This window comes from Catharus ustulatus, chromosome 3, assembly GCF_009819885.2.
Source record: "Catharus ustulatus isolate bCatUst1 chromosome 3, bCatUst1.pri.v2, whole genome shotgun sequence".
In the NCBI taxonomy this organism is placed as follows: Eukaryota; Metazoa; Chordata; class Aves; order Passeriformes; family Turdidae; genus Catharus; species Catharus ustulatus.
In genome coordinates, this window is record NC_046223.1 from 69,709,468 (window position 1) to 69,779,315 (window position 69,848).

The window sequence follows — 69,848 nt, forward strand, 5'->3', positions numbered from 1 at the left end:
GGATCGTACTACTGCGCGCCATGGGGGTGAGACAGAAAAGAGTCTTCTCCAAGGATTCGCTAATGAAGAAACCCTGCTAGTTTCTTCGCTGGCTTGTGTGTGTAAATAAAAGAAGCTAGCACGGAGAAGTAGGCGTGAGCCCACGTCCCCTCACTTGAGTGCTCTCCTCTTCCTTCTTTTCCTTTCCTCCTTCCGTCGGCGGAGAATTGGGCGCGTCCCGCCAGCTGCCCCTCCCGCTGCCGGGGGTCCGGCCCGTTCCCGCTGCTGGCGGTCCAGGCGTCGCGAGTTCCCGCTCTCCCGCCCCCTCCTTCCCACCCTCCGAGCCGGCTCCGCGCTCTCCTCGGCCTCCCGCTCCCTGCCCACGGCCCCGGCGCGGCAGCCCTATGGCGTACAGTCAGGGCGGCGGCAAGAAGAAAGTCTGCTACTATTACGACGGTGAGCAGGGCCGGCGCGGGAGCTCGCGTGCAGGAGCGGGGGGGCGCCCCTCTAATGGCCGCCCGGGGCGGGCTGTGTCCCCGGCGCCCCCGGCACGGCCGCCCCTGCCCCGCGGGACGAGCCCACTCCGGCCCGGCCCCACGGCGGCCGGGGGTCCCCGCTGCCTCCACCTGCACCGCCGCGCCCCGCTCCCGCCATCGGCTCTGCTGAGCCCCGCGGGCCGGCGGGCGTGGGGCGGCGGGGCCGGGGGGCGGCGGTGGAGGAGACGGGCGAGGTGCAGCTCGGGGAACTGCCTGGTCTACCGGGCCCGGTGGTAGGTGCTGTGTCTATTGTTTCCATCCCCAAAATACTGACCCCCGCCCCATCCGCCTCAAAGGGGAAAAAAAAAAAAAAAAAAAAAAAAGGAGAAGAAGAAAAGTTGAGACACTCCCCTCCATCCGCTGAGCACGGAGGCGTTGGAGTCGCTGCTGTGTGTGGCTCCTCCCCTGCAAAGAAAGTCCAGGCCATGTGTAGCTCCGGCACCTGGTGATTGTTGAGCTGAGGCCTTTCCCTGCCTCGGGCTTTCGTACCGAGGTCTGGGGTACGGAGGGACAGAGGGACTCAGCCCCCTCCTCCCCCATTCCCCAGACCGAACATGGATCAGAGCAGAGATCTGGCTCCCACGAGCCTCCTTTCCTGCAGAACGCGGAAAGTTGTGTGCGTGGGTGTTTAATAATCGTGAAATTTGAGTTGCATGTAGGCCCTCCGAGTTTGCACACTTGTGTGGTGGGGACACAGGGGCATCTTGTCTTGAGATCTTGTCAGCAGCTTGTTTGCAGTTTTCTCTGGTCCCAGCAGCAAGAACTTTCAGGTTTCTTCTTGAGCTTGAATTTATTTAGCCCTCTTTATACTGGGCGGTGAGCTCGATAGACAGATTAATTAAGAGATTTGATTAAATTGCCTCCTATTGTAACAATCTCGTACGGCTGCATGTGGAGCTGGGGTTGGTAGTAGCCAGGAAACAGAGGTTGAGGATGTTCATCCGTAGTGCTTTGGCCTTTTCACCATTTTGGAAGTGAAGATGAGTGGTTAAACCCACTCAAGATATGAAAGGGTGTGTTGCTGTAGCAAACCTGCCATTCTTTGGAAATGGCAGATCTTGTGGGGCCTGTCTTGGCTTTTTTTTTTTTTTTTTTAACCACTCTAAAGGAGGCAGAGTGGTGGTTGCCGCCCCCTTCTCTTTGTTGCTAGCACTGGTTCTTTGTTCAGCCTAAAGGGGAAAGGAGGCCCCTGTTAGGGATACTTTTGGTGAAGCTAAGATCTTACTTTTCCTGGGGAAGAGGAATCACTTTTCTCCTTGTTGGAAGAAAGACAGTAGTGATAGTTCAGAAGCTTTCTCTCTGAAAATATTTGCCTTTTTTTTAAAATCAGTTTTCTTTTTTATTCTTTTGCTTTTTTTTTTCTTTGATAAAGATAAGTAACTGTGGCTTACTAGATGCTGATATATTGTTTTTCTGTGATTACTGGATTTTGGTACATTAGAATCTCTTAACAGCCAACAAAGCTATCCTTGTGAAGAGAGGGGAGAAACTAGAAGAGGAGCAAGTTTGGAGGTGGCAGGATAATGGCGACTTAAGGCAGTTGTAGGATAAACGCAGTTAATAATGTACAGAAAATTGTATCTGTTGTGCCTTAAAATAAATGTTTTATATGTGACAGAAACAGTTTTGAAATACTTTTGATGTCTCATTTATTTGTATTGCTAAATCCAACAGTTATTTTACGTGCCTTTTGGAAATAGAGTTATTAGAAGAAATTTTAGACTTAATACCTAAGATGAATATCCTGATGTCACTGTGTGGTTCATCTGGCAATTCTGAATATTTGTAACTGTTGTACCAGCAAAGCCATTGAATCACAGTGAAGGGAGTGTTTGAAGCGTTAAATAACCCAAAACAAACAAAAAAAATACTGAGGTAGTGGTATATCTCTAAAGGAATGTCATGTCTGAAGTAAATTACCCCTTTTTGGGGTCATAATTGGCTCTCCACACCTACTTTTACTCCTTTTCTTGAAAGTTGCAGACTAAAAAGTCTTGGAAAGTTCTACAACTATATGTGACTATCTTCTGAGATGCAATAAACTTCCCCATGCTGTTTGTAAGACTTGGTGTGATTATCATTTAAGGCTGATTTCTTAAATTAGCCTGTCACTTTCTTGGAGTGTATTGCTGTTAAGTGTGTTTGGGGTGTTTTTGGTTTTTTTTTTTTTTTTGTTTGGTTTGGTTGAGTTTTTTGTTGTTGTTTGGGGGGAGGGGTTGTTTGGTTTGGGTTTGTTGTTGGTTTTTTTGTTTGTTTTTTGTTTGGTTTTTTTTTTTTAATAAATAGCTTTAATAGCCTTCATACTGTACTTGGGACCAATAAACTTTGAGTAGACAAAGCTTGATTTCATTACCTTGAGTTTGCTTGTAGTGGAAAGTCATCCACTTCTAGTTTGCAGAATCTTCATTGCTTGTGATCATACTCAGATCAGGATTTTTGCTTAAACCAGTATACTATGGGGAAAACTAATTAAAATATGAATTAAAATTAAGTGATTTTCTTATAATGTTTTTTATAAATTCTTCTAATCTTGATACATGTATGGCCTTAGCTTAGCAGAGTGTGCTCCTCACGCTGCTCAGAACCATGTGGAAGGCTATCACAGCTTTTATTTTAGTCTCTTACCATGTATCTTCAGGTTGTTGTCATGGTTTTGCAACATTGTGGCTCAGGTAGTTTAGCTCTTCCAAGGTTGCCCATGGCAGTGAGAACAGGCCCCAGATGGTCTTTCCAGCTCTGTGCTCCTGCACAGACAAGCACAGTTCTAGAGAATTGTGCAGCAATTGGTGTGGTTACAGTGAGTTCACGTATTTATTCCATGCCAGTGCACTGGCAGTATTGTTTAGATTGGTTCTTGTGCATCATTTAGTGTGGGTGTTCAAAAGGCTCTACCTTCATGAAAAATTCGGGAGATCTGCATCAGAGTGTGGTTGGTTCCACCCATAAAGACGAGACTAAACCTGTTTTACTAGGGCAATGTGTTACTATAGTGGGGCATTGTTTGCGTGGTACTTCTAGTTAAAGCCTACATCTGCAGATAAAATGAACTTAAACTGAAGTGTTTTCTGGAAGTTCATCAGTACTTTGTGCAGTGCCTTCCAAACATGATGATGGTATCCAACTTCTGCTCAGGGCTCAAAAGTCATGTTTTAGCTACTCTTCTGCTGTCTGCCTAATTTTAAAACCAGAATAAAATACCCAATCCTTCCTAAACTAGAGCAGTAATTTTAGGGCTGTTTGAATAGCTGGGGTTTTTTTTGACTCATCAGGCGTTGATGATCTTTTCTTTTACATTCAGCTTTACTTGGGTTCATCCCTTAGTATCACTGAAGTCAATTCAATGTAACTACTGTTCTTAAGATTTGTTTTTTCCATGTGGTTTTCATTTTAGCAATTAGGTTTCTTCACATAGTGCAGTTCCAAAATACCTCATTATTTCATGGTAACTATACCTAAAATAAGCTGAGATGTGGTCCATGTACGTAACAGTTTATCTGTTAAAAGTTATACAGCAATGTAACAATGCAAGTTACAAAGTTTTAAAAAACACGTGTAGATGTCCTCTCTTGTCTCTTTGTTCAGTCACTTAAGACTGCTTTGTAATGGATAAATTTATTGGTGTTGTTTTTCTGTATGTCATAGTAACTGGAGAAACTAATACTTTTTGGGGGGGGGGGCGTAGCTTTTGTTAGTTGTGTGGTTTTGGGCAGGATTAAAACTCCTTTAGGGCATACAGCTTCTTGTATTTTTCTATGTGTTAGAATATTTTCTGTAGGCCTTGTAAGGTCTCAGATAGAGAAGTAGGTGTCTAAAACTTATGCTAATCAAAGGAATCATGAGTATATTTTTATTTAATAGTTCTCATCATTTTGGCAAGTAACTTGCATGAATTGAGAAGAGAACGCATATGTGTGTGTGTATGTGTGTATGTACATATATGTATATGTATATTTGAACCCAGAACCTGGCAGTGTATGTGAGAATTGTCAGGTAGGTCTTCTGTATCACATAGTGAACAGTGTGGGACACTAAACTCCTATAGCATTAAATGGGCCCTTGGTTTGTCTCTCCTTTGATTAAGGACTCAACTTTTCATAGATTATATGTTGCTACTTTTCAATGGGAGCCGTTTAGCTGGCATTTTACTGGTATAAAACAGTAAATTTCAGTTTTTGAAGCCTTGCTGTGAAAGGTTAATTGATTTGCAAACTTTTTATGCATACTACTTTGCATTTTTCCCTCCTCTTCCTCATTCAGTTACTTTTCTTTTTTTGCTTTCCATGTGTTCCCACACTGGTAAGTGATATACTGTGCTCATGACTCTTTGTATGATTTTTACTTCTATATTAGTAAGAATTTACCTTTATTTTAGTAAGTATAAAGTTAAGTACTCATACTAACTATGGTAATAATCTTGTGAGCTTGGCCTCACTGTATCCATTCCTCATGTACACATTTTAGTCAGTCTGGTGGAGGTTTGTGCAGAGCTTTTTAGCTCCATCGGTGAGTGAGGTGTCCCATCCTCACACATACTAGCTCTTGGTACACCTTACTTTTCTTTCCAAAGTGCTCTGGTAAGGCTGTGCCATATGAAAAAGACATACGTAAATTTCAGGATTGATGGATTGAGTGTTTATACCAGGAAGTGCACCACCTTCTTCACTAGGTAAAGGAAAGGAAACTTTTGACAGCTTTACCTTCATCACAGTAAGGTGTCTCTGGAATGGGTCCCCTTTATGATGTGGTTGAAAATCAAGGTGCTAATGAAGAAAGATCTTTCCTCTTTTCCTTTCTCACCCCTACCTAGTAGGCATCACGAATCCCTTGAAACTTGATGGGATTTTTGTACATATGCTTCAATAATTTTTTTTTTTTTAATGAGGCTAATGCCAAAACCTTTTTTTGTTAGTGATCCTACGACCTGAAAAATAGGAATGGTATTGTATTGTCTGTTGCTAAAGGGTATTATTCTGCCAGATACTCACTACATATCCTCTATTTGACAAATAAATTCCCATTAAATCTACCAGTGTGCCAATTCTTCTCAAATTCTCTTTTGTGGTAAAAAATGTTAAACTAAGGCTCAGAAGTGTGCCTGATTTATTTGTATAACTGTATCCTGCAGTGTATGGTATATAGAATATGCATAAGCTAAAATTTGTTTAGTCAATTATTTGTGGTATATTGAAGGATATGTTGCAAGTGTATTTGGGAAATTTGTTAACTTTATTTTTTCTCTATTTCATACGGGAAAAACAATAGACCTTACATCATACATAAGTTATAAAATAATTCTTAGTTGTGTGTTTCCCCATCCATCAGCATTCTGAATAAGATGTCAGTGATTTTTATAAAAGCTGAAGCAGTTAAAATTGAAACAACCTCCTTAAAACCCCCCATTTTTAAGCCACAAATGCATTTGTAATGATGTTTCCTCAATAATATCACATTATTTCTGATCATTATTTTCTTTAAAATCTCAAAATTTAAAGCTCTTACTAGCTTGAAGATTTTTTAAAATCTGGGACTTAATAGTAACTTCAAAACATAAAGTAGTGCTAGTAAATGGTTGGTTTTCATCTTCTAGGCATTAGTTTCAAAGATCTGTGATAGATTTTTTCCTAAACATCAAATATATAAGATATTCTTTTGTAAAATGCTTGAAAATGTTTTTGCTGGAAGGAGGGAGTTTATTTATACTCTGAATACTTTTGCTCTTGACCTGCATGTGACCAAACCTGTAAGCTTGCAATAAGTAACTGACAAAAAGTACTATTCTTCTACTTAAGTATCCAAGTTAGAAGGTCCAAACTCTTCAAAGTTCCTAACTTAATATTAAAACTTGGTTTCTATTGTTCTAAAACTCTACTTCTATTATTGTTATGGGATGGCTAAGAGCTAGGTATCGAGGGGTAGGTTTTCTAAACATCATCTTCTTATGTTACATTAGGTTATGTCTACTGTCTTAAGTGTCCTTACTCTCCTTATATCTTTGAAAACTGAAAGCTTGAAGGATTTTAGAATGCTTTGAAACTTGTAATCTTACTGTAATACTTGTTTTTCTTGGTAGTTGGTGATGCTACAGCAAGCTGAGATTTACCCTTCCTCCATGAAGCTCATGTTGAAGAGGTGAAACTAAAGCTGTTTTGTAGTGGTGCTGCTTCTTACCTCTGACTGATAAAATTTACAAAATAGTATGACATTGTGAAAATAGTGTTTCTTTTGTTCCCAGTGGACAAGGCAGAGCATGTTGAAGGATGTGAAAGAAAAGTAAAAAGTTCAAGAAGGTAAAGTTCAGTAATCCTATTGGGAAATTGGGTCAAAAAGAAAAGAGATGCTATCGTGAAGAGGTGTTTTAGAAATCTCCAGCTGAAAGCCATTGACAACTGGACATAATTTACAGGCTTCTTTATGTTTCCAGAGACAGTTCTGTTTAAAATGGTTAATGTATTGAGAATGTCAGTACTCAAAAGGGGGTTGTGTGTGTTTTAACAATACCTGAGCTCAGAAGAAAACTTACTACTAGCCCATGATAGCAGCTATTCCTTTCTTGGAAATGAGTGTCAAATTTGTTATCTTAGTTGTGTGCCTAGTTGGTCTCCAGTATAACAGAGGTTAATCTGGATTATAAGGTTCTTGTTAAAGTACTGTGGATCTCCAGCAGCAGGTGTCTGGGGCCTGTTTGTGCATGTGGTTGCCACAATGGATTTGGAGCTAACTTCTAGGTGTAACAGGGTTAGTAGTTAAGGACAGGCTGAGGATGATATCATAAAACCAGCTCATGCAAAATGGTAGGTTTTACTACAGCCTCTGTTGTGATATTGTGTGGCAATGTCATCAGTAGTCTCCTCTTAATTCCACTTCAGTTTCCCATTTTCTTGTTCAGTTCTGACCCACTATTGGGCCAGAACTTCACTCTTGATTTGAAATCATGTCTTACATTTATCTTTGCTCTCTCACTACTGTCTGCTTGTAGTCAAAGTGTTAGATTTGGCTTCTTTTTTTCCCCTCTGGCTCTGACATACAAGTTTGTTTCCCTTGTGTTCTTTTCGAAGTAGACAGTATTCCCTTTGTGGGGTTTGTTTTCTGGAATCATACCTGTTTGCTTACCTTCTGAGAAGGATTAAGTGGCAATGAAACTTGTTTTGTAATATGAATAGCTATTCTTTTGTGTATTATTGGCAGGTGATATTGGAAACTATTACTATGGACAAGGACATCCAATGAAGCCTCATAGGATTCGAATGACTCACAACTTGCTGCTAAACTATGGCTTATACAGAAAAATGGAAATTTATGTAAGTATAGGCGGTATGATGTCCACTGAAGCATTTTAAGTTATTTTTAAAGGGCTTCAAGTATTGTCATACAAATAAGTAGAGGTGGAAGTGAAAATAGACAGTACTTAAATAGTGTATTAAGAGGTCTTTTACTTAAAAGTGAAGCAGTATTTAATGCAGTTGTATATTACAACAGAGTAGCCCTTGCTTTATATGTGAAACACCACTGCTATCATTTTCCTTTCACTATTTTCCCTTCAAAGTAGGTGGGATTTCTTTCAAGTTGCTTGTTTTAGCACACTGAAAGCTGATTTTGTAGAGCACTCTGATGTATTTCTTTAAATTGTTCTTGTTATCAGCGGCCCCACAAAGCAACTGCTGAGGAAATGACCAAGTACCATAGTGATGAATACATCAAATTTCTCCGATCAATAAGACCTGACAATATGTCTGAGTACAGCAAGCAAATGCAGAGATGTAAGTGCCCGCTAAGTGCCACACTAACTCAGTGTACATGCTTTTATGGTTAATATTGTTTGAAACTTAGTATTCACCAGTACAGAGGTTAGAGAAATACTGTGGCAAGGAAGTAGCATGTGCCTGCCTTTAGCTACACTTTTCCATGAAAAGCAGTCATCTTTACAAAAATGTTTTTTAAGAGTATGTAAGGATTTTTGCCCCTCGTTTCACAAGGTGTATTGTAGATGTGAAATACTGCTGCTAATACTAAGGCTTGATGGGCAGATTGTGAACTGTTTGTGAAAGTGCCTTGTAATGTTGCTTAAACAAATGGCTTTTAGAATATTAGAGAAGAAAAATCAATGTGTGAAAATGTGTTTAAGTCCAGAAAAGAACTCACTCATTCCACTTGTAGGGAGATAGTAAAAACTGTACATCATTCACTGTTCACCCTTTCTTTATTAATTTATTCCATTAATTATAGGAATAAGGTCAAAGTACTATTAGGAATACAGTTTGACAGCTATTATTTTAAAGGCAGTATTGTAACCTCTTTATGATACCTTATTGTCAACAAATTATTTTTGAGTAATTGTATATTTTGTAACATGACCTGTGTTAATCAGTATTTCTTCAAAAATCTAAAAATGATCAAACTTGTTCAAACGAGGAGACAAATCTTCCAATTGAAACAAAAAATAATTTAAAAAAGAAAAGAAAAAATATTAGTTTGGAGTTATACTATTAGGACTCTGCATTGTTTTCAGTGTTTAAATTAGCCTAACAAATGAGATGGGGGATAAGTAATTAAAATGCTGAATGAACTATGCATCTGTGTTATCCATGTGTATATCGATGCTGTTGGAATGGTATTTTTAAAAAATACTACATTTCTTATACAGTTAACGTTGGAGAAGATTGTCCTGTATTTGATGGCTTGTTTGAGTTTTGTCAGCTGTCAACTGGAGGCTCTGTTGGTAAGTACAGGCTGTTTGCCAACTGTTTTACAGCTTTACTGGGTTGACATCAGCAACTTGAAATTTTGATTGTGCATTAAAAAATGAAGTAAATATAAGGGAGTTTTATATAAATAATATTTTTTAAATAATCACATCAGTTACAGACTAAAGTATCTCACTGTCGGTAAGAAATCTGTTCTAAATCAACCTATTTTAAAAATAGAGTATTATTTCATGTAACAAATTTAAAGGCAATCAGAAATTTCTGACTCCACTTGCTTTCATTCTTCATTGTGTCTTTTACAGCTGGGGCAGTAAAATTGAACAGACAACAAACAGACATGGCTGTCAATTGGGCTGGGGGACTTCACCATGCCAAGAAATCAGAGGCATCTGGTTTCTGTTATGTCAATGATATTGTGCTGGCCATCCTTGAGTTACTGAAGTAAGTTTGTGCTAGGCACAAGTTAAAATTATAGAAAGTATTACATTTAGGTATTTAAATGTTTGAATATATGGATTGTAGTTATTATTTGAGTGAGTTTTCGTAGCTTTAACTTTTACCATTTCAGTTAAAACTCCAAGTTCTGCCTGGTTTGGCTTCAGCAAGATATTAAAAATAAAGTACAGGCAAACTGAAAAGATAACTAATAGGAGATAGATCCAAGCAACAATGCACCCTGCAAAATGCCATGATTTGTAAAAACACTGTAATTCTAGATGGTGGGAGAGAACTAGAGTAGCAGACTTCAGAAAGTGGACAGGCTTACTTGCTTTCTGTAAATATTTCTGTAAAGTCTCCCTTTGCTGCACATGGGGACAGAATAGTGGCCTAGATGGATCACTGCCCTGACACCTTAGGGCGATCCTTCTACTCGTAATCTTACACCCATTTGGTTTCACAATATGTTTTCTTGTTTCCTGTCATTTGATTTGTTACTGAATCAAACAGGAATATTCAGGGAATGTCATGCACTGAGCTTGTTTGGATTATTGCATGAATTAATGTATCTGGTTTTAATAAATAATTAAATAACAGCTGTGCTACTGTGACTGCAAAATAAGAAATGAGGAGTAATAAAAAGTGATCATACAATTGACTTCAAACAGTAATGCTTCACTAAAATTTCAAGTCCTGAGTGCTGCTTTTACTTCTTCAGAGGACTGTATACATACTAATAACACATAAATCCCATCTATTAGAAAAACTATTTTAGGTATTTGACTCTTGTGAGTGGGACAGCTGATTTTTGCTGGTGAGGAATGAGGAAAGTAGCTCTAATCTGGAAATCTAGAGATGGAAAATATTTCTAAAGACACTAAGAATAGTTAATGCTAACACATTAAGACATTCATTTTAATGTGCAACATATATTCAGGAGCTGTCTCTGCAGTCTATGAGATGTGATTTTCTGTGGTCCAGTCTTGAATTTCTTAGCTTAATGTGTATGTGATGGAAGGAATCTTGTGAGTAGTTATGGGTTGTGTAACAGTGGAAAACCGTCCCGAAATTATGGGTGCTTACACTCTCAGTACTGTGCAAAGCATGATGAAAATGCATCTTCTGATGACAGACTCTGTTCTTCACTGGAAAATATAAAATTTAAGGGATACTTACTGTTTCTGGTGCTCTAAGCCTTCAAGTAAATCACTGGTTTCTTTGTCTAGCTCAAACTGTCCTGAAATTTGCAGTATTTAAGAAAATAATAAACGGTAGTGTAATAAATCTATGCAAATATAAAGTGCAATACACTTGAAAGTAAGAATGTGCCTTTCTTTACAAGCTGGAGAGGTGGAAGAAGAATCAATGGAAAATAAGTATTTGTTTTTTGTGAGCTTATGAAACACAGACTGGGTTGGTAATTACTGAGAAGGCAGAAAGAAGGTCCTTGGGGTTAATGAAAAGGGTGAATTCAGCAGATGTGAACAACAAAGTGATGTCAGCAGAAGCATGTGGTATAGCTTCTGCAGAGGGAGACAGTTTGGGGTAAATACTAAACAAATTCCTTATTTGGATGAAGATAAGCATATTAATCTTATTCAAACTATACAGAATTCTGAGAGCTTATGCTCACATCAACCAAAATAATCACAGGGATTTTGGTGTCTTTTTGGTGGGGGGGAGTTTGTTGGCATTTTTGTTGTTTGTTCTTCGTATATTATTAATACAACAGATGATGATTTCTTATATGTTCTTTCTAGGTATCACCAAAGAGTGTTGTATATTGATATTGACATCCATCATGGTGATGGTGTTGAAGAAGCATTTTATACCACAGATCGTGTCATGACAGTATCATTCCATAAGTATGGTGAATATTTTCCAGGCACGGGGGACCTTAGGGTAAGGTTAAACATGAAATTTCATTAGGTGATAAATTATCTCTTGCTGTCTTCCTTGTAGATACTTTTTTTGCACTCAGTTACAATAATGGTATACAACAGCAAGTTTTCAGAAAAAATTTTAGCCTAGAGTCACAGATTCGTTGAGGAATCTTAGGGCAAATAACACAAGATAGTAAGGAACTAAAATATTAATTTCTATGTGAAATTAACACATTCACTTCTGGATAAATAGGCTGAAATCTTTTTTCAAATTCGTTTAATTCACACAGATTTTGGAGATGTCTCTAAGAAGACAGTATGGTATATTTATGATTATCTGTACATTTCAGTTCTGCAGTTACAGTGAAAAGTACCGGTTTGCAAGTCACCCTTTAACAGTCACAAAGCTTAAGTTAAAGTTTGAATTTACTGTGTTCTACTTTCCTAGTAATACAATTGACTCATTTTTAGAACTTTCCTTATGTCATGAAGTGTTTTTTGAGTTCTCATGATGCTCACTGTGTAAGAACTTCAGCATTCCCCATACAGAATCATGTACTGAGCATTATGGCTAGCCTGAGGGAGGGAGCATTTGCCTGTGAAGAATTGTCATTAAAGCTGTTGTAGCATCTCTGGCAAAGCTGAGAATGAAAACCAATTTTCCTGACCCTTCATATTAATTTTAAGTTAGTCATTGTTCATGTTAGACTCCTGTCTGTTAGAACAGGAATTTGTTCCACTTCACAGCTTGAAAGAGTATTACAAGTATTAGGATTAATATATTCCAACTTCAAACTTCTATTAGAGAGGCTCCCAGGATATGCCATTCCTCTGGTGTTAGCAACTTTGCACATTAGTTTGTGCATACAGTTAGAAACTTAAAAAAATTGTAAACACTTCTAACAAGTTGGCCTACAAAAATGCTGTGCTGGGAAATAATTCACTGTTTTCCTTATACATTTAAACTGATTCATGAGATACAAATATTCATGTTTCAGCTAATACTTCTGAAAAGTGTGTTTGGCAGCCTGTTGGTGATAACCAGAAGGCACAGGAGTAAGTGAAAGTTGAGCAGTGGGTTGCAAAACATTCAATTCAGTGTGGTTGTTGCAGCTGAATGTTATTATGGTTGTTAGATTCTGTTAAACTGTTCTAAACTGATTTAGGAAGAAATCAGATGACAGTAATTTCATGACCATAAGGCGCACTGGACTATAAGGCACACCCCCTAGGAGTTGGCAACTTTCGCAACTTTGTTGATCGTATAAGGCCCACCGGACTATAAGGCGCACTATTTTTTTGCAGCGAGGAACCACGCGGCGCGCAACAAAGTAACGAATCACTGGCAGGTGCTCAATTTGCAAACATTTTTCAAAGATCAGTGTAGCCTTTAAACGCAGCCCCAGGCGCCGTCCCTGTGCAGTGGGCCCCGGCACTCCTGCCCGCCTTCGGTGCTGGCTGGCACAGCTCACGGCTCCTGGGTCCCACCGCGCGGCCACACTGTGTCCCCGCTTCTCCTCGACCGGCGGCGGTGCTGCTTCTCAGCACTTTTCTGCGGCACTTTTTCACTGCTTTTCGGCACTTTCCAGCAGCGCTTTTTTGTCGCTTTTCCACGGTGCTTTTCCGTCGCTTTATCGCCACTTTCCCGCGGCGCTTTTTCACCGCTTTTCGGTGCTTTCCCAGGGTGCTTTTTCGCCGCTTTTTGATGCTTTCCCAGGGCGCTATTTCGCCCCTTGTCCGCGCTTTTCTGCGGCGCTTTTTCGCCGCTTTCCCGGGGCAGTTTTTTGCCGCTTTTCGGTGCTATCCTGGGATGCTTTTTTGCCGCTTTCCCGCAGCACGTTTTCGCCGCTTTTTGGTGCTTTCCCGTGGTGCTTTTTTGCCGCTTTTCGGCGCTATCCCAGGGCACTTTTTCGCTGCTTTTCGGTGCTTTCCTGGGGCACTTTTTTGCCACTTTCCTGCAGTGCTTTTTTGCCCCTTTTCGGCACTTTCCCGGGGCGATTTTTCGCCGCTTTTTGGCGCTTTCCCATGGCACTTCTTGGCGCTTCCCTACAGCCACGCCACTTCCCCCCCGCTTCTCCCCGACCGGCGGCCGCACCGGTTCCCGGTTTCCCCCGCCTGGCGGCCGCAGCTCCCACAGTTCCCAACTCCCCCCGCACGGCCGCATCTCCCGCGGGTCCCAGCTCAGCTTGCAGCTCGCACTTCCAGGTTTGCAAATTTCCGAACTTTGTACATCAGATAAGGCGCACCAGACTAGAGGGCGCACTTCTGGGTTTGGGGGAAAGTTTTAGTCAAAAGGGTGCACCTTGTAGTTGTGAAATTGCTGTAGTTTTTATTTGTGTGGTTTAAGTTGACTGGCCACAAGGTGGCAGTGGTACTTCAAACTAAAAGCAGCTCAGACCGGGATGTTTATCATGACAAGCTGTTGTTGCTGAATTTGGCTATAATTTTTTTTTTTTTGAGGGTTAGATATCTTGACTTTTTAGAAGCAGCATTTATCGTTGACAGAGAAGTTTGTGGACTCTTCACCTCACCACACCCAGAATAATGAATTAAAAGATAGCATAGTTGAAATAAGACTATTTTGCAGGTTTTAGGATTTATTTTTTTAGCAGCATCAGTGAAAAACAGTATCTCAGGCATGGCAACTTTTCTTCTGAGGTGCTAGTTAGGATTTTGAAATGAGCATTGTCTGCATGCAGGCTTTAGTAGGCTTTATTACAATTATTGCATCCCCATAGAGATTTTTCCTATCTCCAGAGATTACAAAGCTAATTGAATTGAAGGGAGAACTAATTCTCTGAAAAGTCAGTGTTCCTTCTGGAGGCCATTTTGTGTTGCTTCCTTCTACCTAACTTGATCCGCCTTTGATGATTATTTTCATCACCTTTACCAGTCAGATCTCTTTGGGGTCTTTTTTGATGGGCTGTATTACAGCTTGTTTCTATAATTCTTTAGTTAGTTGATCTAGTTGGTTGATCAGGTTACATTTATTCAATGCAGGATCAAATCATGTGTCAAATTATGATATTGTGATTACAGCTCCATCAGTGTAGATGAATTAGAGGTTTTCTAGTTTAGCAGCATTCATCCATTTTCTACTGAATATATTGTTCAGTCTAAACTTAGAGTGTTCCTCAGTAAGGTATTTGACCTTCTGCATATCATACATGATAGCACAAGTTTTGCCATTTATACACACAAATAGATCAGTTGAACTCCGTAGTTCTGCACAGTGACCTAGGTTCTCTGATGAAATTTGATCTGTTGGTGAATGGGAGGTTACCAGAATACCAAATTCCTTCTTTAGGTTTTAAACTAAGTTACCATGAAGGTCCATTGAATAGCTCAAACAATTACTCTGTTTAGGTGGAAATTGTGTGAACATTTGACTTTGCCGTGTTTTAGGATAAGATCAATTTAATGATTTTTTTTTTAACTGTAAAGCAAGACAAGGAGAGGAAGCAGAGATCTTTAGCTTTTAAGGTGATCATCAAAATTGAAGGGGTTGGATTCAGGGTGTATTCACTTGATATATATTGTTTGTTTGTTTGTTTTGCAACAAACCTTTTAGTACATAGGCTGTCTAGGAAAGCTGATTAGATAGTCTATTACAGTTCTTGTCTTGACACCTGATGGAACTGAGAATAATTTGCGTGTTTGTTTGGTTTTTTTGTTCATTTAAGAAGTCTCAGTCTCTTGAAGAGCACCTAGAAGTGGCATCTGTTGGATTTTTCTTCTCTCCCTTTTGCTGCAGCTACTTCCTGGTCCTGTGTTTAGGCCAATAATGTGGTTTTAAAAACCTCTTCAAGTCCAAATCTTCTATGCCACACTGAAAACATGCATCTCACCTTGCTCTTGGTTTTCCTACTTTTGTTTGGTTTGCTATTATTACCAGACTAAACTGATTGGTTATGATTTGTCTTTTTGTCTTAAAACTTTGAATTAAAAAATTGAGTGTACTTTTTGCTATGTTAATCTTGGTGTCCAGCTCCTACACTCTGAGATGATTTTATGGGAGAATAGGAGTTAAGTAAACTCTGCCTCTTCTCCCTCACAGATATGTACAGATAATGGTACAGGATACTTCAGCAGACTTGTGTAGACTTTTTTTCATTATTCTATTCTATGTGCTCCTGTGTTTGTATTAAAGCATTTGTCATCTTTGCTTGTAGGACATTGGTGCTGGAAAAGGCAAATACTATGCTGTCAACTTTCCAATGAGGGATGGTATAGATGATGAATCGTATGGACAGATATTCAAACCAGTGAGTGCTTTGTTTTTTGTTTTTAAGCTCTCTGAAAACTACTAGTTTTGTATTTTCATTATGTCAATTAATGACTCACTGTTTTATATTGATCATAGATTATATCTAAAGTAATGGAGATGTACCAGCCCAGTGCTGTGGTATTGCAGTGTGGAGCAGATTCACTGTCTGGGGACAGGCTGGGATGCTTTAATCTTACTGTTAAAGGTAAACAGAAAAGTGTCTGTTTGTTGTCTGTAACTTTTTAGTTGGTAAAAACCTCTACCCTTCATACTGTTTTTCAAGACACTTGCATGATGAGGACTGGAGTCCCAAAGATTTTGTTCATAACTATGATTAATCACCTCTTTTTTTGCTATACAGGGATGGCCAAAAGAAACCCAGAAGTTGCCTCTCTCTTTCTGTCCATCTAAAAACCTTAAGAAGCTTGGTTTTCCATATGCTTCCTAGCTGCTCAAGTGATTGCCTTTCTTTTATGTACAGGCTTTCTGTAGCTCTAAAACAGAGTCCTGAAATGACAGAACAAAAAGTGTCTGCAACACTTACAATGATGGTCAAATACAACTAGTTAGTAGTCAACTGAGTAGACTACAGATGCTAAACATCAAACACCTTGTTGGGTGTAAAATAGATATTACTGGAATGAGACTACTCAGTACATTGTTAAATTTATAGTCATATTTGTTATACTGAGCCATACGTTAGCAATCATTTTAATTAATTATCATAGAATTAATTTCTTTTAGTATTGCTTAAGCTGCTACCTGCAACTGTGATTCTCTAAATTGGGATGTTAATTTAGCAAGTAGCATAACTGTTACAGTTGTTATTATTGTTTTATTTTGTTACTATTTTATTATTAATTTAAATGATAAATTATTAAATGTATAGTAAACTTTTGCTAAACCTTCAGTCCATCCTGTTGAATTCATGGGTTTTCTTGGTTTTGTCTTTTTTTTTTTTTTAATGCAACAGTTAGAGTTTTTTAGGCAACAAAATGCAGTATAGTGTCTGTTGGGTCTCCAGTGTTTCAGGGTTCTTTTCTTGATTTGCACCAGGTGGCAAAACTACTTCAGTTGCCCATACAGCTCAGATTTTTTTCCATCTTACATATCTTGGAAATCAAGAGAGCTGCTGCCTCCTGCAGATGCCTTTCAATATGCTGTATCTCCCTGGAGTGTGTACTGTCTTGGCACCAGTTCATTCTGTAAGCAAGACTTAGCAACCTCTAATACAGGTTCAAGTTTAGAAGTAGAAAGGACCGATTACTGATTTTGTTTTCCCTTCTTCCCCCATTGTATTTGACTGAGAAATTGTCCCTAAATTTGTCACTGTGTATGACATCATTTATGAAAAGACAAAACACTAAGATCATTTCAGAACAACAGCAACAGACCATCATGCAAAGTCTCTGAAGACTGGGGTGGATAATGTTCATTGTGTTTTGTACATTTCTAATCTGTAGGTCTTGTCTTGACTTCTTGTGAAGTTGTGCTTAGCTCTAGGGGGAGACAGTTCTGTTTGAATCAATTCAGTTCTTACTTGTTAAATGTGGATGCATATGTCTGATTAAATAGTTTGTTATGTATTTTTCTGTTTAATAGATATCTTGCATGTATTGTCAACTCTTTTTGTTTTACAGGTCATGCTAAATGTGTGGAAGTTGTCAAGACTTTTAACTTGCCGTTGCTGATGTTAGGAGGAGGAGGATACACAATTCGTAATGTTGCTCGATGCTGGACATATGAAACTGCTGTTGCCTTAGATTGTGAAATTCCTAATGGTAAATATTAATATTCAAATTAATATTTTATTAAGAAATAATCATGGGAGATTTTGAGTAAACAGCAGATATTTGTACAGCTAGCTGTAATACATCAGTTTAGAATAAACTAGGTAGAAAATTATTGTTAGGATTTAGCCAATAAAATTTCAGTATTTTATGCGCTAAATAAATGCAAGTATTTATTTCTCTTTTTATACCTTCACTAAAGCTTTAAATCATGTTTTGAAAATTCAAAATGTAAAACTTATAGAAGCTTACTTATAAGTATTTCTAATATGAATATCATCATTATGAAAGAATGTATACTGTATTTTGATTGCACCGGTGTCAACCTGTAAGTTGTACAACACGGACATGGTGTACTTAAGATATTATTGACTGTGCAAATGTCTACGTTACATAGCAAAAATACTGTGTCTTCATTTTATCTGACAAAAGTAGCTGTAAAAGTATATTGACTTCCACTCTTCATTTCACTCAATTCTGGCTATACAAGCTATCTTAAAATTTAAAACCACAAAAAACAATAGTAGACTGTTTAGAATAGTTGAATGCTGAAGTACTTTCTCTGAAAATCCCTAAAGATCATGGACTCCTTTTACTACAGGCCAAATATGCTCCTGGATATGCTTTTGGAATGTCATTTATTTAAAATTGCTGTTTGGACTGATTTGTTGCAAATGAGTCGCTGGCAGTTTGCATGTTGAACTGCAGCTTTTCCTGATAACCTTTTGCTATTCATGTATCTCCTGGTGGATTCAGTGTTTCCATCTGACTTCAGCAGAATGCTGGTGTCAGTGAGAAAAAACTATTTAGAATGTGCCTTTCAAGATACATATTTTCCATTTTTCATGTCAAAGTATATTCTTTGTCAGCCAAAGCTTTTGAAGACACAATAGCAGTATCTTGGGACTTTTTTTTCCTATTAGCATTCCTCTTCCAATGGATTACATATATACATATATATGTGTGTGTGTATATATATATGTATGATTATACGTATGTAGGAAGTTTTTTAGATTTTTTTTTTAACATTTCTCTCTACTTTTTGGGTCCCTGTCATCTTCAGTTTGTTTTGAGAAATAACAGCGCATTTCTAAATGTTGCAATAGTAACTTAGTAGCAACTTAATCTTCTTGTCTGCTTTCTATCCACCTAACCAAGATTGGGTATCCTGTAATAATCATAAATAAAGAAGGACAACGGGCACAATTAAAAATTAATTTCAGTGTCTTATTTTTTAAAGGTTCTATGGATTTTTTTTATATATTTCTCTTTATCTGGAAAGGTACAGTCCTATTCAATATAAAATATTGCAAAATACAACAATGTAAAATAGCTTTGTCCTGTCTATGTATTCTTCATCAACTTCATTTTGGTGGTTTAGTGTTCTAGTCAGGGACACCATTTTCTGTGAAAATGCAAAAAGTGGGGTAAGGAGGGAAACAGACTGAACCAGTCAGCACGACTGAAAGAGTGTCTAGCACTTAGCAAGAATATTGAACTAGCTGTGACCTTCAGCCTAGTAACAAGTATTGAAACTTGTCCTGAAGGAATATTTTGAATGGCTCACTTAAGTCTTTTAAACTGGACTGACTTTGAAAGTGCCTACAAGAAATCATCAGTTGATCTTCTCTTTCCTGCAGAAGTATATTTTAAAATTATTTCTCAAATTTGTCATTGAGTTCTTCAGTGCGTAATTGCATTAAATCTTTCTCTTTGTACTTTGCCAGCAAATTTAAGTTCATTTATTGAATAATTTAGAGGAAAATCACTGAGGAGTCCAGATAATAAGTATTGCTTTTTTGAATGCTTAAGGTTTGATGGTTCTCTAAGCAAAACCCTGTCAAATCTACTGTTGTATTTAAAATGTTTAAAATCTTTTTTTCAGTAACAAAGTTGTCTTGGTCTTTGGTTTATAGAGTTGCCATATAATGACTACTTTGAGTATTTTGGACCAGACTTCAAGCTTCATATTAGTCCTTCAAATATGACTAATCAGAATACACCAGAATATATGGAGAAGATCAAGTAAGTAGTGATTACCTTATCTATCAAGTAGGTCATGTGGATCATGTTTCTCCAGAGGTTTAATTGTTCAGCAGTTTTGAAAACTGTATACCTTTCTCTGTTCACTAAAAATAAGTACTAGAATAGATTTGACGTGTCTGTCATTTCTATCAGGGGCTTTATTGAAGTCTCTTCCTCCAACAGAATGCATGCTTATGACGTCTTATGACTATAAATATGAAAATTTATGACCCAGCTTGGATTTTTCCTTTTTCCAGCATCTGAAAAGATGACTGTTTTACTTGGATTCCCATTCTAATTTTGTAGAAAGTTTATCCTGCCAGGAAAGAAGCTGGTGTGCCATGTCGACTAGGATTTCTAATTCTCAGCTCCATGTCTAAACATGGACTGAGAATATTATTCTTTGTAGCTGTCAGCTGCAAAAATAAAAAGTCATATGTGAGCTCAAACATCCAGAGCTCTGAAAAGACAGTGATACGTGTGCAGGCAATTGAGTAGCTGTGATTTGACAAATCCACAAGGTTTGAGCAGTGCTCATTGACAAGCTATGGTGGTTATGTGTTTTTAGGCTGTGCCACTTTTGATACTTATTTCATTCCTTCTTCCATATTGCCATTTTCATTAGAAACAAATATTTTGCTTCAGGAGTGAAGTAATGCAGGCATATTGTTCAGAATCAGTTCTGTGCTGAACTGGTAGCAGGCAATTGGTTAGCCAGAAATACTCTTGGTTTGCCATGGTTTGTCCTTTCTCTGAGTTTAAAAGAATAAACTGCCACCCCTGCCCTGAATTCTAACAGGATGTTAATGGTACAAATTCTTTTGGTTACTAAGAATACCCAAATAAAGATGTGAAATTGCATGTTTAAGTTTGCCAATACTGTTATAATCTTTAAAACTCTCAAATTGCAAAATTCACCAAAGCAGTTAAAATACTAATTTTTAAGTGATTAGTATATAGATTGTGATGGATGTTCATAGCACAACTATATCAATCACAATCAAATGAAAGGAGTTTATAATATGTGGTGGGAGAAAAAGCCCACTTATTTTTTGTTAATGTAATTGTACAAAATTTCTCAGCAGTAATGTGGTTCTCCAGCTGGTGATCTGCTAGGCTGCTTGCTGTACGTTATATATTGTTGAACTTTTGTTGTACAAGTAGGCTGCAAAACTTGCTGCTGCAATCCCAGACAGATTGCTCTCTGTCAATAGAAAACACACATTCTTATACCCGCAAGACCAGTGACCCATCATTTTGGAGAATCCTCCTTCAGTTCATTGTGTACTTTCACAGACACCTGGCTTTAGGGAGTTCCCATGCACAGCAAAATTACTTTGCCAGGTCTAGTGATTTAAACAGAGGCAGAGTCTCTAAAGATTCAAAAAAAGCATCCAGTTGCCCTTTAACCCTTCAAATTGTGCAGAAGGATGCTAAGGTAATTGTTTCAAATGCTGATATTTGATGCTTGCCAAGCTTGCCTTTCTACTTGGGAATGATAGTTTTGAGTCACAAAAGAATCCTTCTTTTTCTTACACATGGTGCTTTGGAGTATACCATCTATCACATCAGGTTGCTTAAACAGGACAGAACTTGTCTCTGTTCTCCTGAAACAGCCAATAAGGAAATGTATCCAAATGAATTAATTTTGTCATTGCTGCTTATAACTGGGAACTCTTCATGCTTTTAAGGGCCTGACTTCCATTTAAAGAAACTAGTGATTAGTATATTACCCAACTTAATACTCTGGCTTATTGTAAACAGAGTCGTACTTACACCACTTTAGCCCATGTGGGCAGTACTTGTGCTGACCCTGTGGGGAATTAACAATTGAAGTTGATTGAAATAAGTATTTGTAAAGTACAAAGAAAATTATGTTCAAGTACACTGTGGATACTAATGATCTCATTGGGATGGAATACTTCCTGAGCTTGGCATGCTGATTTTTTTAATTGAAAAATGAAATTGGCTGTAAAGCAAAACCAAGTTAATTTTGAATGCAGAGTTCAGAACTTCATAGAAATCCAAGGAAATGCTACTTCTGTGTAGTAATAACTATTCTTGTCTGTTACTTGCAGGCAACGCTTATTTGAGAATTTGCGCATGTTACCTCATGCACCTGGTGTACAGATGCAAGCCATTCCTGAAGATGCTGTTCATGAAGACAGCGGAGATGAGGATGGAGAAGATCCAGACAAACGCATTTCTAGTAAGAAATATCTTTTCATGATAGAACATGTTCATAGTTGTTTTGGATTTAATTGCTCAGAATCTAGGTTGTAGTAGTGTGCAGTATTGGAAGACTGGCACTTTTGTTTCTGGAATAAAAGATTTTGCCTCTGGTCTGACACTTTTGATGTTTTTAAGGTGGCATTCATGTGCACATTTGAACTTCTTAAATGGTCTAATGGAGTGCTGGAAGAGCCCTGTGTTTTTGCATCTTATGGAACAGCTTGGCTGTTTCAAATTAATAGTGGATACTTCAGAAGACTTAATGAATTTTAACTAAAGAAATAGTACTTTACTTTTTTTGTGACTAACAAAAGACAGAAGCTATGTTTCCCTTTGAGGTAACATGAGATACAGTGTTTAAGGGGAAAAAAAGCCTTTTATTTGCTTTGTTGTGAGGCAGAGATTTTCCATATTTGTGTCATGACCCTCAACTTTATTACCATAACCCTTCTATGAACTTTGAGTTGTTCTTGAGCTATAGCCAAGATTTTCCTGCTACATTTAGTCTATTTTGATGGTGATTAGAATAATTCTGTAACCTCTTATTAGTGCACTGTCCATTTTCTGAACTGTTGAAATCATTATTTTTGCTTCTGGGATTTAGTTTTCAGTATTTTAAATTTATTTGATACATGGTTAAAATATTCCCATTCATCCCCTGTGTTTCTGCAAAGCTATTTTTTGGAGGTTATTGTGTGAGTCCCAGAGTATCTTGAAAAACAAGTGGTTTTAACTGTAATTTAGTTAATCAGTATTAAATTATTATAATATATTACTACTCATTCTTAATTTGATAGTTCTTTTTTAGTAGGCCTGTTTTTGTTGGATTTTTTGGCTAATTAATATCATAATTCTGAATCCTAGTTCGAGCATCTGATAAGCGCATAGCGTGTGATGAAGAATTTTCAGATTCTGAAGATGAAGGGGAAGGTGGACGACGAAATGTTGCAGATCATAAGAAAGGAGCGAAGAAAGCCAGAATAGAAGAAGACAAAAAAGAGACTGAAGATAAAAAAGCAGGTAGAACTGTGGTGTGATTTCTTCCTATATTTTAGAACTGCAAATGTCAGTCCAGGAGACACATATTTTATCTGTTAAGTTAATTAGCTGTTGAGATGATATATTCTTTTCCATAATTTTTAAATCATCTATTTTAAACTTATCAGTTTCAAGATACAGCTATTCAGACTAGTACGATGTTTTCAGGGAAGGGTTATTGTTTCTTCCCCACAAGCTTAAAATCTTAGAGCTGTGGATTTGTATGACTTAATGAAAATAGAGATGAAAACAATATATGTTGGGCAAAACATTTGTTCCTGTTTGCTTTTGTGGGGTGAGCCAACTAGTTTTCTCTGAAACAGAAACCAGACAGGGTTCTGGGGACAGTGTAATTCCAAGGACTCTTAATTTTTCTAAGAACTTGAGCTCAGGGGAACTCCAGGTCTCATTACTGCATGCCATCATTATGGCCAGTCAAGAGAGACCTTGCCTTCAGGCATTCTGAATCACTTGGCATTGTGCCCAGACTCTCCTTTGGATGAATGCATTTAACACTGTACTTTAATATGTAACTATGACTTCTTTTAAAAGCCAGTTTCCTCTGGCTAGAAATACATACAAAAAAACCAACTTGGTCATGCTCTTTACTTCTTAAGTATTTTAAGGCTTTCTTGCATCTTTTGGTATATTTAAAATCTTGTGATTTTTCAGATGTTAAGGAGGAGGATAAAGCCAAGGACAGCAGTGGTGAAAAGACAGACGCCAAAGGGTAAACACTAATTAATTAATAATGCAATTTTTTTTTTAGTGTTAAATCAGTACTGTATAATATTTTTCAGCTCTGTCGAGATCACTTTCAGTTCCTCATAATACTAAATATTTTAGAATCAGAACTTGTAGTTCAAAATTACATTTCTAAATCAGTTAATTGAAAAAATAACACTTTTTTTTTGCCTTTGTACAGAGCAAAATCAGAACAGCTCAGCAACCCTTGAACAAAAGATAGCCTCTCATCAGTCGCAGAACTTAATACTAGAGTCTGAGAATACCTAAAAGGAGAAGTTTTCATATGGAGAGAGACTGCTGATTTCATTTTGTACTATTTGGCATGGACTGTATTTATTTTCAAATGGCTTTGTTCTGTTTTTTGGCAAGTTGTATTGTGAGTTTTCTAATTATGAGGCAGAAATTCCTTTCTTCACCATGCTTTATGTAATAGTATTTAAAAATGGATGTGAGTTATTATGTTAAATGTCTAAACTGATCTATTAAAGTAATTTGCCTTTCCTGCGCTGATTTTACCTTTTTTGTAATTTTATCTTTATTAAAAAAAAATAAAAAAATTGCATGTGGTTGTCTTTTATCCATCATTGAACTACAAAGAGGAAAAACTATATAAATTAGGCAGACTTATCTGTATCTAGTGAGTACCTAGCACGTTTGAATGGACAGCTGGCAAAGAGGCAAGTTGACCTGTGCTGCTTTCATTGACTCCACACATTCCAGCAGTTCCTACATGAGGTGCAAACACGTGTTTGGGTATACAAGTGAGACTTAGGCAGGCTGAATAAACCGGTGCAGGGATACTAGAATAACGTCATTGTATGAACTCACCTTTTAATGTGAATGTTTTAAAACTCTGCGGTCACATGCCGTGTTCTGTCCAAGAACCTTTCCCACCATCAGAATCTACCTAAAAAAATGACTCATTTGCTGTTCATGAAATCAGTATATGGTCATCTTGAAAAGCTTGCAAGATAGCAAGTGAAACTTTGGATTTAACTTGAAACCCATTCCAGTTTTTTACAGCTGTAAGGAACATAAAACTTTCTCACCCTTACAGAGAAAGGATTTTACTGCCTACCCCCCCTTATTGATTCATTAGTTCTGGTGCTTGAATTGAGCAGAGACCTCAGTGCCCCCATTCCCCTTTCTTTTTTCTCAATCTGCAATTGTCTTACAGGTTGATATTTAATCAAATATATAAACTTGGAAATCAAGATTGCAGAGCTGCCCTGCTACTCAATCTTTTTTCTTTTTGTCAAATATAAATTTTTCTTGCTACTTTTTTAAGCTATTTTTTTCTCTGTGGTTGTGGTATATGTTGATGCACCCAAGGACACAGCTCGCCTTCCTGGCTGCCAGGGCCCTGCTGGCTCATGTTCCATTTGCCATCGGCCAGGATCCCAAGGTCCCTTTCCAAGGTGCTGCTTTCCAGTGTCTTATTCACCAGTCTGTCCGTACATCCAGGGTTGTCCCATCTCAGCTGCAGATTCTGGCACTTTCCCCTCATTTAACTTTATATGGCTGGTGATTGCCCAGCCCTGTGATTTATCAAGGTGTCTGCAGAGCATCCCTGCCCTCAAGGGATTCAACAGCTCCTCCCAGTCTATGACCTTGCTTAGTATGCCTTCCACTCCTGCATCCAAGTAATTTCACGATTATAAGCCGCACCATTTTGACTAAAATTTTGATCCCAACCCGGAAATGCGGCTTACACTCAGGAGCGGCCAATATATGAAAAAAGTTCTGAAATTTCCCAACCCCGGAAGTGCAAGCCGAGGTGCCAAGCCAAGCACCTGCCAGTAAAACCCGGGATTGCACGATTGTTACAAATTGGTTACTCTGTTGTGTAGTGGGTGGATGCGGGCTCTGTGCCGGCAGCATGGAGAGGGGGAAACAGGGGGCTCTCTCCTGCCGGCCCTGCGGATGTGAGCAGGCTCCATCCCCACCTGCCACCGCAAGGCAGCACCGGGCCAGGGCGAACGAGCCCATCGGCAGCCGGCCCCGAGTGGCTCCGCCGAGTGGCAGCACCAAGCCGGGCCACCTGGCCCCATTGACAACCCCAAGCAGGCTGAGCCCACCCGGCCCCGAGCCGGGCCAGTAAACCCCGCAATCCTACAATTCAGTTACTAATTCATTACTTTGTTGCACACAGGTCCTCTCTGCAAAAGAGAGTGCGGCTCAGGTGTGGCTTATATATGGACAAGGAATGAAAAGTTGCTGACACCTGGAAGTGCGGCTTATACTCAGTGCGGCTTATAATCGTGAAATTACTGTAATTTATGAAGATATTGACGGGCACAGGGCTGAGGATGGAGCCCTGGGGGAAACCCATCAGTGACAGGTCACCAGTACAACATCACCCCATTCCCTACAACCCTTTGTGCCTGACTGGTGGGCCGATTGCTCACCCATGGCATGATGTGCTCATCCAGCTGTATGCCTGATATTTTGTCCAGAAGGAATTATGAAAGAAAGTATTGAAAGCTTTACTGAAATTAAAGAAGATTATATCAACTGGATTCCCTTGATCAGCCAGATGGGTTATTAAAAGGAATTGTTATAAAAACAAATCAGGTTTGTTAAGCAGCAGTCTCCTGCCATGAAGCCATACTGGCTGTGCCAATGACTGAATTGTCTTTCAGATGTTTTTCAATATTGTGTGAGGAGAAAAGTTTAATTTTCTTAATATCTTTTTAGTATATGCTTTAGTTTCTGGGTTTTTTTAGTCTTTACTCTTTCTGAACATCTAATTTGAATGCTTGGGTAAACTTAATAAGGATAGAATTAAGATAATCAAGAATTAATAATTCTTAAACATGTAGGGAGATAAATAAGAGGTTTTTTTCCAAAACCCATGTACTTGTGGTATGCTCTTTCTTCCAGAAAAGTACCCATAAGACTCCATTAGGGTTTGTCTAACTGTATTTGGAAAATCACATTTGAATTTTCACTGCAGTTGGTGTAGCTGACAGGTGATCCCTGCTATTTGAATGATATTTTAAAAGTACATTTGACCAGTGATTTAAGTATAATGCTATCTTGTTTCTATATATGACTATAGCAAATACTTGCAAGTAAGTTTTACAAAGAGTAGTATGAGTTTAATTGCCTGCTTCAAGTGTTTGTTACCTTTTTGTCTGAAATTTAGAAAGGATGGCAATTCTCTGTCATTTAAGAGACTCATAGTTTTAAATAATTTGTGGATTCATTTCTGGTTCTGTTGGAAATGAAGACTAAGTATGAGAGTAGAATTAATGGACTGAAATACCATATTTAAAAGGACAAAATAGTGGGAGTTTTGTATGAATTAGACTATTGCTGGCAGCAGACTGCCCTGTTTCTGCTAGAATGAAAACCTCTTCAGTAATACCTATGTGAGGAAGCATTGCTTCTTTGTTTTATTTGAATGGAGATAGGTAAGGTGCAAATGCTCTAGGCCCATGCTCTGGCCAAATGATCTGTTTGTTTTCCTCTTATGTTAATTCTCCGCACAATTTTTCTGAAAAAGAAATAAAAGAAGCAGACCAAAACAAGCAGACAAACCAAACAAAACCAAATACACCACTCCCCCTCAAAAAAAACCCAAATACAATCAACCAAAAAAATCCAACCCCCTCCAAGAAAAAAAGGTGCTTTACTTAATATTTTGAACATTCCCTCTGCAACCTTTGTGTGCTGTAAAAGGATCATGGTCTATGCCTGACCTCTGTGAAGATTGGGAAAGAATGTTGGGCAGGGGATTGAATGGCTGCTGTGAAAATTGTCTTATTTAATCTTTTAGTGAATCATACACACCCCCTTAGAGCACCTAGAACTTCAGAGATGCTTTTTGTGATCTTAACAGTCTTGAGGAGGAATTGCTGCATTTTTCTTTTTATAGTTGAAACATGGATTCAGAGACAAGTCTTCTCCTTTTAGTAAATCTTCTTCAAAATTAACTTGGAATTGTGGCCAAAAAAGTTGAATTTATAACATGATTTTCTTTTATGTATTTGCAAGCCCCACAGAAAATACATTTAATGTGCTTGCAGCTTCCCATTCTTTCAATGAGTTGCATTTTGGGAACATGAGTTTCCATGTGAAGAGGAAAAAAAATCTGAAAGGGAATTCAGAATTTCTTTTGCTCAGAGCATAAAATTACTTACTTCTGTATATATACATGCTAGTAGTTGAAGATGGCTGATGTGACTGTGCTTAGCCAAGTTTTCAGTGTGATTTAGAAATCTGTAAATAGAATAATATTACAAAGGATTATTATTTATGGTTTTAGAAATGTTGCAAACATACAGCCTGTAAGATAATATCCAAAAGACAGCAGCAGAAATAATACCTTTCATCAATATAGTTACGAACCATGGAGACTTTTGGGGGGTTTTTTAAAAGACTAGTTTGTAATAGTTATCTATTTGTGAAGTGAGGACATAGAACATGGAGACTAATGTGTGACCATATTTGGTCATATTATAATTCACTCCAAATGTTCGAAAGTTGACTTAAATAAATAGAACTGCAAATGCAAATGTAAACATCTGTTCTTGGGTGTGATTGAAGCACCGACATGAATGATGTATTTGTGGTGGGGGGGAGGTTTGGTGAACTGCAGCCATCACCCTTGTTTCCTCAGCACCACCAAATTTGTCCTTTGTTCCCCATCCCATGGCAAGAGGGTAGCTGCACTCTCTTCCCCCTCTATGTCTGTGTCTTGATTTAACCATCTCTCTGTCAATAATTTTTTAAGTGAGGTAATTTTACACTTTTGAAAAAGTTTCTTTAGCTAACTAAAAATATGAATGGATGCAGCCGTTTAAAAATGTTGTCTTCTAAGTGTCAGGAAAATTAATCCACAAACATTTGAGATTTATGTGCAAAAAGGACACAGAGGAGTCCCTTTTGCTTTATTCGAATAAAAGGAGAGGCCAGGGGGCATTCCCCTGGTGTCTCTCAGATTTTTGGAGGATGCAGCCTCCTTTTTATCCTATTTTCCCGACCACATTTCCCTCTCTCTTTCCCCATTGGCTGAGGTACTTGAGAGGCACAGACTTCCCAGAACGCCTGATACCTAAGATTCCCCTCTAATGTATAACCGTCCCTTTTAATTTTTAATTCTTACAGAATTCATCTTTCCCCCCCCCCCCCCCCCCCCCCCCCCCGCCCCATTGTTTCTTTCATCTTCGGATACCCAGTTTCATTTCTACAGTTTGTTTGTAAAGGCAGATGTCTTTTTCCATTCATCAATCACTGGAATCAATCCCATTGTTTCTTCTATCTCTCAGTGCTATCCTTATCTACCAGCAGACCTACAGTTTGTTTGTAAAGACAAAACCAGCATTCCTCTCATAAGTGACAGGTTTGCTACTTTTTGCTAGAAAAATGAATCATTCAAAATCTTCATCTCTTTTTCTGCCTCACTTGTGTCATTTTGTTTAGTCATATCATCTTTGTAAAAGTATACACAACAGGGAATTACAGGAGCTTATTTTTTAAAAAGTTTATATACCATGCTCAAGTGTAAATTTAGTGAAGTGTGCAATTCTTTCCATCTTACCTTAGAAAATACCATATCTTTAAAATGGCATTCATTTCAGACAGATGACCTGGCAAATCAAGCTATTTAAGCTGAATACCAGCAGGTAGAAATAAAGAATGACATCCTAGATTACAAAATTGTATTAATTACAGCCTAGGCCTAATGTTTTCCATGGTCATGTTGCCATAAGAAGAAATAACCAAAAAAATGAACCTATCAACCAACAAAAACAAACCAAACCAACCAAACAACAACAACAAACCCCCCTCCCCCCAACCCCCAAAAAAAAGGAAAGAAAAGAAAAAAGCTGTGGACAAGCTTTAAGTAATTCCATGTTGCATTTGCCAAATCATCTCCACCATCTCCACATGGGTGATGCATATGCTGAATTGCTCGTCGTTTTTTATACCTATTTTTAAAACTTTCTTTGTGTGATGGTCTTTTATCAATATTTGATTCCTTAGAATGCCCCAGAGACTTAGCTGGCGGAGGAAAAAAATCTGTATCATTCCAGATTGTATCATGCTACTGTATTAAGCCTAGAACAAGATTGACTCAGTATTTATAAAGCAGTCTTTTTCAGGCTAGTGAGCAATTGAAGACAGACAAATCGACATTTGGGCTGGAAGCGGAGGGGAGATCAGTTAGTTACCATCAGAGAAGGGTTATGAGTCAGAATGCCATGCTGTTGTGTGGCTGACTGAGACCTCATTTGGTCGGGAAGGTTTTCAAACAATAGCAACATACTTCTGAAGTTTCTACTTAGTATCTTTCTGTGGAGAATGAAATTATGAGGGAGATTTCTGACAGATCAGATTGGAAGAACAATGATTAAATACCACGGATTTTTAAATGGAACCTTTCTGTGCTAACAATCTTCATATTAACATTTTCATTATGTGAGTGAAAAGGCCATGCCTCCCTACTTACTGTGCAGGGTTTCTGTATTGTTTCCCTTCCCTCCTTCCTCCCCTTCCCACTATTTTTGGCAGTTTTTCATTCCCTGTTCAGTGAGTGGTAGCACAAAAGCAATCCATGCACAGCCAGTGCTGTGCATGTAACTGCAGATAACATATGTTACCAGTCCAGAGAACTGTGCTACGCACCTGAACATCAAAAAGCTAGACAATCTCCTTTTTTCTTTTTTTTTTCTGCTAAAGATAAAGCAGAATATTTGAGAATTGCCCTGTAGAATTTGACATGCTCTTCCACCTAGAGAGAAACATTAAAACCAGTCAAGATTATATATTTTCCTCAAACTGGGTGTTGGTTTGAACCACAGGCAACATGGGAATAATACACAAATGCTCAGTCTCTCTATCCACAACCAGCAGGAGTCCATGACACCATGCACACACCGAGCAAAACTAAAACAGTCAGAGATTGGTGCTTTGCAGAAGTAAGGACTTGCTTTTGACTTATGGGATGAAGAAGAAGCCAGCAAGGCTGTGCCTCTCTGCAGCCCTGAGGGAAGTGTGTGCAGTAACTTAAAAAGCACTTGCTCAGCTTTCAGAAGCAGTCCAAGCCGGGTAATCCAGGTCTCTGTTCAGCCCAACTTACACTTTCTCTTGTTTACATTTCACAGGCAGGTGTTGCTTAGCCTGGACGGTATTTGAGAGACATTTCTAAGGCTCACACAACCTCTGAAACTTATTTAGTTTGGAAACCATTCTACATGACTCTGCCTAAAGCTGTGTTTGTTGCATTAGAGGGAAATAGGCTTGCAGAAAGGAAAAATCCAACCCCTGGTGTCTGTAAAGTCTGACAAAAAGTGTTTTCTGTTCTGTTTACCTTACTAGTACTTCCTGGTCTCAGATGGACGGTGCCTTTTAGGTTTAAAACACGAGGTAAACTCAAGTTATGAGTTATTTTGAGTTCCTAAAGGGAAAGAGCCATTTGGGATCAAATCAATACCTCTAAATGAAAGTTACTCTGGAGAGCCTGACATCTTGTAGCTTTTAAATTGATGAACTGAAATTTTGGAGCATGAGTTAAGCCTTTATCTGACAGAAAGAATGATTACTTACTACATACATGCCTATCAAGGTTCCTCTACATAATGACATGAAAAATTCTTTTTACAAATTTCTATTTTTAATATTTAAAGTATTTCCAGTGCTGTTACAAATCCACTTGTGTAGGAGTTTGTTGTTTTTCTTTCCTCAGGTTGCTAAATTGTCTCCTGGAGGCAGGCGGGGAGAATTGCAATGCAAGCCTTGGCATGTCCCCACCGGGCTCATTGTCAGTGTGTGCTGAGCATGCCTGGGCACGCTACAAAGGAGCAGCATGATACCATGGCTGGCTTGACTGAAGCACAGAGTGATACAAACCTTGATGAATGGTTGGGGTAGTTCCTGCAGGGACAAACATGGAGACAGACTGCAAATAAAGGTGCAGCTCTTCTAACAGGCTGGTTTGAAACGACCTTGCTCAGCTCTCAGCAGCAGTCTTGCCAGGACAGAGTTCAGCTCAGGTTTAATTTAAAATTAGTTCTCAGGTAGGCTGAGCTTCTGTGTAAGTGAAACAGTGCTGGCTGAATGCATTCAGTACTGGCTGAATGCATTCCAGCAGCAGGGCATTGAACTCTAATGTTAAGACTGAAACAGTTAATTCAGTTAAAGCGGGATTATACGTGATAGAAAGGAAATAGAAAGGAAATCTTGCTGTTGCTGGTCTTATCAGAGGGTGCAACGATGGGACTTTTAGTCCTGGAGACCTCGCTTCACCAGGGTTGCCCCCTTCTCCTCCACAGCAATCTCATCTCTGCTTGCCTGAAAACAAGCAGGTCCTGCCTGTGCAAGTCCAGCTATGGGATTTCCTGGCTACCAGGAGTACAGAACCGTACCAGAAGGGCCTTTGGCTAAAGGTGTTTGTGGAGTTTCAGATGTTGCAGGTCTGCGAGGGCGCACTCCTCTGTTCCCTTTCTTTTGGAGGATCACTTCTCTTTATGGGGCAGAGAGCATCTTAGTTCTGTGTGTAGTCCTTGTGCTGGTTGAGCTTGTGGACATGAGCAGTTTTCTGTGCCCAAAGAGAAGCTGGAATCATTTCTGGGAAGCATGAACCACTGCCTCTGAGGGGATGGGAGCCAGCAAAAGAGGAATGAGGGGCTCCACCTCTTCCCTCCTCCCGGTGCAGGAAGTTATATGGGAGGATCTCACCCTGGTGGGGACAGTGTCCTGCAGGACAAACAGAGGAGGTATGACCTCAGTCAGCTCTGCTTCTTTGCAATTAAGTGCTGTAAACAAGGGCTGCCTGCGTAGTTCTTTGTTAATCTAAACACAGCTAATATAAAAGATGTGCAAGGCCCTAGAGAAGCTGTTTGGCAAAACAGAGCTGAAGGCCTCATTACCAAGCACTTAACTAGCATGCTTCTGATTTCTTTGAAAAGAAGCTCAGAAAACATGTGGTAAAATCTCGCAGCCTTTTTCCTGAACTCCTGAATGGTCATTAAAATCAGTGTTGCCCTGTTTAAAGAATTTGAAGTGCGTTTCTCAAGGCTAAAACGCATTCTGAGTATCCCCATCTCACCCTGATGGAGTAAGACCCCAGTCCCAGAGACTGAGAGCACTGGATGAGCGTTTGTCTCCATAGTGTCAGCTCAAGTACTGTTTTCTTTATTTCTACTCTTTTTCTTGGCCTTACATTTCCTCTGCCTGTACCAGTAACAGTCAAAGGTGACATAATAAGCTGCTTTGGAGAATTGTTCTGGGACTTGGAATGACCCAGCAAAAAGATTCCATGCACTCCTTCTCTTAAAAGCTGCCACCACTAGTAGTGTAGATGGTGAATGGGAAGAGACAGAGGTTACCTAATGTGGTACCAGTGCAGAAAGAAAAGCTTAACAGTTTTTCTACTCCTTGTTACACCTATGGTTCACTTCCCAGGGTATAAATTACATCCTTTTAAAAGGAGTGTTATGGAAGTATTCCATACTGAAAGTGACCAGTCTTTTCAGCATTAATGTTCCAATAGGGAGTAAATGAGTACTTCTCATTAATACTACTGGAAAATACTACCTGATTTTTAAAAGGATTCTCTCCTTTCCAATTTATAATTTCCATTTTAAAGCCAACTTGAACATTTGTTATTTAACTCCCATTGAGTTCCTAGGCTGCTGCTCTAGCAAGGACATCTTGACAAATCTATGATGAAAATATGGCTACTTTATCAGAGCAAAACCATACCTACTTCATCAAAAAAGAGGTCTAACAGCAAAATAATTTGTTTTGTTTGATCTTTTCACTATTTCAGCTCTTTTTCCTTTTGTCAGATCTCCAGCCCTAAGTGTTAAGTCAGGGAAATGCTGCTGCATGTTACCTGTGAAGAACTGAAGAGCTGTTACAAAAACAAATACAAATATTGTGTTCCTGCTACTATGTGTAGTCCTATTTATTGTTTCACTTCTGCCTTAAGTTTTGTTGTGGATGGAGGTTTTGTTTGTAAATTCTTTTGGAGTTTCTCAGCTTGGTGAGGTCCGTAAGGAGTGGGGTGCTCAGTGTGTGATTGCCAAAGATACTTGGGCATGTCCTTAAAATATTTATTGTCTTAAGCTTCTTGCAGCTGCTCTTATGTTTTTGGGTTTTTTTTTCTATCCGTACTTTTATTACTCAGTTTTTCCTGATTCATCATAAAATCCAAATTTAATAGTCATGGAGACTATGCAGAATTATGTTAAAAGGCTGGTGCAGGCAAGCGAAACCTTTTTCTCCGAGATACAAAGTCTTCTGGAAAACTCACATTGAAATAGTAGACCAAATAAGCTAAAGTGGAATGGCAATCTATTTGTGTGGTTTGGATCTATCCTTTGGAATGCTCTAGTGAAAGAATTCCCTATGAAAATCTACAAAACACCCTCAAACCATTAAGACTTTCCTTTTTAAACTATGTGTACTTCTTTCAGGTAAACTTTTCCTTTCTACTCAGCAGCCAAGAACCTGTGCTCTGCATGGGGTTGCTGAGAGTTACATGGGTAAACTGGATCTAAGTGTTGAGAATTTTAGCATGACTGTATCTCAATTTTGATTGCTCAGAGGAATGCAGATTCTGAAGTGTTGTTTCTAACTCGTGATACAAGTCAGGCAATTCCAATAGAAGCCTACTGAACACATAGCTTCTTAAAGGAGGCCTTAATAAAAGCTGATGCTTGATTTTGAAACATCTCTCAAGCTCCCCTTGGGAGACACAAAGAGATGCTTCATTTTCCTTCTATTTCTTTACTTTGGACCTTCTGAAAGTAGGTATTCAAGTTTTGAATTTTTAAAAAGTGAAAAACTAGATGTTGAGAAGGGATAAGGCTGGAAGCCTGGAATTCTTGAAGTGTCTCAAGTTCAACAAAAAAATGTAGGGAATGTCAGCATCTCATCCTAGAGTGAGGATGGGACATTTCTGAGCTGTCTTTGGAGCTAGGTGCAGCATGATCATGCATCATAATGTTCCCCTGAACGGAGTTCTGCTGAAAGACAGGACTTGCTTGATGCAGAACAGTGTGATCATGGCTGACCTGCATTTAGCTGAAAAAGCACTACCCCCATGCAGTGCTGTAGCTGCATGTCTATGTTGGCTCTCCATTGCACAGCTGGTAGGATCTTTCTGTTCTGTTTCTGTTTGAAAACAAAGATAAGTCTTAACAAGTTTAAACAGACCTTTTCAAAATCAGTTTCTGAAAATAGTTGTAGTAACTCTGTTGATAAACTCAGCAATCCCCTTTTCATCCCAGGAATGGCCATGCTGAAGAAAACACCATTTTGGAAAGAAAAAAAAAAAAAAAAGGAAAAAAAATTACAAACCTGATGTAGGATTAAGACAGAGGAACAATCCAATTAAATCATTTGCCAATTATCTTACAAATCTAATGCTCAGGTTGAATTCACCCTAAGGACATATGTATTATTTTAATATACAGGATCTTCTGCATTAACTAATCACACTGTTTCTAAGTAATTATCCATAAAAAGGGGCAAATAATTCAAAAGTAAGTCTCTATGTAATACAGAAACTACAGAGAAACATATTTTAAAGGTCAAACAGAGATGGTGAGGAAATGCCTCATTTTGGAAGTTGTGGTAAATGTGCATTGAATGACTGTCATTGTGGAAAATTCTCAGCTGATGCCTATAAACCCAGCCATGCTGACATCAGGCCTGTTGAAACCTTACTATTGCTACAGAGTGTTCAGAAAACAAAAACATATATTGATACCTTTGCTCACTAAATAAGAATTCACTACCCTCAAGAGGGTACACACGCAGGTCTTCCTTTTGGTAGCAGTGTGGGTGTGTTTTCCACAGAAGACAGTGAAGTTGCGTTGTTCAGAACTGTCAAGGGGCAAAGGATACTCTGTCATATACATGGCTTAAGTGTCTTTGATTCCCTCCCCCCATGCATTAGGCAGTAATTCATCTCCATCAGGCAGGAGATGCATTTCGTTCTAGGTGTCAGTTCTGGTCTCTGTGTATTAGCTCAGGATTATTTTATAAGGACTTTTTCTTCCATGTGAAAATTGTGTGCGTGTCTGAGACTGCTTGATCTCGAATTCAGTGAGAATCTTTGTGCTCAGTGTTTCTTTGTAGACTACAGTAGGTCAGGGTTTTAAAGGCCTGGATAAAAGCTTTAGTTATCTTATCAAGCCATCATCAATGGTCCTGTTTAGCTGAATGTGCAATAACTTGCAGTTTTTCCTATTGTGAAAGATTTTACTTAACATAAGACTACATTTGGACACAAATATCTTCTGAGATGCTCTCTAGGGACCTTTTTTTTCCAAGAAACATTCAGTGCCTGCAACAGCTTGTATGTACAGATAATATTTTCTTCTTGTATTGAAACAATGCTGTAAGGGTCCAAAACTGTATTGGTTGTGAAGAACACCTTGAGCTCATCTTTGGTCTGTTTTACACACAAGCTTGATCTAGGTCGGTACTGAAAAAATAATCCTCAGCCTAGAAAAAAAATATACTCTCTGCTTTAAGAGAGAATGATCATGTATGATTTTATGCTAGTGCTTCACATGGAAATCACCATATCTATAGACAACATAATTCTTTCCATTACTGGTGGGTTCCCTTCTCATTCCTGGCTTTGCAAATAACTCAAGGCTTTCAGAATACCAAAGTCCTACATCTGACTTTTCCCTCTATTTGGAAAACATGTTTCCCTCTTCAAAATCAATTTATGTTGGCAAATCCTAAGGTCCTGGCACAATCCTGATAATCCTTTCCTTCTTCTTTTTTTTTTTTTCCCTCATTGACTGGTGGTTGTGGTTTTCCAAACCTTTGGCATTCAGTGCTTTACTAATTTACCTGAGGCTCTCTGTTGTTTTGCTCCAAAAGCCCAAAATATCCTTTTTTATAGTCTGCTAACTTAGCACATGGTGTATATTACTGTAGCACTTTAGCTACAGCCTTTCATGGGAAATGAGGATTTGTACAATTTGGAAGACACCAAGTTTTATGTAGCTTCATATGTAGTTCTGTATAGCTACACACACAAATGTATTTGTTCTGATAGTCATGCTGTGGCACTACTGAAGCAGCACATCCTTGATCAAGGTCATTTATTGAGCTTAGAATAAGAGACTTAGCGGAGAAGTTACACAATTCTCTGCCAATTCATCTGTGTCAGCAGGAGGAAGCTTGCTTTTATGAAATAAAATGGTAGCCATAAAACAGGAGCTTTACTTTTTAGGATAACTGATGATAGTCACAATTTTGATTCTTTTTGTTGTTACAGTGTTTGTTCTTGAGAGGAAAAATATTGCTGCTATGAAACCGTTTAATGTATGAATGCATGTGTTCTGTATGTGATGATTTCTGCCGGATAATAATTTGTAGAACACACCACATGTTGCAAATGCAGCTTTCCAGCATCTCTGTTGATAATTCTCAGTTAAAGAACAGAGCCCAGAATTCTGTGTTTTAAAAAGTTTTCTGTTCTCTTCTATTTTCCTTGTAAAATCAAAAATGCTTTGCAGTCTCTTCCTGCTTTGGAGCCTTTTTTTTTTTCAGGCTTTCTGCTATCTCAGCAAACCTTTCCCTTGCTTTTTCAAGTGGACTGTTTAGACATGCAACAAGTTACAGGTTTCAGTCCTCTGCACACAGCAAAGCTGCTCCCTGCTTCTCATTGCTGATACCATGACATGCTCAACTTATCCACTCTCACAGTCCTTGCTTAAGCTCTTAAACTTGTCAACTGCTTCCAGATGTTTAACTTTTTCTTTTCTTTTTTTTTATTTGTTTTTGTTTGTTTGTTTGTTTGTTTTAATCCTGGTTCCACCTGTAAAATAGATCATTAAGAGTTAGAAAAAGATTAAGTTTTTCAAATCTTATTCCCAAAATATGTCACTTAGTATCAACTGAAAACATTTTGAGCACTTCCAAAAGCTAAAACTATGCAAAATAATCAAATATATAATTTGAAAAATCGTTTCTTTTATTTTTAAAGAATCTTTCCAACACCATTACTACCTTTAAGTAAATGTTGAATCTAGAAGTAAACTTGAATTAGTGGTAAGTACTGCCTTTATAATTTCCTATTGTCAAGGAAAAATATGCTTTGGATGTTTTAAAAAGACCAAAAAACTGAATCCAAAGAAAACCTGTGAACCATCTCGTTCTGGTGCTGGAGACTGTACACTTGTCTCCCATTTCCCTACAGTGGTGGGATCACTTCTTATTCTGTTTTCTCAGTCAAAAGTTGGACACATTAGTCATATGAGGATCTGTACAAAGGTATATATAATGCAGTATTATATGTAAGATTTTGATGTATGGGCAGTGGCTATATGGGAATACCTGTGCAGCTGCACCTCATCTTGAGGTTGCTGTCTTGCTGTCTTCATTAGCTGCATACAAGTCCACCAGCCCTCCAGATGCTGTTGACCTGCCTGTCTCTCGACAGGAAGGGAGGCAAATGCATAAACATGACATGATTTCTAGATGTTATGTAATCTAGGGACTGGAGGGCTGAAAATCTGCGCCAGTGTAAGATGTTTCCTTGAAGAGGGAAAGGAATGTTTTTATGGGTGGGGACATACTTTTACAGTTACACTTGAAATTAACCACCTTGTAGAAATAGGTATGAATATCAGTGGAAGGTCAGAACTCCTTTGGAATTAGCTCTCTGGGAGAATCCTAAATAGTCTTCTAAGATCTGCTTAAAGTGCATTCATTTATCCTAATGATAATTTATTGGATGGATTTAATATTTCTTAGTGCAATGGGACTTTGGGCTTTATAACTCTGAAATAGATCATGATGTTTTTCTAGCCAAAGAAAGGGGAAGAGGTCAAATGTAAATCTCATCCTCCTCTTAGAAGCTGGAAAACAGTAACTGCAAAAGAAGAATTTGGGTTATTATCATGCTTCTCATCAGGCTGTAATAGTAGAGTGTACTTCTGGAAGTAGCCTACCTTTTTGGGATGGGGGGGTAAATAGTACTTACAGTAAGGGATGCTTCAGTAATAAAAGTATCCAAAACAGTAATGGCAGTAACCTGAACATCCATTCTTACTAAATGCACTAACACAACATCACTCTACCAAGACATTCAAATACTATAACTTCTTCCAGGAAGTAGCCAAAAAGATGGATTTGACCAGATGCCAGGAGATGTGTAAACAATAACTATGATTACATTGACCTTCCTGCATAATTAAGGCCAAATGAAAAACATGCTTTAGCAATCTGTTCTGAGGATTTAACCCCTGAATGTGTAGGGTTGCAGGTCTGTTAACTCAGGCACCTATGATGGGTGAATGTCCTGAAAATCACCATATTAAAAAAGATGAAAAGCATGGCAGCATGGCCCTTTCTAGCTCGCTCCCATTATGTTTTGTCTTCTTCCCTCAGGACAGTCTGGCACAGTGACTCTGTGTGCCTGACAGTGTGTTCTGCAGGAACACATCTAATTGCTTAGACATGAGTAGCCTCATTTTTGAGGCTGAACAGAGAAAACCTTTGAGTCCACATGCACTAAACTGCTGCACGCATTTCTGCAAGACAGGAAGATGAGATGACCATTTGCAAAAATTACCTTTCTGTTTCTTTGTATATAAATAGTTGGTTTAAGTCTCAATTCCTAAATTTATTCCAGAAAAAAAAATCCTAACTACCCCATTTCTGCTGAGGCAGAATTGCCCAGCATTCAGCACTGCTGAGTAGCTTAATGATAAGCATAAACCTATACCTTGGAAAAAGCCATTACTCTATCTGGCTTCCAGTTTCTAGGGATGCTCAGAGTAAAGTTATTCCCCAAAAAAGGAGTGAGAAACAAGTAGCAACTTGCATGCATCATGACAATATTTAGATGTTTCAAACCTTTAAATTGAGCACAGCGGATGTTGATCTCAGCTCTCTCATTGGAGTTGGAATATATTTATTTCCTCCCTTTTATGCTACTCTACCAAACACAGTAGGGTTTCTTTGGGGGTAAGGTTGAAATCCATACTGTTCTGGTGAGTTCAGAAGCCACCAGGCTCTCACTGAGCTCTTGAAGTTTGCCTATGGCCACGTGGATTGTGACTCTCTCATCTGCTAAACAGTGACTGTAATGGTGAGCCAAGTGCATTGACAAGGCTGAACGTGTGTTGAATTCAGAAGCAGACTTTCACGTCTCATAAAGGCACTGACCAAATTATGTATAGAGATCTTCAAGTATAAACCAAGGGTGTACATATGACACTGGATGGGGAGTTACTGATTTATTGTTATTAAATTCAATAAACCAAATCCAGTTCTTGTGCAGACTAAAATTTAGAAGAACATCTTTGAAGTCCAGTGCCTATTATTTGACATTAAATTGTGCTAGGGCACATAACTGCAAGGAAACAACCATTACTATTGACCAGCTTTCAAAAGTGATCCAAAGATGTAACAGAATTGATTCATTTTTTCCTTTTCAAAATCAGAAAATGTAATAGATTATCACAGGTTCTCCCCTCAGGGGAAAGAATGCCATCCTTAGTGTTTATGGAATAATACTGAGCTTGGAGAAAAAGCTTACAACTTCAATAGGTCTTTACAGCATCCCAGGAGTGTATAATATTTAAAGAGCTTGTCACAGTTCTCCTTTTACTTACATAAACAGAAAAAAAATGCTTAAACTGTAGTCACAAACCCTGTTGTATGCAGATACCAACAGAGGATTATTTTTACTGCTTCTTTAACTTTTTTCCTCTACATGAAAGCTGTCGACATGTAGGTGACAGGAAACATTCCCTATCTCTGCAAAGATATGAGAAGAGAATTTTAAAGATAGTAGTAACTATGAAATTTTATGTACTTTGGCATTTCAAACTGTGTGTGCCTCTGATTTAGCTGAAAATGAAAAAGTCTGAGGCAGACTAAAGTTTGCTCCATTAAAGAGCCCTCATTCTGTTTTTCATGGGGAGATACACGTAAGCTGCTGGATCAAAGCCCAGCTATTTTGAAGCCCCAGGATCTGTGTATTGCAGCTGACCAACCTCTGAAGGGCCAACACTTTTTCCTTATTTCCAATCATATCCACACAGCCAAAGCCTGCCCTGTAAATTGAAGACACTCGCTTATGATTCATCATTAGCACAAGAGTCTTGGAAGTGCCTATTTGCTATGAAAAACTGCAGTTAATGTATTGCATCCCATTTTTACATCTGTCTGCTTTTAATTTCATAAGGAAGGGAATATTACCTGTGGCAGTAATGTCTGCAGAAGTTCCTGGTGCCACCCTTTTCCCTCAACACTCCCTGGTGGGCAGTAATCCCTTCTGCAAAGCAACATGCACTCACTGAATATGCTTGTCCCCAGCAGAGTGCCAGGAGCTCAAAGAGAGAACTCAGGGTGACTAAATTAGTGTCAGCTTGCCAAAGTGCTCTCTAACTAAACAACAAAACTAACAAAACAAAACAAACAAAAAAAGAAATATAATTTTATTTCACCCCAAGATTCTGTCTAGGTAAGCCTGGTCCCATGAACAGCTGAAGTCATCCCCTGGCACTAGTAGGACTTCATGTGTCAAAACCTCCTTGCACCCTGACAGGTACCTCCAGGTGCTCTCACAGGCAGCCCAGTTGTGGGCAGCTTTTGGCTGTCAACCAGGCAACCAGGGTGCCTCAGAGCACGCTGGGCTCAGTCCTGCTCCTGCTCTCTCTCTTAGGTGCAGCAATGCCATAACCTGAGTGCAAGGACAAGGAGGTTAGTTTTTAAAGCATGCAACAGAGTTTTTGACTTTTGCAGACATGTTTTGAGGTGATTTGACTACACTAGTAACTTCTGGATCAGTGTAGTAGAGCAGCTCAAAGAAGCAAACCATAAATGGGTTAAAAGCAAACAACTTCTTTATAGCTTTTGTGCTCTCCCAATTTCCTCTAGTGCTGTACCTACAGGAAAATAAAACCCCACAAGCATTGCCACCGGCCTTATGAGCTGACATGATAGGGCCCAAGTGTTCCCAAGGCTGCTTCAGGACTATCACCACATCCAGCATCAGAGCACTTTCTGCACTTGCCCAAAGCTGCTGCTTGTGCATCACCACACTCACATATAGCAGCCCCAGGAACTTCTCTGTGCTGTAAGCCAGTTTCGATGTGAGATTATCAGGTTCTCCAGGTGGGCAGTACCAGGGCATGGGTACTGCAGTGAAGAAAATATACAGAAACACAGTTTCCAAAATGATTCAAAGTCCTCTTTTTTTGCCCACAGTTATAAGAATGAATGGTTGTTCTTATACTGTGCAATTACCAGACCTTGAGCTAACAAACAGTGACCCTATGAAATACAATTTTGCCTAATCCAGTTTTGCTAGAGGACCATTTTAGTGGCCGGTGGATTCGTAAACCCCAGTTCTTTTAGTCTGAGATGATACTGTTTCTTTACAACGCATAAATTGAAAGCCCCATAGCAAGAAAGACCAAAATTATGCATGAAAAAATGCTCAAGAGAATCACAAATCAATGCATATACAAACAAAAGAGTAATGATCATCCAAGCACAAGAGCTTGGGTTTCCGGGTAAAAAATCCACGTCAGTGCTAGAGAAAGGACAGAAACCTAGGCATCTAAGTTGAAGACAGGAAGAACAAATTAATTTAGCCAAACCTAGTTTGGGGGAAGGTAAGGTACTTCCCTTAGATGTTCATCCTCCTGAAAGAGAGGAATCCTGAAACTTCCACAGCTTCAAATTTCTTCTACCCCTACAGAAAATACTAAGTGTTTCACTGCTGAGGACAAAACATATTTGCAGGCAAGGGTGGAGGGACAAGGAAAACAGGTGGGTGAGAAGCCCAAAAGTGGGCAAGAAAACTTGAATCAGGTGTCTACAGAGCAGGTATTTGTTTATTCAGAGCTGGGAGTGAGGTGGCTCTCTCTGCCAAACCTAACTCTATCTTCTGTAGCCTTCAATTCAGTTTGAGAAGTCCTCCTATGCACTGTCGAAGTTACAACGTATCATTAGCACACTCATATTTGCCAGGTGTGGCTGGTGTCGATGTGGCTGGGCCCTGAGGGGAGGGCGGGGAGAGGCCGGCGGGCTCGTTTCCCTCTGCGGGGGTGCGGCCCTGCACCTGTCCCCTCAGCTGCAAACGTGTGAATTGAAATGTGCTGTGTCCGCCTTAGGCGGCCAGGCACCGGGCGGATGCGTCATGAGGCGGCCCCCTGGGGTGAGACATTGGTGGCCGTCACAGGACTGTGCAGTTCGTGAGGAGAAAAGATGAGGTAATTCAGAGGCAACCCCAAGAACTTGATGGAGAAGGGTTGCTGGAATACCTCGGCGTCAGCTGTGGGGCAAGGAATGAACATTTTGGGGTAAAATTGAGCTATTTGGGATCAAAAGCTGCAGTAATGTGTGAGGGGCATGGAACGGACGTTTTGGGCGGGAAAGTGTGAGGCGTTTCTAGGGCAGACAGTTGTCTGAGGCAATTTGGGGAGGCTGGGCAGAGAAAGTTTTTTGATAAAACCTGAGGTATTTTTAAGGGTTGCTGAGGGAATATGAGAAGTCCTCCTATGCACTGTCGAAGTTACAACGTATCATTATCACACTCATATTTGCCGCGTGTGGCTGGTGTCGATGTGGCTGCGCCCTGAGGGTAGGGCGGGGAGGGGCCGGGGCCGGCGGCGGGCTGCCCTCACGGGGGCCGGCGGGCTCGTTTCCCGCTGCGGGTGTGCGGCCCGGCACCGGTCCCCTCAGCTGCAAACGTGTGAATTGAAATGTGCTGTGTCCGCCTTGGGAGGCCAGGCACCGGGCGGAGGCGTCATGAGGTGGCCCCCTGGGGTGAGACATTGGTGGCCGTCACAGGACTGCGCAGTTCATGAGGAGAAAAGATGAGGTAATTCAGAGGCAACCCCAAGAACTTGATGGAGAAGGGTTGCTGGAATACCTCGGCGTCAGCTGTGGGGCAAGGAATGAACATTTTGGGGTAAAATTGAGCTATTTGGGATCAAAAGCTGCAGTAATGTGTGAGGGGCATGGAACGGACGTTTTGGGCGGGAAAGTGTGAGGCGTTTCTAGGGCAGACAGTTGTCTGAGGCAATTTGGGGAGGCTGGGCAGAGAAAGTTTTTTGATAAAACCTGAGGTATTTTTAAGGGTTGCTGAGGGAATATGAGAAGTCCTCCTATGCACTGTCGAAGTTACAACGTATCATTATCACACTCATATTTGCCGCGTGTGGCTGGTGTCGATGTGGCTGCGCCCTGAGGGTAGGGCGGGGAGGGGCCGGGGCCGGCGGCGGGCTGCCCTCACGGGGGCCGGCGGGCTCGTTTCCCGCTGCGGGTGTGCGGCCCGGCACCGGTCCCCTCAGCTGCAAACGTGTGAATTGAAATGTGCTGTGTCCGCCTTGGGAGGCCAGGCACCGGGCGGAGGCGTCATGAGGTGGCCCCCTGGGGTGAGACATTGGTGGCCGTCACAGGACTGCGCAGTTCATGAGGAGAAAGTTTTTTGATAAAACCTGAGGTATTTTTAAGGGTTGCTGAGGGAATATGAGAAGTCCTCCTATGCACTGTCGAAGTTACAACGTATCATTAGCACACTCATATTTGCAGCGTGTGGCTGGTGTCGATGTGGCTGCCCTCACGGGGTCGGCGGCGGGCTGCCCTCACGGGGTCGGCGGCGGGCTGCCCTCACGGGGTCGGCGGCGGGCTGCCCTCACGGGGTCGGCGGCGGGCTGCCCTCACGGGGTCGGCGGCGGGCTGCCCTCACGGGGTCGGCGGCGGGCTGCCCTCACGGGGTCGGCGGCGGGCTGCCCTCACGGGGTCGGCGGCGGGCTGCCCTCACGGGGTCGGCGGCGGGCTGCCCTCACGGGGTCGGCGGCGGGCTGCCCTCACGGGGTCGGCGGCGGGCTGCCCTCACGGGGTCGGCGGCGGGCTGCCCTCACGGGGTCGGCGGCGGGCTGCCCTCACGGGGTCGGCGGCGGGCTGCCCTCACGGGGTCGGCGGCGGGCTGCCCTCACGGGGTCGGCGGCGGGCTGCCCTCACGGGGTCGGCGGCGGGCTGCCCTCACGGGGTCGGCGGCGGGCTGCCCTCACGGGGTCGGCGGCGGGCTGCCCTCACGGGGTCGGCGGCGGGCTGCCCTCACGGGGTCGGCGGCGGGCTGCCCTCACGGGGTCGGCGGCGGGCTGCCCTCACGGGGTCGGCGGCGGGCTGCCCTCACGGGGTCGGCGGCGGGCTGCCCTCACGGGGTCGGCGGCGGGCTGCCCTCACGGGGTCGGCGGCGGGCTGCCCTCACGGGGTCGGCGGCGGGCTGCCCTCACGGGGTCGGCGGCGGGCTGCCCTCACGGGGTCGGCGGCGGGCTGCCCTCACGGGGTCGGCGGCGGGCTGCCCTCACGGGGTCGGCGGCGGGCTGCCCTCACGGGGTCGGCGGCGGGCTGCCCTCACGGGGTCGGCGGCGGGCTGCCCTCACGGGGTCGGCGGCGGGCTGCCCTCACGGGGTCGGCGGCGGGCTGCCCTCACGGGGTCGGCGGCGGGCTGCCCTCACGGGGTCGGCGGCGGGCTGCCCTCACGGGGTCGGCGGCGGGCTGCCCTCACGGGGTCGGCGGCGGGCTGCCCTCACGGGGTCGGCGGCGGGCTGCCCTCACGGGGTCGGCGGCGGGCTGCCCTCACGGGGTCGGCGGCGGGCTGCCCTCACGGGGTCGGCGGCGGGCTGCCCTCACGGGGTCGGCGGCGGGCTGCCCTCACGGGGTCGGCGGCGGGCTGCCCTCACGGGGTCGGCGGCGGGCTGCCCTCACGGGGTCGGCGGCGGGCTGCCCTCACGGGGTCGGCGGCGGGCTGCCCTCACGGGGTCGGCGGCGGGCTGCCCTCACGGGGTCGGCGGCGGGCTGCCCTCACGGGGTCGGCGGCGGGCTGCCCTCACGGGGTCGGCGGCGGGCTGCCCTCACGGGGTCGGCGGCGGGCTGCCCTCACGGGGTCGGCGGCGGGCTGCCCTCACGGGGTCGGCGGCGGGCTGCCCTCACGGGGTCGGCGGCGGGCTGCCCACGGGTCGGCGGGCTGCCCTCACGGGGTCGGCGGCGGGCTGCCCTCACGGGGTCGGCGGCGGGCTGCCCTCACGGGGTCGGCGGCGGGCTGCCCTCACGGGGTCGGCGGCGGGCTGCCCTCACGGGGTCGGCGGCGGGCTGCCCTCACGGGGTCGGCGGCGGGCTGCCCTCACGGGGTCGGCGGGCTCGTTTCCCGCTGCGGGTGTGCGGCCCGGCACCGGTCCCCTCAGCTGCAAACGTGTGAATTGAAATGCGCTGTGTCCGCCTTGGGCGGCCAGGCACCGGGCGGAGGCGTTATGAGGCGGCCCCCTGGGGTGAGACATTGGTGGCCGTCACAGGACTGCGCAGTTCGTGAGGAGAAAAAATGAGGTAACTCCGAGGGAACCCCAAGAATTTGATGGAGAAGGGTTGCTGAAATACCCCGGCGTCAGCTGTGGGGCAAGGAATGAACATTTTGGGGTAAAATTGAGCTATTTGGGAACAAAAGCTGCAGTAATGTGTGAGGGGCATGGAACGGACGTTTTGGGCGGGAAAGTGTGAGGGGACAGTTGTCTGAGGTCAGCTGGGGAGACTGGGCAGAGAAAATTTGTTGATAAAACCTGAGGTATTTTTAAGGGTTGCTGAGGGAATATGAGAAGTCCTCCTATGCACTGTCGAAGTTACAACGTATCGTTAGCACACTCATATTTGCCGCGTGTGGCTGGTGTCGATGCGGCTGCGCCCTGAGGGTGGGGCGGGGAGGGGCCGGTGCCGTCGGGCTGCCGTCTGGGGCTGCGGCCGGCCGGGCTCTCGTAGTGCGGCCGCCGCCTCCCGCCTGACAGCGCAGGGGCTCGTTTCCCGCTGCGGAGGTGCGGCCCGGCACCGGTCCCCTCAGCTGCAGACGTGGGAATTCAAATGTGCTGTGTTCGCCTTGGGTGGCCAGGCGGACGTGAGGCAGCCCCTGGGGATCACTGAGGGAATATGAGAAGTCCTATGTACTATTAAAGTTAGAGTGTATCGTTAGCATACTCGTATTTGCTGCATGAAGCTGTATAATGATTTTATAGTAGTTTGTTGTTTTTATGCGTCAGTTCCTTCTGTGGTGGTTGTGGGTTTTGGTATTTTTTAGTCGTTTTCGTTTTCTGTTTTTTTTTTTTTTTTTTTTTTTTTTTTTTTTTTATGGTGACTTCTGTAGTCTTCCTCATGTTTGAAGGTTTTATCTGTATGTCCGGCATGTGCCTGTTGCTTCTTGGCTTTTATTCAGCCGAACTTGTTTTTAGGTAATTTTGCAATTTGCAAATTCCCTTAAAACTTGATATTTTACTCTTAATGGTGCTTGTTACCTCACTGGCTCTGCTGTCTCGCTTGCTTTACCTGCGCATCTTGTTACAATATTACTTGCAGTTAAGATTTTTTCGTATACCACTTAGGATTCAGATGCCTCTGGTGTTCCTCTGAGGGGCAACATGAGGGTCATTTGAGGGGGATCAAGTGTACTGTGTTCCTCTGAGAGGGCATGTGGCTCACTCCGGTGTCACTGAGGATCCCTGAGGGTCTCTGAGAGGCACATGGGGTACCCTGCGTGTTACTGAGGCAGGGGCAGATGCCCCGCTGGCAACTGAGGGGGCGTGAGGAACACTGGGGCAAACTGCGGGTTTGCCCGTTGTTGCAAATGTAGATGCGGCTGCACCCTGAAAGACACGGGAGGGGCGGGCGAGGCCTCCCGACCGACACCGCAGGGGTGCGTTTCTGCTGCCGTGCGGTGGCCCGGCCCTGCTCCCCTCCGCCGCGATGGGAAGTCAAACCAGCTGTGTCCCACCCTCGGCAACGCACCGGGCAGGGCTCTGTCTCTGGTCTGGGAGGTGCCATGGGGCAGGGCCTGAGGTGAGACACGGGGGAGGAGTGGAGGGCAGCCGTCAGAGTACTGCGCAGTCCATAAGGAGTATTGAAGTATCAGTTAATCTGAATGAGAATGAATGAAAGTAAAGTCTAAAGTACTCTCTGTGGTTTAGAACATTTTAGGAGCAAAATCTGTGTTATACTGTAGGAAATATTTTGTAGAGAAAGTCTGTGAAAGTGTGTAGGGCAGAGAAGAAATATTTTTAAGATAAAATCTTAGGTTATGTGTAGGTCACAGTTAGGGGACATTTTAGAGAAAAAATCAGACGCAGTCTTTTGGGGGGTCCGAAGTCGCTTTCTTGCTAGAGAATCTTACATAACATGAAACAAATAAGTGCTCTTTTGACAGGTAAATTTGCAGTAATTTGGAAAGGAAAAATGAGCACATTTGAGGGAGAATCAGTTGTAGCACAGCACTCAAAGGCAGCGTCTTTGGCAGAAAATCTGGGATAATTTAAAAGGGAAAGAGGTGTCGCTTTTAGCTGAAAATCTGGGATACTTTAGAAGAGTATGGTTGTGGCCAGATTAGGAGCTGCAGACAAAATCTGTTAGAAAAGTGTTCCTAATGTGTCATGAGGTGCAAAGCCGACCCCTTTGCTTTCTAAGCTGCTCAGGAAAGAACCTGAGTGTGGTGTAATCGAAGCGTAGCCCCAGAAATTGTCAAGGGTTTAAGTCAAAAGATTTTAAAGGTCTAACTGAATCTTTACAAAATTTACTCGTTAAAGATAAAGGAATGCAAACTGCAGATATTTGCATCAACTTAATTGTTTTACTTTGGTAACAACAACACAAAAGTAGATTAATCAGAATAATTTATGACACATTATAGCCATTATGGAAAGCATTTTCTCATACTAAGCTGGATTATACTAACAGTGATTAAAATGAAAATAACTAAATACATATTCAATAAAAGCAAATGTAACATAGCCCTGAAAAAATGGAGGCATATCTCTTTTACAAGACACTGAAACTGCAATGCGGGGTGCCTACAAAGAGAGAACATGACATAGACCATTCAGAAAAGGAATACCTTACAAGAACTAATGCTAATATTTGGGACCTGATCATTTTAGGTTAAACCTATTAGGTTGTTGGGTCGTGGGCCATTTCAGGCAAGGCAGCTGGAGCTTCTGAGGCCTGAGTCTGTTGTCATCCATTCACAGGCGCCATGGGACGATGAGGAAGAATGGAAGGTTCAAGCCCCAGGGTAGAATGGCAAGGCAAGAACGAGCTGGAGCGGCAGCGGCTTAGAGTTCAAGAGTGGACCAGCGAGGCAAGAGCAAGGTTGGAGGTGAAGAAGGGGCACGAGAGGCCCTCTGGGTAAAAGGGCTTCATGGCATAGCCGGGGCACCTTGTAGGTGCCGTGGCTGACTGCACTGGGCCCCCTCCCTGTGTGCAGGGCTGGGTGTTTGCTGTGGTTGGCATTTTGCCGTTGTGCTCCTTTGGCTGCCCGGAGACGGGGGCAACCCTGTAAGGAGGGTGAGAGCCCCTGTCTCCGCACCTGAGGGGGGAAACGGAGCTCCCCAAGCCCCCGGCCCGGCCGCCCTGTAAACAGGGCAGGGCTTTTCCCTTTCCCCAGCCCTTGGCAGCTTTCTGCCTGCTGCTGGCCCCTTGGCAGCGTGACCCCCTGTAGTCGGGGTGTGTCACAGCCTTTGTCCCTGTTCCAGGCCTGAAGCAGCTCAGCGCGTCGAGGCCCCTGTGCCCTCCCTGCAGTGCGGTGCAGGTCTGATGCTTTGATCTGCCACTGAGCAGTAGGGATGGCTGCCTTTGAGCAGGTTGGCTGCACGGAACTTGCTCCCTCTTCTGGGACTGTCTCCCCCTCCCTCCCCTGTCTTCCCCTTAGGTTGGTGCGAGTGAGCGAGTGAGATTGTGCTTTAGCCCCCGCTTTAGACGCAGAGCAGGATAGCTTGGACTTCCCAGGAGAGAAAGAGGAGTTCTGTGCCGCCACAAGCAGGTCCCCAAAATGCTCGGGTGGAGAAAGCGTCCGGCCTTGCCCCTGCTTGCTGAGGCTGGCACAAAGCGGCTTAGCGGCAGCGTGGGCAGCGTGACCCGCCTGTAGCCAGGGCCTGGGTCTGGGCCTAGGGTGCCCTTTGTGCTGGTGAGCCGGCAGCGTGCGGGCCCTGTAGTCAGGGCCCGTGCCAGGATGTTGCCCCAGGAGGAGCCCCTTGTCCCTTTGTCCCACGGAGCAGCCCCAGGTCCCTGTAAGCAGGGCTGGGGAGACTGCTTTAGCCAGGTGACAGGAACCACTGCTCCCAGGCCCTTGCCAGGGAGCAGGTTGAAGAATTGCTGGTGCCACCTTCTGTGGCAGCCTCGTAGAGGAGGCTTGTGGGGCTCCTGCAGCCGGCCTTGTTGCCGTGCTGCGCTGCGGCTGGGCTCCGGCCTGTTCCTGAGTGGGACGCAGGCCGGAGCCTGTGCTCCGTGGTGCTTGTTGGGGGGTGCCGGGTTGCGGGGGGCGGCCCCGTAAGTGGGGTTGTGTACGTCCCCTGGCCTCGGCGGGCGGTTGGAGGGACCCCCTCAATTCAGGCGGGTATCCCTGGACCCGGCCTTTCAGAGGCGTGGGGCCAGGAGTGATGGGGCCGGGCGTGTGCCCTCCCTGTCCTCGGGGCTGGGCTCCCGGCCCCTTGGGGCGCTTCGGCTTTAGGCCGAGATCCCCACTGCCCGAGTGCGGAGTCTGGTTCCTGTCGCCGTAGGGGAAGGCCGAGCTCCGTGGCTCCCAGGGTGTGGACCGGCCTGTAAGCAGGCTGCAGGTCTGGGAGCCTTTGTGCTCCCTTCAGCTGGCAGCCTGTGTTGGGCGCCCTCCCCGTTAGTGGGGAGCGGCCCGGATTTGGAGAGAAGGAGCCTCCGTAGGCCTTGGGGAGCAGAGCCGCCCTGTAAGTCAGGGCCGGTGCTCTGGAGTCCCCGGGCACTTTGCAGTCCAGGCAGCGGCTTGAGCCCCCTGTAAGCAGGGCTGCAGCCTCTTGTCCGCTGCTTTGCATGCCCAGCGTCTTTTGCCCAGAGGGCCCAGCTCCCAGCACGGCGTGGGACTTCGGCGGACGTCGAGGTGGTGAGTGGAGCTGAATTTGGAGGCTTTTGGGCAGCTGTGGGGAGTTCTGAGGGTGGTGGCGGGAGGATGTCGCTGTGGGGCTGTTGGGTGGCGGCTCCTTTGAGGAGCTGGAGCTTCTGAGGGCAGAGTGTGTTGTCGTCCATTGGCAGAAGCCGTGGGACGACGAGGCAAGTGCTGACGCTTCGGGCTCAAGAGAGGACCGGCGAGGCAAGAGCGAGCAGGAGCGGCGGCAGCTTCGGGCTCAAGAGAGGACCGGCGAGGCAAGAGCGAGCAGGAGCGACGGAGGCTTCGGGCCCAAGAGAGGACCGGCGAGGCAAGAGCGAGCAGGAGCGGTGGCGGCTTCGGGCTCAAGAGAGGACCGGCGAGGCAAGAGCGAGCGTGGAGGTGAAGAAGGAGCACGAGAGGCCCTCTGGGTAAAAGGGCTTCATGGCATAGCCGGGGCACCTTGTAGGTGCCGTGGCTGACTTGCGCTGGGCCCCCTCCCTGTGTGCAGGGCTGGGTGTTTGCTGTGGTTGGCATTTTGCCGTTGTGCTCCTTTGGCTGCCCGGAGACGGGGGCAACCCTGTAAGGAGGGTGAGAGCCCCTGTCTCCGCACCTGAGGGGGGAAACGGAGCTCCCCAAGCCCCCGGCCCGGCCGCCCTGTAAACAGGGCAGGGCTTTTCCCTTTCCCCAGCCCTTGGCAGCTTTCTGCCTGCTGCTGGCCCCTTGGCAGCGTGACCCCCTGTAGTCGGGGTGTGTCACAGCCTTTGTCCCTGTTCCAGGCCTGAAGCAGCTCAGCGCGTCGAGGCCCCTGTGCCCTCCCTGCAGTGCGGTGCAGGTCTGATGCTTTGATCTGCCACTGAGCAGTAGGGATGGCTGCCTTTGAGCAGGTTGGCTGCACGGAACTTGCTCCCTCTTCTGGGACTGTCTCCCCCTCCCTCCCCTGTCTTCCCCTTAGGTTGGTGCGAGTGAGCGAGTGAGATTGTGCTTTAGCCCCCGCTTTAGACGCAGAGCAGGATAGCTTGGACTTCCCAGGAGAGAAAGAGGAGTTCTGTGCCGCCACAAGCAGGTCCCCAAAATGCTCGGGTGGAGAAAGCGTCCGGCCTTGCCCCTGCTTGCTGAGGCTGGCACAAAGCGGCTTAGCGGCAGCGTGGGCAGCGTGACCCGCCTGTAGCCAGGGCCTGGGTCTGGGCCTAGGGTGCCCTTTGTGCTGGTGAGCCGGCAGCGTGCGGGCCCTGTAGTCAGGGCCCGTGCCAGGATGTTGCCCCAGGAGGAGCCCCTTGTCCCTTTGTCCCACGGAGCAGCCCCAGGTCCCTGTAAGCAGGGCTGGGGAGACTGCTTTAGCCAGGTGACAGGAACCACTGCTCCCAGGCCCTTGCCAGGGAGCAGGTTGAAGAATTGCTGGTGCCACCTTCTGTGGCAGCCTCGTAGAGGAGGCTTGTGGGGCTCCTGCAGCCGGCCTTGTTGCCGTGCTGCGCTGCGGCTGGGCTCCGGCCTGTTCCTGAGTGGGACGCAGGCCGGAGCCTGTGCTCCGTGGTGCTTGTTGGGGGGTGCCGGGTTGCGGGGGGGCGGCCCCGTAAGTGGGGTTGTGTACGTCCCCTGGCCTCGGCGGGCGGTTGGAGGGACCCCCTCAATCAGGCGGGTATCCCTGGACCCGGCCTTTCAGAGGCGTGGGGCCAGGAGTGATGGGGCCGGGCGTGTGCCCTCCCTGTCCTCGGGGCTGGGCTCCCGGCCCCTTGGGGCGCTTCGGCTTTAGGCCGAGATCCCCACTGCCCGAGTGCGGAGTCTGGTTCCTGTCGCCGTAGGGGAAGGCCGAGCTCCGTGGCTCCCAGGGTGTGGACCGGCCTGTAAGCAGGCTGCAGGTCTGGGAGCCTTTGTGCTCCCTTCAGCTGGCAGCCTGTGTTGGGCGCCCTCCCCGTTAGTGGGGAGCGGCCCGGATTTGGAGAGAAGGAGCCTCCGTAGGCCTTGGGGAGCAGAGCCGCCCTGTAAGTCAGGGCCGGTGCTCTGGAGTCCCCGGGCACTTTGCAGTCCAGGCAGCGGCTTGAGCCCCCTGTAAGCAGGGCTGCAGCCTCTTGTCCGCTGCTTTGCATGCCCAGCGTCTTTTGCCCAGAGGGCCCAGCTCCCAGCACGGCGTGGGACTTCGGCGGACGTCGAGGTGGTGAGTGGAGCTGAATTTGGAGGCTTTTGGGCAGCTGTGGGGAGTTCTGAGGGTGGTGGCGGGAGGATGTCGCTGTGGGGCTGTTGGGTGGCGGCTCCTTTGAGGAGCTGGAGCTTCTGAGGGCAGAGTGTGTTGTCGTCCATTGGCAGAAGCCGTGGGACGACGAGGCAAGTGCTGACGCTTCGGGCTCAAGAGAGGACCGGCGAGGCAAGAGCGAGCAGGAGCGGCGGCAGCTTCGGGCTCAAGAGAGGACCGGCGAGGCAAGAGCGAGCAGGAGCGACGGAGGCTTCGGGCCCAAGAGAGGACCGGCGAGGCAAGAGCGAGCAGGAGCGGCGGAGGCTTCGGGCTCAAGAGAGGACCGGCGAGACAAGAGCGAGCAGGAGCGGCGGCGGCTTCGGGCTCAAGAGAGGACCGGCGAGGCAAGAGCGAACGTGGAGGTGAAGAAGGAGCACGAGAGGCCCTCTGGGTAAAAGGGCTTCATGGCATAGCCGGGGCACCTTGTAGGTGCCGTGGCTGACTGCGCTGGGCCCCCTCCCTGTGTGCAGGGCTGGGTGTTTGCTGTGGTTGGCATTTTGCCGTTGTGCTCCTTTGGCTGCCCGGAGACGGGGGCAACCCTGTAAGGAGGGTGAGAGCCCCTGTCTCCGCACCTGAGGGGGGAAACGGAGCTCCCCAAGCCCCCGGCCCGGCCGCCCTGTAAACAGGGCAGGGCTTTTCCCTTTCCCCAGCCCTTGGCAGCTTTCTGCCTGCTGCTGGCCCCTTGGCAGCGTGACCCCCTGTAGTCGGGGTGTGTCACAGCCTTTGTCCCTGTTCCAGGCCTGAAGCAGCTCAGCGCGTCGAGGCCCCTGTGCCCTCCCTGCAGTGCGGTGCAGGTCTGATGCTTTGATCTGCCACTGAGCAGTAGGGATGGCTGCCTTTGAGCAGGTTGGCTGCACGGAACTTGCTCCCTCTTCTGGGACTGTCTCCCCCTCCCTCCCCTGTCTTCCCCTTAGGTTGGTGCGAGTGAGCGAGTGAGATTGTGCTTTAGCCCCCGCTTTAGACGCAGAGCAGGATAGCTTGGACTTCCCAGGAGAGAAAGAGGAGTTCTGTGCCGCCACAAGCAGGTCCCCAAAATGCTCGGGTGGAGAAAGCGTCCGGCCTTGCCCCTGCTTGCTGAGGCTGGCACAAAGCGGCTTAGCGGCAGCGTGGGCAGCGTGACCCGCCTGTAGCCAGGGCCTGGGTCTGGGCCTAGGGTGCCCTTTGTGCTGGTGAGCCGGCAGCGTGCGGGCCCTGTAGTCAGGGCCCGTGCCAGGATGTTGCCCCAGGAGGAGCCCCTTGTCCCTTTGTCCCACGGAGCAGCCCCAGGTCCCTGTAAGCAGGGCTGGGGAGACTGCTTTAGCCAGGTGACAGGAACCACTGCTCCCAGGCCCTTGCCAGGGAGCAGGTTGAAGAATTGCTGGTGCCACCTTCTGTGGCAGCCTCGTAGAGGAGGCTTGTGGGGCTCCTGCAGCCGGCCTTGTTGCCGTGCTGCGCTGCGGCTGGGCTCCGGCCTGTTCCTGAGTGGGACGCAGGCCGGAGCCTGTGCTCCGTGGTGCTTGTTGGGGGGTGCCGGGTTGCGGGGGGCGGCCCCGTAAGTGGGGTTGTGTACGTCCCCTGGCCTCGGCGGGCGGTTGGAGGGACCCCCTCAATCAGGCGGGTATCCCTGGACCCGGCCTTTCAGAGGCGTGGGGCCAGGAGTGATGGGGCCGGGCGTGTGCCCTCCCTGTCCTCGGGGCTGGGCTCCCGGCCCCTTGGGGCGCTTCGGCTTTAGGCCGAGATCCCCACTGCCCGAGTGCGGAGTCTGGTTCCTGTCGCCGTAGGGGAAGGCCGAGCTCCGTGGCTCCCAGGGTGTGGACCGGCCTGTAAGCAGGCTGCAGGTCTGGGAGCCTTTGTGCTCCCTTCAGCTGGCAGCCTGTGTTGGGCGCCCTCCCCGTTAGTGGGGAGCGGCCCGGATTTGGAGAGAAGGAGCCTCCGTAGGCCTTGGGGAGCAGAGCCGCCCTGTAAGTCAGGGCTGGTGCTCTGGAGTCCCCGGGCACTTTGCAGTCCAGGCAGCGGCTTGAGCCCCCTGTAAGCAGGGCTGCAGCCTCTTGTCCGCTGCTTTGCATGCCCAGCGTCTTTTGCCCAGAGGGCCCAGCTCCCAGCACGGCGTGGGACTTCGGCAGACGTCGAGGTGGTGAGTGGAGCTGAATTTGGAGGCTTTTGGGCAGCTGTGGGGAGTTCTGAGGGTGGTGGCGGGAGGATGTCGCTGTGGGGCTGTTGGGTGGCGGCTCCTTTGAGGAGCTGGAGCTTCTGAGGGCAGAGTGTGTTGTCGTCCATTGGCAGAAGCCGTGGGACGACGAGGCAAGTGCTGACGCTTCGGGCTCAAGAGAGGACCGGCGAGGCAAGAGCGAGCAGGAGCGGCGGCAGCTTCGGGCTCAAGAGAGGACCGGCGAGGCAAGAGCGAGCAGGAGCGGCGGCAGCTTCGGGCTCAAGAGAGGACCGGCGAGGCAAGAGCGAGCAGGAGCGACGGAGGCTTCGGGCCCAAGAGAGGACCGGCGAGGCAAGAGCGAGCAGGAGCGGCGGAGGCTTCGGGCTCAAGAGAGGACTGGCGAGACAAGAGCGAGCAGGAGCGGCGGCGGCTTCGGGCTCAAGAGAGGACCGGCGAGGCAAGAGCGAACGTGGAGGTGAAGAAGGAGCACGAGAGGCCCTCTGGGTAAAAGGGCTTCATGGCATAGCCGGGGCACCTTGTAGGTGCCGTGGCTGACTTGCGCTGGGCCCCCTCCCTGTGTGCAGGGCTGGGTGTTTGCTGTGGTTGGCATTTTGCCGTTGTGCTCCTTTGGCTGCCCGGAGACGGGGGCAACCCTGTAAGGAGGGTGAGAGCCCCTGTCTCCGCACCTGAGGGGGGAAACGGAGCTCCCCAAGCCCCCGGCCCGGCCGCCCTGTAAACAGGGCAGGGCTTTTCCCTTTCCCCAGCCCTTGGCAGCTTTCTGCCTGCTGCTGGCCCCTTGGCAGCGTGACCCCCTGTAGTCGGGGTGTGTCACAGCCTTTGTCCCTGTTCCAGGCCTGAAGCAGCTCAGCGCGTCGAGGCCCCTGTGCCCTCCCTGCAGTGCGGTGCAGGTCTGATGCTTTGATCTGCCACTGAGCAGTAGGGATGGCTGCCTTTGAGCAGGTTGGCTGCACGGAACTTGCTCCCTCTTCTGGGACTGTCTCCCCCTCCCTCCCCTGTCTTCCCCTTAGGTTGGTGCGAGTGAGCGAGTGAGATTGTGCTTTAGCCCCCGCTTTAGACGCAGAGCAGGATAGCTTGGACTTCCCAGGAGAGAAAGAGGAGTTCTGTGCCGCCACAAGCAGGTCCCCAAAATGCTCGGGTGGAGAAAGCGTCCGGCCTTGCCCCTGCTTGCTGAGGCTGGCACAAAGCGGCTTAGCGGCAGCGTGGGCAGCGTGACCCGCCTGTAGCCAGGGCCTGGGTCTGGGCCTAGGGTGCCCTTTGTGCTGGTGAGCCGGCAGCGTGCGGGCCCTGTAGTCAGGGCCCGTGCCAGGATGTTGCCCCAGGAGGAGCCCCTTGTCCCTTTGTCCCACGGAGCAGCCCCAGGTCCCTGTAAGCAGGGCTGGGGAGACTGCTTTAGCCAGGTGACAGGAACCACTGCTCCCAGGCCCTTGCCAGGGAGCAGGTTGAAGAATTGCTGGTGCCACCTTCTGTGGCAGCCTCGTAGAGGAGGCTTGTGGGGCTCCTGCAGCCGGCCTTGTTGCCGTGCTGCGCTGCGGCTGGGCTCCGGCCTGTTCCTGAGTGGGACGCAGGCCGGAGCCTGTGCTCCGTGGTGCTTGTTGGGGGGTGCCGGGTTGCGGGGGGCGGCCCCGTAAGTGGGGTTGTGTACGTCCCCTGGCCTCGGCGGGCGGTTGGAGGGACCCCCTCAATCAGGCGGGTATCCCTGGACCCAGGCCTTTCAGAGGCGTGGGGCCAGGAGTGATGGGGCCGGGCGTGTGCCCTCCCTGTCCTCGGGGCTGGGCTCCCGGCCCCTTGGGGCGCTTCGGCTTTAGGCCGAGATCCCCACTGCCCGAGTGCGGAGTCTGGTTCCTGTCGCCGTAGGGGAAGGCCGAGCTCCGTGGCTCCCAGGGTGTGGACCGGCCTGTAAGCAGGCTGCAGGTCTGGGAGCCTTTGTGCTCCCTTCAGCTGGCAGCCTGTGTTGGGCGCCCTCCCCGTTAGTGGGGAGCGGCCCGGATTTGGAGAGAAGGAGCCTCCGTAGGCCTTGGGGAGCAGAGCCGCCCTGTAAGTCAGGGCCGGTGCTCTGGAGTCCCCGGGCACTTTGCAGTCCAGGCAGCGGCTTGAGCCCCCTGTAAGCAGGGCTGCAGCCTCTTGTCCGCTGCTTTGCATGCCCAGCGTCTTTTGCCCAGAGGGCCCAGCTCCCAGCACGGCGTGGGACTTCGGCGGACGTCGAGGTGGTGAGTGGAGCTGAATTTGGAGGCTTTTGGGCAGCTGTGGGGAGTTCTGAGGGTGGTGGCGGGAGGATGTCGCTGTGGGGCTGTTGGGTGGCGGCTCCTTTGAGGAGCTGGAGCTTCTGAGGGCAGAGTGTGTTGTCGTCCATTGGCAGAAGCCGTGGGACGACGAGGCAAGTGCTGACGCTTCGGGCTCAAGAGAGGACCGGCGAGGCAAGAGCGAGCAGGAGCGGCGGCAGCTTCGGGCTCAAGAGAGGACCGGCGAGGCAAGAGCGAGCAGGAGCGGCGGCGGCTTCGGGCTCAAGAGAGGACCGGCGAGGCAAGAGCGAACGTGGAGGTGAAGAAGGAGCACGAGACGCCCTCTGGGTAAAAGGGCTTCATGGCATAGCCGGGGCACCTTGTAGGTGCCGTGGCTGACTGCGCTGGGCCCCCTCCCTGTGTGCAGGGCTGGGTGTTTGCTGTGGTTGGCATTTTGCCGTTGTGCTCCTTTGGCTGCCCGGAGACGGGGGCAACCCTGTAAGGAGGGTGAGAGCCCCTGTCTCCGCACCTGAGGGGGGAAACGGAGCTCCCCAAGCCCCCGGCCCGGCCGCCCTGTAAACAGGGCAGGGCTTTTCCCTTTCCCCAGCCCTTGGCAGCTTTCTGCCTGCTGCTGGCCCCTTGGCAGCGTGACCCCCTGTAGTCGGGGTGTGTCACAGCCTTTGTCCCTGTTCCAGGCCTGAAGCAGCTCAGCGCGTCGAGGCCCCTGTGCCCTCCCTGCAGTGCGGTGCAGGTCTGATGCTTTGATCTGCCACTGAGCAGTAGGGATGGCTGCCTTTGAGCAGGTTGGCTGCACGGAACTTGCTCCCTCTTCTGGGACTGTCTCCCCCTCCCTCCCCTGTCTTCCCCTTAGGTTGGTGCGAGTGAGCGAGTGAGATTGTGCTTTAGCCCCCGCTTTAGACGCAGAGCAGGATAGCTTGGACTTCCCAGGAGAGAAAGAGGAGTTCTGTGCCGCCACAAGCAGGTCCCCAAAATGCTCGGGTGGAGAAAGCGTCCGGCCTTGCCCCTGCTTGCTGAGGCTGGCACAAAGCGGCTTAGCGGCAGCGTGGGCAGCGTGACCCGCCTGTAGCCAGGGCCTGGGTCTGGGCCTAGGGTGCCCTTTGTGCTGGTGAGCCGGCAGCGTGCGGGCCCTGTAGTCAGGGCCCGTGCCAGGATGTTGCCCCAGGAGGAGCCCCTTGTCCCTTTGTCCCACGGAGCAGCCCCAGGTCCCTGTAAGCAGGGCTGGGGAGACTGCTTTAGCCAGGTGACAGGAACCACTGCTCCCAGGCCCTTGCCAGGGAGCAGGTTGAAGAATTGCTGGTGCCACCTTCTGTGGCAGCCTCGTAGAGGAGGCTTGTGGGGCTCCTGCAGCCGGCCTTGTTGCCGTGCTGCGCTGCGGCTGGGCTCCGGCCTGTTCCTGAGTGGGACGCAGGCCGGAGCCTGTGCTCCGTGGTGCTTGTTGGGGGGTGCCGGGTTGCGGGGGGCGGCCCCGTAAGTGGGGTTGTGTACGTCCCCTGGCCTCGGCGGGCGGTTGGAGGGACCCCCTCAATCAGGCGGGTATCCCTGGACCCGGCCTTTCAGAGGCGTGGGGCCAGGAGTGATGGGGCCGGGCGTGTGCCCTCCCTGTCCTCGGGGCTGGGCTCCCGGCCCCTTGGGGCGCTTCGGCTTTAGGCCGAGATCCCCACTGCCCGAGTGCGGAGTCTGGTTCCTGTCGCCGTAGGGGAAGGCCGAGCTCCGTGGCTCCCAGGGTGTGGACCGGCCTGTAAGCAGGCTGCAGGTCTGGGAGCCTTTGTGCTCCCTTCAGCTGGCAGCCTGTGTTGGGCGCCCTCCCCGTTAGTGGGGAGCGGCCCGGATTTGGAGAGAAGGAGCCTCCGTAGGCCTTGGGGAGCAGAGCCGCCCTGTAAGTCAGGGCCGGTGCTCTGGAGTCCCCGGGCACTTTGCAGTCCAGGCAGCGGCTTGAGCCCCCTGTAAGCAGGGCTGCAGCCTCTTGTCCGCTGCTTTGCATGCCCAGCGTCTTTTGCCCAGAGGGCCCAGCTCCCAGCACGGCGTGGGACTTCGGCGGACGTCGAGGTGGTGAGTGGAGCTGAATTTGGAGGCTTTTGGGCAGCTGTGGGGAGTTCTGAGGGTGGTGGCGGGAGGATGTCGCTGTGGGGCTGTTGGGTGGCGGCTCCTTTGAGGAGCTGGAGCTTCTGAGGGCAGAGTGTGTTGTCGTCCATTGGCAGAAGCCGTGGGACGACGAGGCAAGTGCTGACGCTTCGGGCTCAAGAGAGGACCGGCGAGGCAAGAGCGAGCAGGAGCGGCGGCAGCTTCGGGCTCAAGAGAGGACCGGCGAGGCAAGAGCGACCAGGAGCGACGGAGGCTTCGGGCCCAAGAGAGGACCGGCGAGGCAAGAGCGAACGTGGAGGTGAAGAAGGAGCACGAGAGGCCCTCTGGGTAAAAGGGCTTCATGGCATAGCCGGGGCACCTTGTAGGTGCCGTGGCTGACTGCGCTGGGCCCCCTCCCTGTGTGCAGGGCTGGGTGTTTGCTGTGGTTGGCATTTTGCCGTTGTGCTCCTTTGGCTGCCCGGAGACGGGGGCAACCCTGTAAGGAGGGTGAGAGCCCCTGTCTCCGCACCTGAGGGGGGAAACGGAGCTCCCCAAGCCCCCGGCCCGGCCGCCCTGTAAACAGGGCAGGGCTTTTCCCTTTCCCCAGCCCTTGGCAGCTTTCTGCCTGCTGCTGGCCCCTTGGCAGCGTGACCCCCTGTAGTCGGGGTGTGTCACAGCCTTTGTCCCTGTTCCAGGCCTGAAGCAGCTCAGCGCGTCGAGGCCCCTGTGCCCTCCCTGCAGTGCGGTGCAGGTCTGATGCTTTGATCTGCCACTGAGCAGTAGGGATGGCTGCCTTTGAGCAGGTTGGCTGCACGGAACTTGCTCCCTCTTCTGGGACTGTCTCCCCCTCCCTCCCCTGTCTTCCCCTTAGGTTGGTGCGAGTGAGCGAGTGAGATTGTGCTTTAGCCCCCGCTTTAGACGCAGAGCAGGATAGCTTGGACTTCCCAGGAGAGAAAGAGGAGTTCTGTGCCGCCACAAGCAGGTCCCCAAAATGCTCGGGTGGAGAAAGCGTCCGGCCTTGCCCCTGCTTGCTGAGGCTGGCACAAAGCGGCTTAGCGGCAGCGTGGGCAGCGTGACCCGCCTGTAGCCAGGGCCTGGGTCTGGGCCTAGGGTGCCCTTTGTGCTGGTGAGCCGGCAGCGTGCGGGCCCTGTAGTCAGGGCCCGTGCCAGGATGTTGCCCCAGGAGGAGCCCCTTGTCCCTTTGTCCCACGGAGCAGCCCCAGGTCCCTGTAAGCAGGGCTGGGGAGACTGCTTTAGCCAGGTGACAGGAACCACTGCTCCCAGGCCCTTGCCAGGGAGCAGGTTGAAGAATTGCTGGTGCCACCTTCTGTGGCAGCCTCGTAGAGGAGGCTTGTGGGGCTCCTGCAGCCGGCCTTGTTGCCGTGCTGCGCTGCGGCTGGGCTCCGGCCTGTTCCTGAGTGGGACGCAGGCCGGAGCCTGTGCTCCGTGGTGCTTGTTGGGGGGTGCCGGGTTGCGGGGGGGCGGCCCCGTAAGTGGGGTTGTGTACGTCCCCTGGCCTCGGCGGGCGGTTGGAGGGACCCCCTCAATCAGGCGGGTATCCCTGGACCCGGCCTTTCAGAGGCGTGGGGCCAGGAGTGATGGGGCCGGGCGTGTGCCCTCCCTGTCCTCGGGGCTGGGCTCCCGGCCCCTTGGGGCGCTTCGGCTTTAGGCCGAGATCCCCACTGCCCGAGTGCGGAGTCTGGTTCCTGTCGCCGTAGGGGAAGGCCGAGCTCCGTGGCTCCCAGGGTGTGGACCGGCCTGTAAGCAGGCTGCAGGTCTGGGAGCCTTTGTGCTCCCTTCAGCTGGCAGCCTGTGTTGGGCGCCCTCCCCGTTAGTGGGGAGCGGCCCGGATTTGGAGAGAAGGAGCCTCCGTAGGCCTTGGGGAGCAGAGCCGCCCTGTAAGTCAGGGCCGGTGCTCTGGAGTCCCCGGGCACTTTGCAGTCCAGGCAGCGGCTTGAGCCCCCTGTAAGCAGGGCTGCAGCCTCTTGTCCGCTGCTTTGCATGCCCAGCGTCTTTTGCCCAGAGGGCCCAGCTCCCAGCACGGCGTGGGACTTCGGCGGACGTCGAGGTGGTGAGTGGAGCTGAATTTGGAGGCTTTTGGGCAGCTGTGGGGAGTTCTGAGGGTGGTGGCGGGAGGATGTCGCTGTGGGGCTGTTGGGTGGCGGCTCCTTTGAGGAGCTGGAGCTTCTGAGGGCCAGAGTGTGTTGTCGTCCATTGGCAGAAGCCGTGGGACGACGAGGCAAGTGCTGACGCTTCGGGCTCAAGAGAGGACCGGCGAGGCAAGAGCGAGCAGGAGCGGCGGCGGCAGCTTCGGGCTCAAGAGAGGACCGGCGAGGCAAGAGCGAGCAGGAGCGGCGGCGGCGGCCTTCGGGCTCAAGAAGAGACCGGCGAGGCAAGAGCGAGCGTGGAGGTGAAGAAGGAGCACGAGAGGCCCTCTGGGTAAAAGGGCTTCATGGCATAGCCGGGGCACCTTGTAGGTGCCGTGGCTGACTTGCGCTGGGCCCCCTCCCTGTGTGCAGGGCTGGGTGTTTGCTGTGGTTGGCATTTTGCCGTTGTGCTCCTTTGGCTGCCCGGAGACGGGGGCAACCCTGTAAGGAGGGTGAGAGCCCCTGTCTCCGCACCTGAGGGGGGAAACGGAGCTCCCCAAGCCCCCGGCCCGGCCGCCCTGTAAACAGGGCAGGGCTTTTCCCTTTCCCCAGCCCTTGGCAGCTTTCTGCCTGCTGCTGGCCCCTTGGCAGCGTGACCCCCTGTAGTCGGGGTGTGTCACAGCCTTTGTCCCTGTTCCAGGCCTGAAGCAGCTCAGCGCGTCGAGGCCCCTGTGCCCTCCCTGCAGTGCGGTGCAGGTCTGATGCTTTGATCTGCCACTGAGCAGTAGGGATGGCTGCCTTTGAGCAGGTTGGCTGCACGGAACTTGCTCCCTCTTCTGGGACTGTCTCCCCCTCCCTCCCCTGTCTTCCCCTTAGGTTGGTGCGAGTGAGCGAGTGAGATTGTGCTTTAGCCCCCGCTTTAGACGCAGAGCAGGATAGCTTGGACTTCCCAGGAGAGAAAGAGGAGTTCTGTGCCGCCACAAGCAGGTCCCCAAAATGCTCGGGTGGAGAAAGCGTCCGGCCTTGCCCCTGCTTGCTGAGGCTGGCACAAAGCGGCTTAGCGGCAGCGTGGGCAGCGTGACCCGCCTGTAGCCAGGGCCTGGGTCTGGGCCTAGGGTGCCCTTTGTGCTGGTGAGCCGGCAGCGTGCGGGCCCTGTAGTCAGGGCCCGTGCCAGGATGTTGCCCCAGGAGGAGCCCCTTGTCCCTTTGTCCCACGGAGCAGCCCCAGGTCCCTGTAAGCAGGGCTGGGGAGACTGCTTTAGCCAGGTGACAGGAACCACTGCTCCCAGGCCCTTGCCAGGGAGCAGGTTGAAGAATTGCTGGTGCCACCTTCTGTGGCAGCCTCGTAGAGGAGGCTTGTGGGGCTCCTGCAGCCGGCCTTGTTGCCGTGCTGCGCTGCGGCTGGGCTCCGGCCTGTTCCTGAGTGGGACGCAGGCCGGAGCCTGTGCTCCGTGGTGCTTGTTGGGGGGTGCCGGGTTGCGGGGGGCGGCCCCGTAAGTGGGGTTGTGTACGTCCCCTGGCCTCGGCGGGCGGTTGGAGGGACCCCCTCAATCAGGCGGGTATCCCTGGACCCGGCCTTTCAGAGGCGTGGGGCCAGGAGTGATGGGGCCGGGCGTGTGCCCTCCCTGTCCTCGGGGCTGGGCTCCCGGCCCCTTGGGGCGCTTCGGCTTTAGGCCGAGATCCCCACTGCCCGAGTGCGGAGTCTGGTTCCTGTCGCCGTAGGGGAAGGCCGAGCTCCGTGGCTCCCAGGGTGTGGACCGGCCTGTAAGCAGGCTGCAGGTCTGGGAGCCTTTGTGCTCCCTTCAGCTGGCAGCCTGTGTTGGGCGCCCTCCCCGTTAGTGGGGAGCGGCCCGGATTTGGAGAGAAGGAGCCTCCGTAGGCCTTGGGGAGCAGAGCCGCCCTGCAAGTCAGGGCCGGTGCTCTGGAGTCCCCGGGCACTTTGCAGTCCAGGCAGCGGCTTGAGCCCCCTGTAAGCAGGGCTGCAGCCTCTTGTCCGCTGCTTTGCATGCCCAGCGTCTTTTGCCCAGAGGGCCCAGCTCCCAGCACGGCGTGGGACTTCGGCGGACGTCGAGGTGGTGAGTGGAGCTGAATTTGGAGGCTTTTGGGCAGCTGTGGGGAGTTCTGAGGGTGGTGGCGGGAGGATGTCGCTGTGGGGCTGTTGGGTGGCGGCTCCTTTGAGGAGCTGGAGCTTCTGAGGGCAGAGTGTGTTGTCGTCCATTGGCAGAAGCCGTGGGACGACGAGGCAAGTGCTGACGCTTCGGGCTCAAGAGAGGACCGGCGAGGCAAGAGCGAGCAGGAGCGGCGGCAGCTTCGGGCTCAAGAGAGGACCGGCGAGGCAAGAGCGACCAGGAGCGACGGAGGCTTCGGGCCCAAGAGAGGACCGGCGAGGCAAGAGCGAGCAGGAGCGGCGGAGGCTTCGGGCTCAAGAGAGGACCGGCGAGACAAGAGCGAGCAGGAGCGGCGGCGGCTTCGGGCTCAAGAGAGGACCGGCGAGGCAAGAGCGAACGTGGAGGTGAAGAAGGAGCACGAGAGGCCCTCTGGGTAAAAGGGCTTCATGGCATAGCCGGGGCACCTTGTAGGTGCCGTGGCTGACTGCGCTGGGCCCCCTCCCTGTGTGCAGGGCTGGGTGTTTGCTGTGGTTGGCATTTTGCCGTTGTGCTCCTTTGGCTGCCCGGAGACGGGGGCAACCCTGTAAGGAGGGTGAGAGCCCCTGTCTCCGCACCTGAGGGGGGAAACGGAGCTCCCCAAGCCCCCGGCCCGGCCGCCCTGTAAACAGGGCAGGGCTTTTCCCTTTCCCCAGCCCTTGGCAGCTTTCTGCCTGCTGCTGGCCCCTTGGCAGCGTGACCCCCTGTAGTCGGGGTGTGTCACAGCCTTTGTCCCTGTTCCAGGCCTGAAGCAGCTCAGCGCGTCGAGGCCCCTGTGCCCTCCCTGCAGTGCGGTGCAGGTCTGATGCTTTGATCTGCCACTGAGCAGTAGGGATGGCTGCCTTTGAGCAGGTTGGCTGCACGGAACTTGCTCCCTCTTCTGGGACTGTCTCCCCCTCCCTCCCCTGTCTTCCCCTTAGGTTGGTGCGAGTGAGCGAGTGAGATTGTGCTTTAGCCCCCGCTTTAGACGCAGAGCAGGATAGCTTGGACTTCCCAGGAGAGAAAGAGGAGTTCTGTGCCGCCACAAGCAGGTCCCCAAAATGCTCGGGTGGAGAAAGCGTCCGGCCTTGCCCCTGCTTGCTGAGGCTGGCACAAAGCGGCTTAGCGGCAGCGTGGGCAGCGTGACCCGCCTGTAGCCAGGGCCTGGGTCTGGGCCTAGGGTGCCCTTTGTGCTGGTGAGCCGGCAGCGTGCGGGCCCTGTAGTCAGGGCCCGTGCCAGGATGTTGCCCCAGGAGGAGCCCCTTGTCCCTTTGTCCCACGGAGCAGCCCCAGGTCCCTGTAAGCAGGGCTGGGGAGACTGCTTTAGCCAGGTGACAGGAACCACTGCTCCCAGGCCCTTGCCAGGGAGCAGGTTGAAGAATTGCTGGTGCCACCTTCTGTGGCAGCCTCGTAGAGGAGGCTTGTGGGGCTCCTGCAGCCGGCCTTGTTGCCGTGCTGCGCTGCGGCTGGGCTCCGGCCTGTTCCTGAGTGGGACGCAGGCCGGAGCCTGTGCTCCGTGGTGCTTGTTGGGGGGTGCCGGGTTGCGGGGGGGCGGCCCCGTAAGTGGGGTTGTGTACGTCCCCTGGCCTCGGCGGGCGGTTGGAGGGACCCCCTCAATCAGGCGGGTATCCCTGGACCCGGCCTTTCAGAGGCGTGGGGCCAGGAGTGATGGGGCCGGGCGTGTGCCCTCCCTGTCCTCGGGGCTGGGCTCCCGGCCCCTTGGGGCGCTTCGGCTTTAGGCCGAGATCCCCACTGCCCGAGTGCGGAGTCTGGTTCCTGTCGCCGTAGGGGAAGGCCGAGCTCCGTGGCTCCCAGGGTGTGGACCGGCCTGTAAGCAGGCTGCAGGTCTGGGAGCCTTTGTGCTCCCTTCAGCTGGCAGCCTGTGTTGGGCGCCCTCCCCGTTAGTGGGGAGCGGCCCGGATTTGGAGAGAAGGAGCCTCCGTAGGCCTTGGGGAGCAGAGCCGCCCTGCAAGTCAGGGCCGGTGCTCTGGAGTCCCCGGGCACTTTGCAGTCCAGGCAGCGGCTTGAGCCCCCTGTAAGCAGGGCTGCAGCCTCTTGTCCGCTGCTTTGCATGCCCAGCGTCTTTTGCCCAGAGGGCCCAGCTCCCAGCACGGCGTGGGACTTCGGCGGACGTCGAGGTGGTGAGTGGAGCTGAATTTGGAGGCTTTTGGGCAGCTGTGGGGAGTTCTGAGGGTGGTGGCGGGAGGATGTCGCTGTGGGGCTGTTGGGTGGCGGCTCCTTTGAGGAGCTGGAGCTTCTGAGGGCAGAGTGTGTTGTCGTCCATTGGCAGAAGCCGTGGGACGACGAGGCAAGTGCTGACGCTTCGGGCTCAAGAGAGGACCGGCGAGGCAAGAGCGAGCAGGAGCGGCGGCAGCTTCGGGCTCAAGAGAGGACCGGCGAGGCAAGAGCGACCAGGAGCGACGGAGGCTTCGGGCCCAAGAGAGGACCGGCGAGGCAAGAGCGAGCAGGAGCGGCGGAGGCTTCGGGCTCAAGAGAGGACCGGCGAGACAAGAGCGAACAGGAGCGGCGGCGGCTTCGGGCTCAAGAGAGGACCGGCGAGGCAAGAGCGAACGTGGAGGTGAAGAAGGAGCACGAGAGGCCCTCTGGGTAAAAGGGCTTCATGGCATAGCCGGGGCACCTTGTAGGTGCCGTGGCTGACTGCGCTGGGCCCCCTCCCTGTGTGCAGGGCTGGGTGTTTGCTGTGGTTGGCATTTTGCCGTTGTGCTCCTTTGGCTGCCCGGAGACGGGGGCAACCCTGTAAGGAGGGTGAGAGCCCCTGTCTCCGCACCTGAGGGGGGAAACGGAGCTCCCCAAGCCCCCGGCCCGGCCGCCCTGTAAACAGGGCAGGGCTTTTCCCTTTCCCCAGCCCTTGGCAGCTTTCTGCCTGCTGCTGGCCCCTTGGCAGCGTGACCCCCTGTAGTCGGGGTGTGTCACAGCCTTTGTCCCTGTTCCAGGCCTGAAGCAGCTCAGCGCGTCGAGGCCCCTGTGCCCTCCCTGCAGTGCGGTGCAGGTCTGATGCTTTGATCTGCCACTGAGCAGTAGGGATGGCTGCCTTTGAGCAGGTTGGCTGCACGGAACTTGCTCCCTCTTCTGGGACTGTCTCCCCCTCCCTCCCCTGTCTTCCCCTTAGGTTGGTGCGAGTGAGCGAGTGAGATTGTGCTTTAGCCCCCGCTTTAGACGCAGAGCAGGATAGCTTGGACTTCCCAGGAGAGAAAGAGGAGTTCTGTGCCGCCACAAGCAGGTCCCCAAAATGCTCGGGTGGAGAAAGCGTCCGGCCTTGCCCCTGCTTGCTGAGGCTGGCACAAAGCGGCTTAGCGGCAGCGTGGGCAGCGTGACCCGCCTGTAGCCAGGGCCTGGGTCTGGGCCTAGGGTGCCCTTTGTGCTGGTGAGCCGGCAGCGTGCGGGCCCTGTAGTCAGGGCCCGTGCCAGGATGTTGCCCCAGGAGGAGCCCCTTGTCCCTTTGTCCCACGGAGCAGCCCCAGGTCCCTGTAAGCAGGGCTGGGGAGACTGCTTTAGCCAGGTGACAGGAACCACTGCTCCCAGGCCCTTGCCAGGGAGCAGGTTGAAGAATTGCTGGTGCCACCTTCTGTGGCAGCCTCGTAGAGGAGGCTTGTGGGGCTCCTGCAGCCGGCCTTGTTGCCGTGCTGCGCTGCGGCTGGGCTCCGGCCTGTTCCTGAGTGGGACGCAGGCCGGAGCCTGTGCTCCGTGGTGCTTGTTGGGGGGTGCCGGGTTGCGGGGGGCGGCCCCGTAAGTGGGGTTGTGTACGTCCCCTGGCCTCGGCGGGCGGTTGGAGGGACCCCCTCAATCAGGCGGGTATCCCTGGACCCGGCCTTTCAGAGGCGTGGGGCCAGGAGTGATGGGGCCGGGCGTGTGCCCTCCCTGTCCTCGGGGCTGGGCTCCCGGCCCCTTGGGGCGCTTCGGCTTTAGGCCGAGATCCCCACTGCCCGAGTGCGGAGTCTGGTTCCTGTCGCCGTAGGGGAAGGCCGAGCTCCGTGGCTCCCAGGGTGTGGACCGGCCTGTAAGCAGGCTGCAGGTCTGGGAGCCTTTGTGCTCCCTTCAGCTGGCAGCCTGTGTTGGGCGCCCTCCCCGTTAGTGGGGAGCGGCCCGGATTTGGAGAGAAGGAGCCTCCGTAGGCCTTGGGGAGCAGAGCCGCCCTGTAAGTCAGGGCCGGTGCTCTGGAGTCCCCGGGCACTTTGCAGTCCAGGCAGCGGCTTGAGCCCCCTGTAAGCAGGGCTGCAGCCTCTTGTCCGCTGCTTTGCATGCCCAGCGTCTTTTGCCCAGAGGGCCCAGCTCCCAGCACGGCGTGGGACTTCGGCGGACGTCGAGGTGGTGAGTGGAGCTGAATTTGGAGGCTTTTGGGCAGCTGTGGGGAGTTCTGAGGGTGGTGGCGGGAGGATGTCGCTGTGGGGCTGTTGGGTGGCGGCTCCTTTGAGGAGCTGGAGCTTCTGAGGGCAGAGTGTGTTGTCGTCCATTGGCAGAAGCCGTGGGACGACGAGGCAAGTGCTGACGCTTCGGGCTCAAGAGAGGACCGGCGAGGCAAGAGCGAGCAGGAGCGGCGGCAGCTTCGGGCTCAAGAGAGGACCGGCGAGGCAAGAGCGAGCAGGAGCGGCGGCGGCTTCGGGCTCAAGAGAGGACCGGCGAGACAAGAGCGAGCAGGAGCGGCGGTGGCTTCAGGCTCAAGAGAGGACCGGCGAGGCAAGAGCGAGCGTGGAGGTGAAGAAGGAGCCCGAGAGGCCCTCTGGGTAAAAGGGCTTCATGGCATAGCCGGGGCACCTTGTAGGTGCCGTGGCTGACTGCGCTGGCACCCCTCCCTGTGTGCAGGGCTGGGTGTTTGCTGTGGTTGGCATTTTGCCGTTGTGCTCCTTTGGCTGCCCGGAGACGGGGGCAACCCTGTAAGGAGGGTGAGAGCCCCTGTCTCCGCACCTGAGGGGGGAAACGGAGCTCCCCAAGCCCCCGGCCCGGCCGCCCTGTAAACAGGGCAGGGCTTTTCCCTTTCCCCAGCCCTTGGCAGCTTTCTGCCTGCTGCTGGCCCCTTGGCAGCGTGACCCCCTGTAGTCGGGGTGTGTCACAGCCTTTGTCCCTGTTCCAGGCCTGAAGCAGCTCAGCGCGTCGAGGCCCCTGTGCCCTCCCTGCAGTGCGGTGCAGGTCTGATGCTTTGATCTGCCACTGAGCAGTAGGGATGGCTGCCTTTGAGCAGGTTGGCTGCACGGAACTTGCTCCCTCTTCTGGGACTGTCTCCCCCTCCCTCCCCTGTCTTCCCCTTAGGTTGGTGCGAGTGAGCGAGTGAGATTGTGCTTTAGCCCCCGCTTTAGACGCAGAGCAGGATAGCTTGGACTTCCCAGGAGAGAAAGAGGAGTTCTGTGCCGCCACAAGCAGGTCCCCAAAATGCTCGGGTGGAGAAAGCGTCCGGCCTTGCCCCTGCTTGCTGAGGCTGGCACAAAGCGGCTTAGCGGCAGCGTGGGCAGCGTGACCCGCCTGTAGCCAGGGCCTGGGTCTGGGCCTAGGGTGCCCTTTGTGCTGGTGAGCCGGCAGCGTGCGGGCCCTGTAGTCAGGGCCCGTGCCAGGATGTTGCCCCAGGAGGAGCCCCTTGTCCCTTTGTCCCACGGAGCAGCCCCAGGTCCCTGTAAGCAGGGCTGGGGAGACTGCTTTAGCCAGGTGACAGGAACCACTGCTCCCAGGCCCTTGCCAGGGAGCAGGTTGAAGAATTGCTGGTGCCACCTTCTGTGGCAGCCTCGTAGAGGAGGCTTGTGGGGCTCCTGCAGCCGGCCTTGTTGCCGTGCTGCGCTGCGGCTGGGCTCCGGCCTGTTCCTGAGTGGGACGCAGGCCGGAGCCTGTGCTCCGTGGTGCTTGTTGGGGGGTGCCGGGTTGCGGGGGGCGGCCCCGTAAGTGGGGTTGTGTACGTCCCCTGGCCTCGGCGGGCGGTTGGAGGGACCCCCTCAATCAGGCGGGTATCCCTGGACCCGGCCTTTCAGAGGCGTGGGGCCAGGAGTGATGGGGCCGGGCGTGTGCCCTCCCTGTCCTCGGGGCTGGGCTCCCGGCCCCTTGGGGCGCTTCGGCTTTAGGCCGAGATCCCCACTGCCCGAGTGCGGAGTCTGGTTCCTGTCGCCGTAGGGGAAGGCCGAGCTCCGTGGCTCCCAGGGTGTGGACCGGCCTGTAAGCAGGCTGCAGGTCTGGGAGCCTTTGTGCTCCCTTCAGCTGGCAGCCTGTGTTGGGCGCCCTCCCCGTTAGTGGGGAGCGGCCCGGATTTGGAGAGAAGGAGCCTCCGTAGGCCTTGGGGAGCAGAGCCGCCCTGTAAGTCAGGGCCGGTGCTCTGGAGTCCCCGGGCACTTTGCAGTCCAGGCAGCGGCTTGAGCCCCCTGTAAGCAGGGCTGCAGCCTCTTGTCCGCTGCTTTACATGCCCAGCGTCTTTTGCCCAGAGGGCCCAGCTCCCAGCAAGGCGTGGGAGTTCGGCG

General features: G+C 48.8%; 1 protein-coding gene across 1 annotated transcript; it reads left to right on the top strand.

The window, feature by feature from the left end:
- The first annotated feature begins 227 nt into the window (after positions 1–227).
- On the top strand, positions 228–24,199 carry HDAC2 (histone deacetylase 2). Its single transcript, XM_033055492.2, has 14 exons — positions 228–435; positions 7,701–7,813; positions 8,155–8,272; positions 9,157–9,231; positions 9,520–9,658; positions 11,416–11,557; positions 15,711–15,803; positions 15,902–16,010; positions 17,446–17,586; positions 19,512–19,620; positions 21,699–21,829; positions 22,717–22,872; positions 23,563–23,620; positions 23,816–24,199. The coding sequence occupies exons 1-14, from the start codon at positions 384–386 to the stop codon at positions 23,844–23,846; spliced, it is 1,467 nt and encodes a 488-aa protein (XP_032911383.1). The 5' UTR covers positions 228–383; the 3' UTR covers positions 23,847–24,199.
- The last annotated feature ends 45,649 nt before the right edge of the window (positions 24,200–69,848 follow it).

What these genes read in the sequence shown, in the direction of transcription:
- HDAC2 (XM_033055492.2), top strand. Translation starts at nt 384, where the DNA reads ATGGCGTACAGTCAGGGCGGCGGCAAGAAGAAAGTCTGCTACTATTAC. An exon ending in GAATATATGGAGAAGATCAA is followed by an intron (nt 19,621 to 21,698) that starts GTAAGTAGTGAT and finishes TGTTACTTGCAG; the next exon opens with GCAACGCTTATTTGAGAATT. An exon ending in GACTGAAGATAAAAAAGCAG is followed by an intron (nt 22,873 to 23,562) that starts GTAGAACTGTGG and finishes GTGATTTTTCAG; the next exon opens with ATGTTAAGGAGGAGGATAAA.